This window comes from Canis aureus, chromosome 5 (genome assembly GCF_053574225.1).
Source record: "Canis aureus isolate CA01 chromosome 5, VMU_Caureus_v.1.0, whole genome shotgun sequence".
NCBI classification, from domain to species: domain Eukaryota; kingdom Metazoa; phylum Chordata; class Mammalia; order Carnivora; family Canidae; genus Canis; species Canis aureus.
In genome coordinates, this window is record NC_135615.1 from 27,155,835 (window position 1) to 27,227,923 (window position 72,089).

The following is a 72,089-nucleotide window of genomic DNA, read 5'->3' on the forward strand; positions in this document are numbered from 1 at the left end:
TTTGCTACTCTGTGGCCATGAGATACAGAAAGTACAGTGTAAGGGTGTCAGAAGCTGTGGTGGAGTAGAAGATGGGCCAATAGAGGGTTTGAACATAGTTTTATATAGATTAGCATCTGAGGGATAAAGTCTTTTCTGGGACACCTCAGCTTCTGGGGTGACTGTGATAAGATTAGTCCAAATGGTCTCTGGGTGTATAATTGTCTGAGACTGTGCATTTTAAGGGTAGGAAAGGGTGGGGATCTTGTCAATCACACACAAAGTTCTGGTTCTGCTGGGATTTATATATTGACAAAAAGGTGTTCATACTACGAACATGGGTTCCCTATTGACTTCTGGCCATGGAAGATTAGTCAACTAACACATTCATTGTTCATTTCACAAAGGGTTTGTTTTCATTTTTTATTGGAATGTTCTAGGTGCTGAGTGTACAATGATAAGCAAAAACAAAATCCCTGCTGTTAATTATGGAGCTTACATTTTATTTGAGGGTGTGGTACTAGTAGTGGTTGAGATAATTACTCAAAAAACAATTAATGATAGGCAAAAAAGTAATGCAGGATAAGTGATAAACTATGAAGGAGATGCTATGTTAGGTGGGGACTTCATAGAGGGTCTTTCTGGAGAGTTAGTTTTACCAGAAAACTTAGTAATGTGAGAGGGTGAACTGCATGACATCTAGGATAAAGGTCTTGTAACACAAGAAATAGCAAGTGCAAAAAAGCCTGTGGCAGGAATGTGTTTGGCTTGTTCAGGTGAGAGTGATTCAAAATGTGGCCAGAGGAGATGAGCAAGGGACAACTGATAGACTGTGAGTCAGAAAGGAGTCAGGTTGTATAGCTCAGAATTTCCCAATTCCAGCACTATTCACATTCTGGGATATTCTGTACCTTATGGACACTTATCAATCTCCCTTGTCTCTACTCATTAGATGCCAGTAGCACCCCTCCTCATGTTGTAACAGCTACAAATGTCTCCAGGCATTGTGAAATGCCCCTGGGAGGTAGGTAGTAGGGTCAAAATTATCCCCAGTTGAGAACCACTGCTTCAGTATGTTATAAACTTTGCTACAGAGTTTATTGGGAAACCATTGCTAGGTTTTGTGCAGATTAAGTAACCAAAAAAAAGTCTAATTTAAATTTTAAAAGATAATACCAATCTTTGTATGGAAAATGAATCATATTGGATAAACAGTGGAAACAAGTATAACATCTAACAAAGTGTCACTTGTTTGGCGTTTTTTTTTTTTTTTTTTTTTTTTGGTAATCAAATTGGGAAAAAAATGGCACTTGGAGGAGGATGGTGTTGAGTCATTAGTGGTGCAGTGTGAGACACAGTTGAAGTGAAGATGTCTTTTGGAGTTGTAGCCATCAAGGCTTCTTGATGTCTTTGGATTTGAGTACTAAGGGAAAGTATGACTTCAAGGTTTTTTACCTCAACAATGGAGTGTCATTTACTCAGATGTGAATAACTGGAGAAGAGCAAGATTAGGGGTGCAGATGAAGAATCAACAGATAAGATGCCAGTGACAATACCAAAGAAGTAATTGCATGTAGATTTCAGGAGCGTAATGGAGATGAAGATATGAATTTTTAATACCATTTCAGATCAAATCTATATTTGTTTGCTTGGGCAGCTTTAACAAAAGTATCACAAACTGATACCTTTAAACAGAAATAACTTGTCTCACCATTTTGGAGAGCAGAAGTCCAAAATCAAGTCTTCATGGACAGGGATGGTTCCTTTCAAATGTTAAAAGGAAGAGCTTGATTCATGCTTTTCATTAGCTTCTGCCGGTTTGCTGGAAATCTTTGGCATTCCTTGACTTCCAAAAGCATCACTTGGATCTCTGCTTTCACCATTGCCTGGTTTTCTCCTTGTGTTCTTGCCTGTGTTTGAATTTCATCCCCCCCCCCTTTAAAAAATATTTATCTATTTGAGAGAGAGAGAGAGAGAGAGAGAAGAGAGAGAGTGAGTCGGAGGAGGGATAGAGGTTGAAGGAGAAAGAGAATCCTCAAGCAGACTCCCACTGAGCACAATCACCCACCCCCCAACCCCAAAACGCAGGGCTTGATCTCAGGACCCTGAGATCATGACCCGAACTGAAACCAGAAGTCAGGACCCTGAGATCATGACCTGAGCTGAAACCAGAAGTCAGTTGCTTAACGGTGCTCCGAATTTCCCTTTTTATAGGGACACCAACCATCAGATTAGGGGCCTAGCCTGTTCCAGTATGATCTCATTGTAATTTAATTAACTATGACCACAATGACTGTACAAAGTTTAACCAACACATTTAAAAATCATACGTGTCTGCATAAATTTAGCAGCTCGTTTGTAGGGGTACAGAAAATTATTTCCTAGTAAAGTTACATTCTGACCTCCAGAACTGTGAGACAGTAATTTTGTTATTTAAGCTACCGTGTGTGATACTTCCTTATGGCAGCCCTAGCACAGGGATATAGATTTGATTCCACGTGATATACTTCAAAATATGAATTTGTGGAGGGTTAAAATTCAACCCAAAACAATATACAATATTAATGTAGATGATGTTTGAGGCAGTGGTACCTGCTAGATTATCTGGGTAATGACATAAAATGTAACAGAAACAGATTTGAAAATGGAGCCTTCCGGCATACCAAAATGTGTAGATCAGAAATAGATGTACAAAAGAAGTGACCACTATTAGAAGAGAAACAAGGGAGTGTTTGTCCTAAAACCAAGTGAAACAAGTGTTTCAGGTAACAAGGGAGTGATCAATTCTGAGAAATACAATAGCAATAAAATGGGGTTTGAGAATCGCCTGTTGGAATTACCAGGAGATAGGGCTTTAGTGAGCTAGATAAAAGCATTTGAGATAAAAGTCTGATTGAAAAGAGTTTAGGAGATAAAATGAGATGAGATGAAGAAAGTATATACAGAAAATTCTTTGAAACAGTTTCTGGAAATGGAAGAGCTGAGTTACAGGAATCAGCAGATTGTCAATTTTTCTTAAGTAATATCTCTATGGACATACTGATTATGTTCTGAAATCAGATGATCACATATTTATTGTTTATTCCATGTCATTCAATATTTTATATTCCCATGTATTCATATAACTTCCTATTTTTTCTGAAAGGCAAATCTGAAGTTAAGTAATACATTATCTATTGTGATCATTTAACATAATAAATTTCACATTTAACTATGTGAACAATAATTACTATAAGTTGTTTTAAGAAATGGAGTCAAATGGTAGATGCAGAGTTTGTTATATCCTTAATGATTTCTAATTTATTCAGCTAACACAAACACCTTGTATGAGCCAGGCAGGTTAAAATGTTGAAGCTTTTCTTCCTATACATAAAATTTTAAAAGAATATGAGAAAATATGCAAGTATAAATAATTACCTAAACACATTATCAAATACTTAAAAATGATTTTCTGGGACTTATATTTACATTTTAATTTGGGGATATATGAGAGGCCCATTTAGGGGGTACAGAAAATTAGTTTACATGTCCTTATAAATACAAACAAAAGCTGTATTATGCCTAACATAATTCCAACATCTTCTGTTGCAAGTTATTTCTAAAATCATTAGAATTAGGCCAAGAGATCATTTTGCTTCTCTAGCTCACACCTGTCTCTTGAACGTTAATGCAACTGAAAAAGTTATGCTCTGATATTTTCTTCTTTAATTGAAAAAAGATACACTTGGAGCATCTTGATGCCAAGTTAATACATCCTGAAGAAAGGATTTAATACCAGAAACATGGATATAAAGTCAGAATGGACTGAATTGGCTCTACTCTAATGAACTGTGACATTTAATTCATAATGGCAGAAATTGCAGCTTAAATCCTCTTAATCAGAATGGAACTAAATCATAAATCACTAATCATGACTTTCTCCTCATTCCAAAAAGATTTTAAAAAATAATGCAAAGAAACTCACAGTAGGACACACAGCTTTGACATATCTCACATGCTTTTATTTAGCAGGGAAGGGAGGGAAAAAGAGAAGAAAAATTAATCCCAAGTGAACTTTAAGTCCCTATTCTTACATAAGTGGCACTTGACTTTTTATGTCTGTGCATGCATGTATGGGAGTGTGAGTAATCAATGCTTTTTAAAAGACTCTATCAAAGGAAGCACTCTCTGGCATCAAGTAAGTACATTCTGAGGAAACTGCCCAACCTCCAGGAAACTATTGTCTCCTACTTTCTTTCTCCTGGTTCCTACTTATTGACCCAGCGTGATGGGATTGCTAAGGTTACCAACAGAGAAGGACAACATCTCAAATACAGGAGCTTGTCTGAGAAGATGGGTGGTGCACACTCAACAGGCGCTATCTATCTGCAGCAATTAATCACACACTCGCAGAGAGAATAGCAAAGCTAAAAGCTGACTTTACTGGCCTCCCCAACACATGCAGGGCAAAGGGCAGCAACCCTGCTCCCAATTCAAGACCCTTTAGCCAAGTCTCTGCATTTTTCCTATGGCCTCTTAAGGATTGTTTGAGATTTTGAATTTTGTCAAATAACTAAGGTGATATTTTCATTAAGGTAGGAAGGTAGAGGGGGACACCTGGGTGGCTCAGTGGTTGAGCATCTGCCTTTGGTTCAGGACGTGATTCTGGGGTCCTGGGATCAAGCCCACATCAGGCTCCTTGCAGAGAGCCTGCCTCTCCCTCTGCCTATGTCTCTGTGTCTCTCTCTGTGTCTCTCATGAATAAATAAATAAAATCCTAAAAAAGAAAAAAAAAAAAAAGATAGGGAGGTAGAATCCTAAAGAAAGTCCTAACGTCCCATTTGTCCAAAAGACAAGAGGCCAAATCAGTGGTCATCTAATCTGGGGTTGTAGGGGTGAGAAGGGGGCTGAAATTGGTTCAGGGGAAATGTTCAGACTCATGGAAAAGCTCTAAATCTGGATTGCAGTAATGATTTCACAACTCTGTGAATATGAAATCATTACTGCAATCCAGATATATATATATATATATATATAAATATATATATATTTATATATATATTGCATTGCACCCTGACAATTATTGGTGGATTTTATGGCCCATGAAGTATACCTCAGTAAAGGTGTAAAAAAAATATATATATATATATATGTATATATACATATGTATCTGTCTGTACTTGAATGGTTATAAATTTCTGTAGTTTAAAGATCTTACTTATTTATTCATGAGACACAGAAAGAGAGAGAGAGGCAGAGACATAGTCAGAAGGAGAAGCAGGCATCCTGTGGAGCCCAATGTGGGACTCCATTCCAGGACCCCAGAATCATGACCTGGGCCAAAGACAGATTCTCAACCACTGAGCCACCCAGGCGTTCCTAAATCTGAATATATTTGCTAGTCTTTTCACTGTGGCTTGTGTAAAAATGTTTTTGTTTTTAATGAGTAAGGTATTCGCTTACTGGTGGAACAAGTAGCAGTGTATGCAAAGCGGGAATGAAAATTTTTAACTAATTTAAAAATAATGCTAACTTTCTTCATTCACAGAGTGTGTACGTAGTTGTCAAATGGTGAAACTCATTGCAAAATGCATAATAACATGCTTTAGAAGGTGGTGTAGCCCGGGACCTTATGCTGTCCTGAATATTCCTCACCTTATACCACTTCATGCCAATTTTAGGCAGAGCTCATTTTTCCATCTGTGTATTCTGATAACAGTGAGCACGTGGTTTTGCTGCAATATTGATTACTCTACATAATAGGTGTTCGTGTCTTTCTTTACCAGTCTGTATGCATCTTAGGGCAGGGTTTATGTCTTATATTTACATTTGTTACCATAGATTCTCGAACAGTATCTGGCAGAAAATATGTAAGGAATAAATGTTCATTCAGTATGTGTTTTTATTAACAATAGGTTTGTTTCTCCATGGGTATAAGAAGAGGCTATATTATTATCTCTTTTCCAGTTTCCTATACTTGAGTAAATAAAAAGGCTCAGAGGTAGACATTTCTTGGGATGTTCATTTGGTTTCCTATAAGACTGAAATAAATATTGAAATAAAGGTTAATTTAGTACTGTTTGAAACCACTAGCTACATATGACTATTTTAATTTAAATTTTAAAAATTTAAATTAATAAATTAAAAATAAAAATTCACTTTCTCAGGCACACTAGCTGTATTTCTGGTGATCAACAATCATGTATAGGTATTGGCTACCATATTGGAGAGAACAAATATAGGAAGTGATCAGTAACGATCAATCACAGAAAGTTCTGTTGGACAATTTGTCTAGATCCTCATCTATATTGTGAAGCTGATCTGTATTGAAATTAGGTGATTTTAAACCAGGTGAGACTATCAATTCAAGACATGCTGGGTTACACATCATTGTACCAGACCACTAGGAAAAGTATGAAAGGGATGACAGATGTCATATTCCATCTTCTTTCATACTACCTTCTATCTCCACTCTATATTGTCCAAAAAGTAGATTCAGGATACCTTTAAAATTATTAAACAAATTCCAAATTCATGTATAGAGAAGTTGATTTTTATCTCAAAGAAATAAACAAAAATTAGGTTAAATACACATGCTTTATGTATAGCTACTTTTGAAAAAAAACTAAAAACATGGCCCATGTAAGTGTTGTATGGATGCAATAGGTGTGATAATCACATTATTAAAGGAAATTTGAAAATGGGCCCATGCTTCTCCTGGATAAATGTTTTCAAAACAAGAGAGAGAAAACTCTGCAAAAGAAACATATCAAGATTCATTGAGGTCTTAAACCCTTGAGACCATTAACACTGAAGAGACTTTTAAAAAGTTGATAATTACATGGCCACTTACATTTTGTAGCTATTTATGTTAAGGATGGAAAGAAGGATAATCAGACCCTAGGCATCCAGTAACAAGCTGATTGCCTACAGAGGGAGCAAAACATTTCTTGTTTTCTCTGTTCTTACTTTCTCTGGCCAGAGTCATTACATATTTTTTGGTACCTGAGTAGAACCACTAGGTTATGACCACTCGCAGCTGTAGGTACAAAGGGTTAAGGAAGACATACGGATTTTTTCCTTATGCCCAAGAAGAATGTTTGGAGCACAAATCTTGAACTAACTGCTAGAAAAGTTAAAATACATTTGGTATGTTCAAGTCTAAATTAGCTAGATTCTCTTCTAGGTACCCTAAATAACTGACCTCTCATCATTTTAGTCATTTAGATGTTATCAGCTCCATTTTATAGATAAATAAAACTGGGGAACAGAGAGGGTAAATAACTTCCTCATGGTCTTGTGCCTAGTAAGTAGCAATATTGGGAGTAGAATTTAGGTCTCCTTGACTCAAAAGCCAAGATCTCCTTCTCTCTTGACCCCTTTGAGAGAGAGCCAAGAGATGTTTAGACATTAATTTAACATTTAATGTCTAAATGTTAGACATTTTGCTTCCCCATTTAGGGAAAAGTGTGTTATTCAAAACAATTTGTGATAATTTCCATAGGAATATTAGTACCTAGAGACATTCATTCAAAGGGATAGTAAGTCCTTGTGCACTATTTAAACTGCTCCCTCTGGGTCCTACAGGTATTTCCCTGAGACCACCAAAGACTTCCATTCAACAGTGAGGGATGTGGTGAACATAACTGCAGCAGCAACACCTTCTAAATATGTGTTCCATACTCTCAATTCGGAGTAGCTTTTATTCATCCATCTATTTATTCATCTACTCATTTGCAAAAATATATTTGATGTATATTTTGTGCCATACATTGTTCAGTATTGGGGATACAATAATGAAAAAAACACCCCTCCCTTACTGGCTCAGACCATGAAACAAGGCCCAGCATCTAACCAAAGGAAGCAGAAAGAAGTCTAAATAGTGATCTCTACTGGGATTTGTTCCCTTGGCAGGAAGATTGGCTTAGAGTATTTGTTTTAACAAAAGACTTGCTCAGATTTTCGTATTAGCTTGGCCTCTCTTACATGCCAGAAGAGACCAAAATACAGCATCCTTACTAAACTATGTTAATCGAACCGTACCTGTTAGATTTGATTCTCAGAAATGTCAGGAAATTAAACACCAGAGATCCCACAGCAACTCTTCAATAAAAAACGCTGCTTGTAAGAGGAGTCAAAGTGCAATTAAGAACCATCCTTTTGCATTAGCTTCTTGTGTCTGCCTCTCCCTCCTTTCAGATTTTCCACATTCTTGTAGCGCTTCCTTAAGAGTGGGCTTCTGTGTCTAAAATGGAGTTGGGGAAATGGTATGGAGAAAATAAAAGGATCTTTCTTGTCCTAAGAATCTTTTTATAGCCTAATAGCACAGTTTTATTACAAGCATGACTTTGCAGGACCATGAACTTATTAATATTATATAAATAAAAGAAACATTTTCAGCTAAGCATTAAAAATTACTTGATCTATGTCTTCTGAGATTTCTCACATCCTCCAGTGTCCTATATCAGCTGCCTCTGCATTTGGAGTTTATCTGACAGGGAGATTGGGATATTGGACTCCAAATTCCAGGATGTTCTAATTTCTGAAATCTTACATAGAGAAGGTCTGTTAATCTTGTCAAAGTAGTTCTGTGCCCTGCCAAAGATTTTGAGCTTCACAGTATCTTTGTGAGAATAAGAACAGAAATGTCTCTCCCAATTTTACTTTCTTAAAATGTTCATTGAAATATCAGTTACATACAGTGATGTATACTCTGTTTAGTATGTAGTTACATTAATTTTACAAATGCAAAACTGGGTCACCATAATGACAATTAAGATGGAGACCATCACCCCCCAAAATCCACTCATGGATTTTTGTATGATTCACAGCATGCATCTTTAATTAATCACAGTTTGACCTTAAATGGTATTATACTGCCTCACATGCAGTTTAAAACCCTTGTAACTGGGATCCCTGGGTGGCGCAGCGGTTTGGCGCCTGCCTTTGGCCCAGGGCGCGATCCTGGAGACCCGGGATCGAATCCCACATCGGGCTCCCGGTGCATGGAGCCTGCTTCTCCCTCTGCCTGTGTCTCTGCCTCTCTCTCTCTCACTGTGTGCCTATCATAAAAAAAAAAAAAAAAAAAATTTAAAACCCTTGTAACTAATCTCAGTTACTTCCCTTACATCTTTTCTGATACTGTCACCATTCATTTAACTTTCCCATGCGCCATTAATCAACAATGCATTGCTATATTGCTACTGTTTTAGCTTTAAACAGGACAGTTTTTTTTTTATTTTAAAAAATATTTTATTTATTGATTTGAGAAAGAGATAGTGAGAGAGAGAGAGGACACAAGAGAAGGGAGAGTCAGAGGGAGAAGCAGACTCCTTGCTGAGAAAGAAGTCTGATGAGGGGCTCAATCCTGGGACTCTGGGAACTAGACCTTAGCTGAAGGCAGATGCTTACTAAACCAACTAAGCCACTCAGGCACCCCGAGACAGGACAGTTATTTTTTAAAGAATTACAGTAAATAAAAAGTCTACCATGTATACTTTGCAGTTTACTTTCATTTTAACCATTTCCTGGGCAGCCATTTCTTCATGGAGATCCAAGGCCCTGCTTGATATTTTCTTTTGGTTATAAGAATTTCTCTTAACATTTCATGTAGTGCAGTTCTACCATTAATAAATTATGTTTTTAAGATTTTATTTATTTGAGAGAGAGGGTGGATATGCACATGCAAGCAGGGGGAAGGACAGAGAAAAAGGGAGAGTATCTGAAGCTGACTCTGCTCTTGAGTGTGGTGCTCAATGTGGGGGCTTGATCTCATGACCCTGAGGTCATAACCAGAGCTGAAACCAAGAGTCAGCTGCTTAACCAACTGAGCCACCCAGGGACCCCTGTTAATGAATTGTGTTAGCTTTTATTTGCCTAAAATTGTCTCAATTTCTCCATTCTTTTTAAAATACATTTTCCCTAAATGACACAATTCTGGATTGATAAGTTTTTATCGTTCGGCATTTGCCTTCTGGTTCCCCTAGTTTCTAACAAGAAATTGGCCGTAATTATATATATTTTTTGTTCCTCTACATGTATTTTGTCTTTTTTTTTTTTTTTTTGGACTGTGTTCAAGATTTTCTTTTTAATTTTGCCTTTCAGTGGTTGGAATACAAGGTGTTGTGTGTGTGTGTGTGTGTGTGTGTGTGTGTGTGTGTGCATGTATGTGTGTGTGAGAAACAGAGAGAGAGACAGGAGAGAGAGAGAGAGAGACGCTATCCTGCCATGATTCTTTGAATTTTTATGGCTGGATTTTTATGTCTTCCTTAGTTTCTAAAGATTCTGGATTATTGTCTCTTCAGATATTTCTTCTTCCTTTTCTCTTTTTTCTTCTTCTTGGATTCCAATTTTGGGTATTTTAGGCCATTTGATATTTTTTTACAGCTCTTCAGTGCTTTGTGCTGTTTAGATTTTCAACAGTTTTGTCATTTCCTCAACCTTTGGAGACTTGTCATGGTCCGAGCAAAGGAAGATTGCATCACCTTCAAGAATAGAGAGTCTGTTTTCTCTTCCCTTCCCCCAGCTTCTAAGGGTCTTGACCTTTTGCTCTGTAGGCCATGGATTTTTCTACACCTTCCTGAGTAGATGAAGATTTGTATTTTGTAGGGGCAACAAAAATGGTTGTGGCTGTGAGCTGTTTCCTCAGTGATACTTGCTCTCTTTGAAACTTGCACCACGAAGTAAAGGTGTCTTCTGTGTTTGATTTTATACACCCACTTTTCCTCAGCAGCTCTAGGAGTGTTCTGTGAAGAAGAAGAACCTGTAAGTTGATGTAAATTCCCCTTGTGTCTGCTGCTTCTAGGTATTCTGTATTTTCATTCTTACCTTTAATAATGCATTAACAATTTTACCTAAATTCTCCTTGATAATTTCTACAGCAGGTATACTTTCCTCTCCAGCTCAGCTAGATCTGAGTCAGTGTCTGCATTCCATTTCCCCTTGCAAACCCTGCTTTTTTTTTTTTTTTAAGATTTCAGCATATTTGATTGCCCTCTGATAATTTCAAGAACACGTATGCTTTTATAAATGATCTAGCATTTCCTTGTTACGCTGCATGTGGTAGTCTTTCTAGCTTTCCATATCTTAGATGATAGCCACAAGTGCTCTCATGTAGCATTGCATCTAAGTACTGAATGCTAGAGTTAGAGAATCTGCCCACAAATATAAGCATACAAGTTGTAAAAATCCACATCATTTTGGGGTTTTTCAGAATCCATTTAGATGTTACCTAATGCCTATAAAAGTTGTGTTATCCTATCACCCATAAAGAACATGGAAAACATGTAGGATCACATCAAGTTCAGATATCATTAAATATTTAAATCCTTTGATTGTCAAGGGAGTTCTACTAAATTAAAGTCCTCTGATATCCTGGGTGGTTTGTATATGTCCACGACCATACCAAACCAGAAAATGTAAATTTTTGGTTAAGATTTCATTTATTTATTCATGAAAGACAGACAGAGAGAGAGAAAGAGAGAGAGGCAGAGGGAGAAGCAGGCTCCCTGCAGGGAGCCCCACATGGGACTCGATCCCGGGTCTCCAGGATCACACCCTGGGCTGAAGTTAGGTGCTCAACTGCTGAGCCACCCGGGCTGCCCTTGTAATTTCTTTTTTTCAGTTATTAAGTCCCTGTAATACACTGCAGGACAGCTTAGCATGTCTCATTAAGTTAAATTAAAGGAATTCACCCTGGTCAGAGTCCTTATCAAAAATTTTGTTTAATAAGTAACCTCCATTAGGTGAGAAGTTTTCCTCATAGAGACTTGAGATCCCTTGACCCCAGGAAGACTTATAATTCAGTTTGGAAATATTTAGAACTGAATCCATATTGTTAATGCATAGTGTTAAATATAAAACCAAGTATTTATTTAATAGTTTATTTACTTGCAAGGTTTAAGATAGTTCAGCATGCTAGAATTATGGGAAGCCTTGTGATTTAAATTAAAAGTTGTCAGAAAATAATTGATCTAGATTTGTAGTTTTAAGTAAAGATCTTATTAAGTTGAAATACAACTGTTGAGCATTTATTATAATTGGCTTCCATACTTACAAGTTTAATCTCCTAGAGCTAAAAGTATTACTTAAGTACTTGGGAACTTTTATCACTCAGACCATTGAAGTACTTTAAAATGGAAGTAGCTATATTAAATTTATAAATGCGATTTATTGTTAATGATATCTAATTAATTAAGATTTTAAATGGGATCAAATTTAACCAGTGGCCTCTTAAACTGTTAGAATTTGCTAATGCATAAATATAACAGCAAGATTTGCAAACAAAAATAAAAACCTTAAAGAAGGTTTTTTGAATATATAACGAATAAATTGTACAGTAATTTTTAAATAAAATGGAACAATCTTTCTGACACAGAAACAAATTGTTCCATAAGACACCAAAACTTTTATATTTCCCAGTTCTATAAAGAAGGATATTATTAGTAACAATTAATTAAATATAAATTCATTTCGGAGACTTGGATATGTGTGTATATGGGCAAGTACAAGTGTTGTAATAATTGGTGATAAAAGGAAAATATTAAATTAACTCAGCATTGCTGTATTAAATTTTTGTTGTCGTATTGTCTTATTTCTTGCCTTAATGAGTGGGTAAATATTAGCACCTACATATTTCACTGTGTATTCCAGTGAATGCAGCTAAACTGACTTTAGATACAGATGATTAGAAAGTACTGCTTTCATTTTTATTGATATTATTAAATTTTTATACAACTTATTATGCTTTCTATCACAGATAATGTGAGGATAAGTGTTTGTCCAAAACAGCATACTGTTGTGCAAAGTGCATGGGCTTTACAGACACACCTGAGTTTTAATCTTTGATCTGCCCTTTATCAGGTGTATGATGTGGGCAAGTTAGTTAACTTTCTATGCTTTAGTTTCCTCATTGCAAAAGGTGATTATTACCTCTCCTTTAGAAAGGAGGCTTAAATCAGATGATATATAGAACAGCACATGGTATAAAGTTGGTATTTACTGAATTGTAGCATTTGTTCCTATATAATTTTATGGTGTTTTATATTTATTGGTTTGATTTATACTCACTAAATATGTGCCCTGGCCAAATTCTTTAATATCTGTGTGTCCAAATTTTCCTAGTGACTAAACTGAGACCATAATAATTGCTGTGTAGATAAAATGAGTTACTATACAGAAAGGGTTTAGTTTTGTGCCTGAATATTGAAAGTATACACTATTATTATTATTTTTACTATTATTATTATTTTAGTATTATTATTGATTCTTAAAGTTTTCCTTACATATAAGCATATTGCTTCACCCTTAGCATATTATTCTCTTGTAGAGAATCTATGGACTAGTCAGTGTATTAGTGTATTAGTCAGTATGAGCTCTTATAATAACCCCCACATTTATTAATGTTTTCTAAAAACACAGATTTAATTGTTGAAGATTAGCAGCCGGCTGCTTGCTACCACTCTTCTTTTAGGGATCCAGGATGATGGAAATTCTATTATTTGTAACAGTATCAATTTTCCTGGCAAGGCAAAGAAAATTTATGAATCAAAAAAGATTTTCTTATTTCTGCACTTTAGATGTCATATTCCATTGGTCAAAGCAGATTGCATGGAGCACCCAACTTCAAATGAGCAGGGTAGTACAAGCCTACAATGGAAGTAGTATATTCATGAACAACCCTGATGGCTACCACACATTGTCTCTGAGGTAACAAACCTCTTTTATGCCATATTCTGAATAAAATAGATAAATTTTATAAAACTGTGTGGTATCAATAAAGCCATCATGACGCTAAGCATGTTACCTTTTTTTCTTATTATTGGAACCCAGAGGCCCTTTATGTAAAATATCAAAAGTGAAGTTTAAAAAAGAGTATTATTAGTACTAGTGTAATTTCAGACCTGGAAAAGGAAGAAATAATTACCTCATAGTCTAACCCATGTAATATTAACCAATTTGATAATGCATACTCTCTCTTTGCTGATTATAAATTCTTGAATATGCTTGTTAGTATGTATCATGTGTGATAAGAGTTGTTCTGAGAAGTTATTCAAACTGTATCACAGTGTAGGAGAAACAAAAGGTGGCTTTGTCCTCCCTTAACACTGCAACCATGACAGTCCCTTAACTGTGCATAGTTAACAGTCCCTTAACCATGCACAGTTCTGGCAAAAGATGGCATTTGAGAAAAGGCTAAAATTCTGATAGTTGATTATTCTGATAGACTGACTTATTAGCTGCTAACATAACCTGCTTATTAAGATCTAATGTTTGATGGCTCAGTGGGAGCTAGTATTAAGTTATAAGAATGTACAACCCTGCAATCTCCATATGAAACCATAGCACTTCTTCACAGTTTTAGGAAGTCACACCATGCATGAAGAAATATACCTTCCCTTCTGTTTAAGGTGAGAGTGTAAATACTACAGCAAGAAACAATGGCTGGGAATTAAAATGAACTCAGGTGTGTGTGGTGCTGGTACCACAGAATCATGGCTTGATAGGGCTGTTTGAAATTGTTTACGTCCATTTTTTACATTGATGCTTAAAAGAAAAAAATGATCCTATTTGGGGATGTAAAATAAGTACAGAATTTGGGGTGGAAGTTTGGGAAGGGAATCTAGGCAATACTAGCATAGAAATGTCCAATTCTCTTTAAAACACAAGCTATGACTAAATGTTCAAGTTTTCATAGAGATGATTTAATTTTTATGAGTCTGTGTTTCTTGGTTCACATGGCATAAATGAACTATAAGTCAAGCACATTGTTAATTCTTATCACTGATTGTTTGGCTTGAACTGACATTTTCTTTCCTCTCAACCCTAAAATTTTATTTAGTGTTTGGTCATACAGCCTTTATTTCCCAAAGTTTTCTCAAAGCATGTAAAATACATGAGATGAAGGGATATACTAAATTTCAGAAATTATAGGTGGTGTGGATGTGGTGACAAGTTCTGCCAAAGCAAGTGGATTTCTCAGTATTAGACTTGAAAATAAGCAGATTAAATTTGACAGGGATCTGGGAATAAAATATATACATTATTTATAGACTACATATATCAGTAAAGAGGAATACTTTAATATTTTAATATAGTGCATGAATCTAAAAAGAAGAGTATCAGAAAAGATAAGGAATTAAAATGCGTTTGAAGAAGAGTTAAAGGCTATATAGCTGGATTCTGGATTTTACATACTTCTATTTTATGTGAAGAGACTTTAGGATTCTGGAGCTAGTATGCCTTTCATGTGTTTCAGTTCACATACATTGAGATAATTTTGAATACATAATTTATAAGTGCTGTAGGAAGATTCCAAATTACTTTTCTGTTCCATGTTACAAAAAGTATAAGTAAACATCTGGTTTAAGAAGGTTGACTATATTATACCATTGTAACATCATCTTGACAACTATAACCAACCTCATGACCATAGCAGAGACCATGTACAAAAAAAAAAAAAAAAAAAAAAAGTAGAAGCATGGATACAAAAGAAGGAAAAATATCAGACAGCTATTCTGAAACATTTCTGAAAAACAGAAATCAAATTAGACTGTGGTAATTAAAAATACAAAGAAATAGGAATCATGGGTGTGAAGCTACAACTCAGAACACAGAAAAAACTAGAGTAGAAGCAAGAGGCATTCTCTGAGGTGGAGCCATGGGAGGCTGTGAACTTGGAGTTCTCTGGTATAAAAATTAAACATTAGGTTGGAGGAATGTGGTAGAAGTCAGTGTTATTAATCAATGCACTCTAAATGAAATGACAGAGTAATTCAACCTCATAACACCTTTGTGTCTATCCCTCAGCGTCTAACCAAAGTATTTACCTCCAGATTAAAACCAAATTATTATAATATATGTAAATAAAATTATCCATCTGGAAAGAGTTTGAGCTTTTTAATTGATTTGGTGGCACTCCAGAGTAAAGCCTTCCCTGAATTTTCCATTGGAAATTTGGTGTGCAGGGGTGGGTGGAGGAGGAAGGAATGACAAACCTTCATATTTGCTTTCTACTAATGCAAAACAAATTAGATTCTGTAGTCTTTATGACTTCTAACTTAGAGAGCTCAAAACCAACCAGTTGAGACCTGGCAGGAAAAGAAATTTATAGAGCATAGGGAAATCACACAAAGCACCTACTATAAGCAGACTAATCCATCATTGTCAATCTGTATATGTATGTCAGCATCCCACTGTCAAATGGGGATAGTATATATGCAGTCAAGTGCTAACAGGTCCTGAAAGCATAAGTAAGTCCATTAGCAAGTGGCTCAGATGCTCATACCTTCTATATCTACTACATAATGTCCTCTCAATCTACACCTTATATCCTCATGGGGAGTTTTCTATAATCAAGTAACTGAGGAAGAAATCATATGGGTCTGTTTTACAGTTGATTCTGCATGTAATAGCGACACTGTCTGAAAGTGGATGGCCACATTTTAGCCTCAGTCTGGAGTGACCATGAAGAATGTGGAAGAAAAATTCTCCCAGTCAGCTGAATTTCAGAACTACCCTTAAAAATTCATTTGGTTCATTTTATCTGAAATGAGAAGTGACCAGAGGAATGGAGCTACAGCAATCCACAGACAGTAGTGAATTATTTGACTAGGTGGTCAGGCATTGGAAGAAACACACTGGGAAGATTGATAACAAGGAGACCTTGAGAAGCTGTGTTGGGTGGATTTCTCTGAAAAGACTTTGAATGTGTCCCATGTGAATGTCCCATGTGAATATTCAGAAGAGTAGAATTTTAATAATGAAGTAGATATTATGAACCATTCTTCTTATGTCATCTTTCCCAAGGGTCTAGTGGGCTGCTAAGGATGAGAAACTACTCATTGTTCATGGTCAACAAGATGATGAACAAATTAACCATGGTGGCATAAATGGAAGTTATGCATAGACTCCACAGCATAGACTCCCACTCAACAAGGCTGATTGACCTCAGCTAATGCTGAATGACCAGCTTGATGACAGCAGAGATCAATTCTGTACCCTGATGTAGCACCATTTTCCAGGGAGACCAGCCAGTCATCAATTGACATTGATGATTTGCACCATTCCCATCATAGAACAGAACACTGTGTTCTTATTTGAACTTTCTTTTACCCTGTATATATAAATTAGTTTATCTTATCAAGAATATTTCTCTTAACCATCATTCATGAACTTGTGAATATCTTACTCATACATCATAATATTCCTCATATTCCTCATAGTAGTGTAGAAAAAAGAAAGTTCTTTTAAAGAAAATTATGTCTGGCAATGAGCCTATACGTCTGGAATTTATTGGTCTCGGTAGATTCTTCATTACTTTGAAATGACTGTGCTGATGGAATGGTGTGATGATCTTTTGAAGATCCAGTTACAGTGCTTTCTCAGTGACAACATCATACAAGTTTTAACAAGTTGTAACAGGTTATAACAAGTTCATGGATCTGAGGAATCAGGAGTTGGAAATGGAAATGTTTCCTTTATTACTCCAAGTAATCTACTAACAATTCTTTTCTTGCTGTCTCTACAAACCTGTGCTGTTATGCTCTAAAATTCTTAGTTCTTAAGGGAGAAAGACTACCAAGAGACATAGTAGTAGTTCCATGTAATGGGAGCCAGGGGGGTCTAGAATGTGGAACCTGGATCCACTGGTCATCTCCTGTCAGTGAAACCACCGGGAAAGAAGAGGATTATTTTAATGGCTAGGGTAATTGGTCCTACCCACAAAGAAGAAATTGGATTGCTGATACACAATGAGGGGGTGACAAAGAGTAGTGTCTAGTGCAGAAGATCCCCTCGGGCACAACTTGGCACCCTGTATTCTGTTATATGAGTTAATGGAAAAGTAACAAGACGAAGGATTTTAGAAGTGAAGGTTTAGAATGCCTTACCAGGCAAGGAGCCCTGACCACTTGGCTACTTCCTAATAGCACGGGGAACATGAATGAACAGTGGGAGGATTTTTAAATACCAGTTGTGACCTTATGATCAGTTGCAGGAATGAAGACTATAATAATTCTAAGTTTGCCTTCTTAGTTTGGTATTTAAGGTTTGTGTGTGTGTGTATGTGTGTGTGTGTGTGTGTGTGTGTGTGTGTGTATATATATATATATAACGTAGTTATATATAACTAGTTGTTCTCTTTATATTTTTCAATGTCCTGTGCCCCTACTTAGCATAAGTTACATTGATATTAGCCTGATTTCCGAGGATTTATGTTGTAGGCTATCACAAGGACAATGTCACTTAGATATAAGAGAAATCACTCAGAGGATAAAATCATTCGAGGAGGGAATTCACATGTTTTCATTTATCTGAAGGATAGTTGACTTGTTAGGCAGAATTCTGACTTTTATATTACCTTTATTAGGAAGTTAAGATGTATTAAGTTGAAGGGATGCAGATGGCATTTTGACAAGAGACAAACTCGAATGGCATTGTACTGGGTCAGTTTACTTTAGCTAAAATTACTTTTTTTTTTTAAGAATTTCTAGATTTGGAAGGTAAAATAGGGCAGCATCCCAGATGATCTGAGGGCACCATGAAATTCATGAGTACTCTGACTCATCTATTGCCACTCTGCTCAGGCTGGGGGCAGCAGCCAGGCCTGCAGCTCCTCTGACACCTCTGTATCATCTCCCCCAGGTTCCCTGAGTCCCAGGACAGATGCACAAGTAGCTTCTTTGCAGGACTTGTGGGTCTTTTTGTTTTGGATGTGGTGGGAGACAGACATGGGTTTTGGTTTGTCTTTGTGGCAAGTGATCCATTTTGTCCATGTAATAGTGTTCCTTCTGCCTGCAAATGCATGTCTAGCTTTTCTTTCCAACCTCTGGTCCTGCTGTCTTACAGCAAATTTATGGTCACTACATGTGCACAGAAATCAGCTTTCTACTAGTTTCCTGATGAGTTCCCAGAATTTTATAAGACTGACTCCCTGTGCTAAATGTAACATTGCATGTCATTCATAGTGGATTTGCTTCTGTAACAAACTGTCGATGACATGAATAGTATAGATAAATTCCTAACTTTAAAAGGGTGAGAAGTCACACATATACAACCTAAGAAAACACTAAGAACTAGTTACTGAAACAAAGGATATTTCTTTTTTTTTTTTTTTTTTGGTCTGTTTCTTTATATTTTTCCCTGCTCTAGTGAGATAGAATTAATATATAACATTGTGTAAGTTTAGGGTCGTGCAACATATATTGACAAATGATTAACCCCATGGCATTAGCCAACATCTGGATCACCTCACATAATGATTACCTGTGTGATGATAACATTTAAGATCTACTCTCTTAGAAACTTCCAAGTGTACGATATAGTACTGCTAACACAGTCACTATGTTGTACCTTCAGTCTTTGGAACTTAGTCATCTTATAACTGGAAGTTTGTCCCCTTTGACCAACATCTTTCTCCTGCCCCTGGTGATCACCATTCTAATCTCTGATTCTACAAGACTGACTTTTTCACACTCAACATATAAATGACACCAGGCAGTATGCCTTTCTCTGTCTGACTTATTTTACTTAGCACCATGCGCCGGACATCCATCCGCATTGTCACAAGTGTCAGGATTATCTTGTTTCTTGCGGATAATGTTCCACTGAATATACCAAATGATATTCTGAGTGTGTTATTCATTCGTTAATGGACACTTTGGGCTCTTTCCTTATCTTGGCTATTGTGAAAAATCTGTAGTAAACGTGAGTGCAGATATCTCTTTGATACCCCATTTTTGTTTTCTTTGAAAGTGTACCCAGAAGTAGAATTGTTGGATCATGTAATATTTCCACCTTTAATTTTTCAAAAGACCTCCATCCTATTTTCCATAGTGGCTGCATCAATTTACATTCCCACCAGAAATAGGCAAGAAGGCCTTTCTCTCCACATCCTTGTCAGCATTGTGAGCTCCATTTCCCAAATTATATATAATAATATGCTCTTCCTGAGAGTAGAGGATAAGTTGAAACGCTTTTCTGTATCTCCCATAATGTTCTAAGCATACTGATTGGGCATTTAAAATTGTTTTTGGTTCATTGATCAAAGGAAAGTATCTTAACAAAGATTGAATCTGTGAATATGTTTATGCTTCAATCCTAACAAATTTTCCGATGGTAGCCATCAATCTCACTGAACCACTTTTCACTCTTGGAGCTTCTGAAGCCAAAGAAAAATATTATTGGCTTTTCATAACCTGCATCTCCCTCCGTTTTATGGCCTTTTTTCTGGATGTCCATAGCTCTCTTTTGTAGGGTCACTGTGAGGCTAACTGCACAAGTGTGCGTTGGAATTCCATGAACACCTTGGGTGAGGGCAAAGTAGAGTGTGATTACTTCAAAGTATTACTGATATTAAAACCTATATATCTTGTGCCATGCTAGAGGATAGTACCTAAAATACAATTGATAACATCATCTTAGCTGCAATTAAATCCTGAAAAGTACAATGTGAGTGTTTTCATTTTAAATCAAATTGGGTATTTGCCATCATCAGTCTCCCTAAATTCCACACACCAATGACCCGCTTTCAGTTATCATACACCACAGGGATGTTCAGGTCCCAGGGTAGAGGGTCTATTGGCGTACTGTAGAGAATAGATCAAGCGTTAATGTGTGACTATAGCTCAGCTTTGCAGGAATATTGAATTCTGCAAATGGAAAAACATTCTGAAAAAGCAGTGCAGGAAATTATCAATGGCTGAGGGCAACAACCAATTACAAAGCAGCCAGTGGTTTTCCTGTACTGTATGTGTTTTTCTTTAGTTTATTTATTGTAAGATGTTTTATGATAGTGTACATTTCACGCATTTTTAGTTTGGAGAGAAACATAGCAGCAGCTCAAAATAAAGGAAGCTTTCACATCTTTTCTTTCAAGTTCTCTGGGCTGTAGCCACCTACTCTGTAGAACAGAATTCTGGTTCCATGTGCGTCTGTTTACTTAGATATAGGCTTATCATAGTCCCTGCCAGCACTGGTTTGCTATGTGTAGGATTTCCACATGTTTAGGATCGTCCCGAATACTTCAGAAATATATATCTTCTATCATATGCTTTCATTTCAAATAACTACTCTAAGGCTCATCAGAGATAAAACTCTTGCCAGAATTGCTCAATTCTTGACTTCTCAATTTATTTTTGTAAAATAGAATATTTTGTATGCTAATAATGAGAAGTATACAATCAGAGATTTTTTATAGATAAATATTTTAAAGGAAAGCTTAGTTCACTATACTTTTATTTTACCTTTTTCTCCAGGTAATTCACAAGCAGGGACATACATAACAGCAACGTTACTTATAAGGGATGATGCATTTCTCTTTCTGCTGACTTAATAAAACTTTATTAACATGAATCACCATTTATAATGTTAGTTTTCATGCTTTGGAAGGCTGTACCATTGAATTCCTTTCAATAGAAAATATTAATGCTGCAGGTTTTTTTAATTTTTTAATTGGAGCATAGTTAACACAAGTAATGTAGAATTTTTTAAAAAAAATAATTCAATTTATAGAAAGTTATCAGGAATAAGCTTGGAGTGTGCAATGTTCTCTCTTTCCCCAAGCCCACCATCTATGCTGGCCACACTGAACTTATCTTTCTAGATTGATATCCATCATTTTTGCAGTAGCCAGTGGGATCAGAGCTCCATTCATGCCAATAAAGCAAAAAATTTTAAGAGTAAGAAAATCTCCTTCACCCTGGTGCATTCAAATGGCTGTGGTCTTAGTTTCCTGGACTATATCTACAAGCCTAGGTCCTAGGATGTTCTATCCTAATCTCTCTAAGGTCTTTATTTTGTTCCGGTTCTTTCATATGGTCTAGTCATTTGAATAAAACGCTTATCTACTTCCTTTTGATAGTTTGCCCCCAATAAATTCATTTTCTTTTTTTTAAATTTTTATTTATTTATGATAGTCACACACACACAGAGAGAGAGAGAGGGGCAGAGACATAGGCAGAGGGAGAAGCAGGCTCCACGCACTGGGAGTCCGACGTGGGATTCGATCTCAGGTCTCCAGGATCGCGCCCTGAGCCAAAGGCAGGCGCTAAACCGCTGCGCCACCCAGGGATCCCTAAATTCATTTTCTTATGTGACATTCATGTATTGTTACACTCTTAAAAATATAGATTCCTTGTGTTTTCAAAAATAAGCTCCTTTATGATAAGACTATTTTGAATACTTCAATTGTATTTTCCACAATTTTTATGTACAGAAGTATTCAGAGAAAATAATTGCATTTTTACATTTAATTATATCAAGTATGTGTACAGCAAAGTATGTGCCTCTGATGATTTGTAATATATTGCTCTTAGTGGAATAGCTTTACTTTGTCTAATAAATCTCATGTTTATAAACTAAGACTGATATCATAAAAATCTGTACAGATAAAAGGCTAAGGATAATATTAGTGCTTATTTCTGGTCACTAATCTGATGACGGTGAGCTTCTAATTAAAATTATTTTCAATCACTTTTGTATGTTTCTTGTATGTCCTTGGGAATACTACATTTTTTCTGTAAGCTTTCTCTGTGACCTATCTGCTTCTAATTTTCAGTAATCATATATTTTAGCCTTTGCAACCAACGTTTTATTATAATTGATCTAGTAATTAGTCACATACATGCTGTTATTCTTCATAGATTTGAGACAAATTAGAACAGTAGCATTTGCTTATATTTTATTCCCAGTTTGAAGTCTTTCCACATCTTGTTATTTTATTTGGTTTGGAGAATGAAGGCTGTGTCTACATAGTTGTAAACATGTCAGTTTTTTTTGTTTTTGTTTTTGTTTTTTTTGTTTTTTTTTTTTTGTTTTTTTTTTTTACATTCTGATCCTTTATCTTAAAAAAAAAAAAAATCTCAGGGGCACCTGGGTGGCTCAGTGGTTGAGCATGTGCCTTTGGCTCAGGTCATGACCCCAGAGTCCCGAGATTATTGCATCAGGCTCCCTACAGGGAGCCTGCTTCTGCCTCTGCCTATATCTCTGCCTCTCTCTGTGTGTCTCTCATGAATAAATAAATAAAATCTTTTAAAAAAGGCTTATCACATAATCAATTTACTGGTCCAGTGCTTCCTGTTCAAACTGAATCTCTCTTAAAACCATATCTTGCCCATAATTCACAAAAAACAGTTTTTATTTTGTGAATTCCAGTTAAGTAATATAACTATGCAATATTGTTCAACAGAAAGTACATTCTATATTTGACCATGATCTTAGGAAGTTTCCTTAAAAGGTCAGTTTCTTAACTATATATGCTAAAGTTGTAGATTTTTTGATTCTATGATGTAGCAGAATTGCCGAAGCCCTTACCAATCTCTCCAGGAAATCTAATGCTGCTTCTTAACCTGTCCTATATTCTTTGACACTACCTAACTGCTATAATACCATGTTGTCTTATGCTGTAATGTTTTGGAGAATTCTGAATTCTTGTTGAGATGTCTGCTATCCACATTTTGAGCATCTCAGCCCCTCTTCATCAGACTGTTTTCTACCTATTATGTGGAACATAATTTAGATATAGCCTCATCTCTGTGGTCCTATGACACAATTTTTTAAACCTCTCTTATAGGAGAAAATATATTATATTGAAATTCTTTGCTTTTGTATTTGTCTCTACTTCTTGAATGCAAGCTTTTTAGGAATATAGATTGAACTTCTTAATTTCTGTACTCTCAGTACTTAGCAGTTGTTCAATATATGTTTGTTGAATTGAATTATATGTTAAACTTATCTCCATATTAAGTAAAACCTAAATAAAAGATTACTAAGGAAGATAGGGAACAGTCCTGAATGTACAGTCATTCAGGGTGATATGTTTCAGTAGTCCTCAAGATTATTTGAATGAAGGAGCAGCTGGAACTCCCAATGCTTTTTGAGAAAAATTTCACAGATAATTACATCTGCCTTTTAGTTTATTTCTCATTAAGCTACACAGTGTTTTTACATTACGATCTTGAAGAAAGATAAAATAAACAAGGTAAGCCCTTAAGCCCAATGATTGTCCCAACTTACTGCCTTGGGAGAGGTTCTGGGCTATATGCAGAACCTGACATTTCCCTGGGTTGAGCAAATGAAGTGTGGGGAGTTGGGAGAGGCAAAGGGAGGTAGAGTTATAGGGTAGAACACCAGAGAATAAGGAGATGCACAGAGTGAGAAGAAGCCCCAGAGATGTGAAGAGATTATCTTCAGCTGAGTAAGGATCTATTCATGAATCCAAAGAAACTGTTGGAGGCCAAAGAAAAGACTGTCAGAATGGGAGAATCATTAGTGGGGCTCATGTATGGGCAGAAATATGTCATATTTCATAAGGTAACATGAAAAATGTTGTAGAGGCACCTGGGTGGCTCAGAAGCTGAGTGTCTATCTTTAGCTTGGTCGTGATCCCGGGGTTCTGGGTGTGATTCCCACATCAGGCTCCCTATAGGGAGCCTGCTTCTCCCTTTGCCTGTGTCTCTGCCTCTCTCTCTGTGTCTCTCATGAATAAATAAAATCTTAAAAAATACAATAAAAATGTAATTCAAGGGGTATTGATTAGAGTAGTCACAAGAGTATTGTACCAGTAGTAAAATTGCATTAAACGTGTAACTGTTGTTTCTGAAGGAGAAGAGATAGAAAGGATATGGAAAAAAACATGTTTGAGTAAATAATGGCCAGTAATTTTCTAAATTTGATATAAACTGTAAACGAAATTTTCAAGAAATTCAATGAATTTGAGGCATGAGGAACATAAATAAATCTGCACTAAGAACAATCCTATCATGTTGCTTATAACAAGTTGCCTGAATCCAGTAGGGCTACTATAACAGAATACCACAGTCTGCAGGGCTTAAACAAGAGATATTTATTTCTAAGAGTTCTGGAGACTGGAAGTCCAAGATCAAAGTGTGTCCCAGTGAGGCCCTCTGTTTGACTACCTACTCATTGTGTCCTCTATGGTAAGATCTGGTCTCCTTTCCTCATCTTATAAGGATGGTAATCCCATTATGGAGACCCTATTCTCATTATTCCATCTAAACCTAGTTACCTCACAAAGATTCCACATCAAAATACCATCACATCAGTGTGTTAGTGCCTCAATATACGAATCATGAAGAGACACAGGCATTCAGTCCAGAAGGCAGGAGTTAAGAGAAAATTTCAAAGGCAGCCAGAGAGGAAAGAAACATTCCATACAGAGAGACAGAGATAAAAATGACAGAAAACTTCTCATCCAAAAAAGAAAAAAAATATATATATATATAATCTTGAATGCAGTGAAGCCACATCTTTAAAGAATGGAAAGGGGAGGGAAAAAAAAAACTGTTAACTTATTATTTTATACCCAACAAAAATATCTTTTGACAACAATGGCAAGTAAAGATGTTTTCAGACACATGAAAGCTAAAAGACGCTGGCCCCAGCAGACTTGCATAAAGGAAATGCCAAAGCTGTATAAGCAGAAGGGTAGTGATACTGGTTAGGAATAGAAATCTACACAAGGAACAGATTGCATAGCAATTGGTAGCAATATTGGTAACTATATAATATTTTAAAAGTAATTATTTTTAAAGTCCCTTAAAAATCATTGATTTTTAAATGTAGAAATAACAACATACCATGTAGTTTACAAGATATGTGGAAGTAAATTTTAAAATAATGATATCACAGAGTCCAGGATGGGAACATTGGGCCAGTGTTATTGCAAGGTTTTTTTTTTTCCTTTACAGATTTATTTATTTATTTGATAAAGAGATTGCAAATGAGTGGGGGGAAGGGTAGAGGGAGACAGAGAAACCTAGGCAGACTTCATGATGAATGTGGAGCCTGATGCAGGGCTCAATCTTACAACCCTGAGATCACGACTGAACACAAAACAAGGGTCAGATGCCTAACTGCCATCCAGTGCTCCTGTTGCAAGGTTCTTATGCTGTACGTGAAATGATATAGCATTAATTAAAGGGAAATTATGGCAAGTTAAAAATGAATGCCATAATCTGCAGAGTGGCTGCTAACAACAGCCAACTAGATGTTTTATCTAAGAAGTCAAGAAAGGAAATAAAACAGAATCATGACAAATACTCAATTGAAAAGTAGGGGAAAAAGGGAGAACAAATGGAGTAAGATGATAGGTTTAAATTGATACTAATTGCTTATAAATCATATAGATATTTGATTAAAAGAGATTTTCAGATGGATAAAACGTTGAGACTCAAATATGTGCTGCTATAAGAAACCTACTTTTGTTATGAAAATACCAACAAATGAAAGGTAAAATATTGTAAAAATGTGGACTATATAATCACAAAAATTTGAGTCACTACATTAATATCAGACTAAGTAAATTCCAGAGCAGTGAGAAGTAGGTCATTTTATAATGATAAGTCAATTTGCCAAGTGAACATGACATTCCTAAACACTTAATGCTTCTAATAACAAAGCATTGGAATACATGAAGCAAGAACCAACAGAAGCAAATAAAAGAAACAGAGATATTCACAATTATAGTTGAAGAATTCAATGCTTCTCCTTCAGTAACTAATAAAACAAGGAGACAGAAAATCAGTAGTTAAATATGAATACTTGGAACAACAGTAATTTGACCTAAGTGATATTTTGAACCCTCCTGACAACAGCAAAATATGCATTTTTCACAGGAACACCCAGATAATGTAACAAAATAGACTCATTCTGATACATAGAGCATGACTTAAGAATTTCAAAATAATTTAAATCATACAGAGTAGCTTTCTTTATCATAATAGGTTTATACAGGAAATTAATAACAGAAATCTTCAAGTACCTAGAAGCTAAATATCACATTTCTAAATAATTCCTAGGTAAAATAAGAAAAGGGAAACGAGAAACTATATTGAGCTGAATCAAATGAAGTACAACTTATCAAAATTTATGAATTGCAGTTAAATAGTACTTAGAAGAAAACATATAGCACTGAAATGCTTATATTAGAAAGAATTTGACTCAAATGATCTCAGCTTGCACTGTAATAAACTAGAAAAGAAGAGAAAATTAAACCCCAAATAAATAAAGAAAAGGAAGCCGTGTAAGACCATAAATAAATAGAAAAGAGAAAACCATTAGAGGAAATCAGTAGAACCAAAAGCTCGTTTTTTGAGTTCAGCAGAATCAACAAGTTTTAAGTCAGACTTGGTCAGGAAAAAAGGGGAAGACACAAAGTTCCAATACTGATAATGAGGGAAGTGACAGTACTATAGCACTACAGAGTTTACAAATATTAAAAAGATAAGTAGTGTGTCCAACTTTGTGTTGCCAGGTTCAAACTTAGATGATATGGCCAAATCAGTTAAAAGACACACAGGACTCAAAGTCACTTGGGAGGAGACAGATCTGCTATATCTATTAAATATGAATTCATAAGCAAATACTTTGCATCAAAGAAAACCCCAGATACAGATGGCTCTCTTGTTGAATTCCAATAGACATTCAAGAAAGAAATAACAGTAAATTGGGACGCCTGTGTGGCTCAGTGGTTGAGCATCTGCCTTAGGCTCAGGGTGTGATCCCAGGATCCTGGGATCAAGTCCCACATTAGGCTCCCCGCAGGGAGCCTGCTTCTCCCTCTGCCTATGTCTCTGCCTTTCTCATGTCATGAATAAATAAATAAAATTTAAAAAAAGAGAACAGTAAATCTTCATAAACATTTCTAAAAAATTGATAGGTGGAATTGCTTCTTAAAATCATTCTGTGAGATCACACTCTGTCACCAAAAGAAAAGTGCTTAAATAAAAACAAAAACAACAACAAAAACTCTTCTTATGAAGAATATCCACATTTAGTGTTTTGCACATATTACACACACATATGTGTGTGTGTGTATATATATATATATATACTAACAAATGAACAAGAACAGGCCTTTAAGTATAAAAAAATTAACAAGAGGAATCTATAAATAAAGAGGATTTCTAATTTATTAGGTTAAATCTTCTCTGATATTGGGAAGAGATTTCCAGAGTCTTCCTTGCAAATAAGCCTATTTTAAAGACAGTTGCTAACCAAACACTTATCTGATTGATTTTCAAAAAAAGGAAAAAGGGAAATCCCAGATGAATTATTACATTACTTTAATAGAGCTGATACCCGGACTTTTAGGGAACCAGATGTTTTCAAAATTGTGAGGAGAAATAAAATTATTTCATGGTTTTATTTCATAGTTTAGATCTCTGGAATAATATGCAGAAAGAGTATTTAAAAAGAGAATACTGATTAAAAAGGAATCTATTCTGATTATAAAATCACAAATAAGTCCTGTGAAGCATATAAAGGAATAAATACAAAACTTTTATCCAGGACACCTTCAATGAGATTAAATGTTTAGAAAGAAATATTTAAAAATTTAAAGTGGTAGCAAAATAATTAAACAAAAGTGCTGGGAAGGCTTGAGTAAAATGTCCGTTGCCTAAAGTAACTCACTAAAACTCCACAAGAAAGTAGAAATGGTCTTATGAAATCCAGTTGCAGAGTATGAATCAGATTGATGAAGTGATAGACTTGCCACTGAGGTGGGTAGACTAATATATATTTATGCTTACTAAGCTCCTCATGACTCCTAGAAAGGAAAACAAAAACAAACTCATATGCTGACTCAGAAGGTCCTTCCTGCCCTCCCTGTTGCCTAATCTCCTGCCATGTTCTTTCCCTACTAGGGCCCTACGAGAGCCTAGGTTCACTAACCTTCCGGTTCTCTGAATGGGACATTCTGCCTCCCAACCCAGACCCTCAGAAGAGGGTGATCCCTTGATCCTACTGTTCTCTTCCTGGTTTCCTAATCATTTCTTGCACATCCTTCTTATCACAATTTAAAGGTGACTTGCTCCACTAGAACAGATTACCACTGATCTATAATCTGTTTAATTGTAACTTTCTTTCAGGGATCCCTGGGTGGTGCAGTGGTTTGGCCCAGGGCACGATCCTGGAGACCCAGGATTGAATCCCACGTCGGGCTCCCGGTGCATGGAGCCTGCTTTTCTCTCTGCCTGTGTCTCTGCCTCTCTCTCTCTCTGTGTGTGACTATCATAAATAAATAAAGAAAAAAATATTTTAAAAAAAATTGTAACTTTCTTTCATAGCATTTATGGTGTTGTTATAAATTTTGGTAAGTATTTGCTTCATGTCTTCCCCCTCTACTAAACTGGTAACTTCTCAAAGGATGGAGACACCCATTGTGCCTGTACTCTTTTTTTTTTTTTTTTTTTTTTTAAGATTTTACTTTATTTATTTGAGAGAAAGCACAAGAGTGGGAAGATGGGCAGAGGGAGAGGGAGAAGCAGACTCCCCACTGAGAAGGGAACCTGACGATGACATGGAACCGTATGATCATGACCTGAGCTGAAGGCAGACAACCGACTGAGCCACACAGGCGCCCCACGTCCGTACTCTTGAGCTTAGACATGGCACAAAGTGATAATTAAAAAAATATTTGAGATGTTAAGTAACAAAGAAAAAGGAGAATCAAACTGAAAAATATAATAAATTGGAATGAATACAATTAACACAAAAATGAAACATTAAAGCCCCAAATTAACTGAGGCAGTAAGAAAACATGGCTTTCAGATACTCAATAAAAAATAACATAGTGAATAGATAAATTGATGAACGGCAGTGGTAGAAGTCCTCCTCATGGCCATGAATGCCTCTCAATCTACGAAAGAGCTTTAAGTGAAGGAATGATGCCATCAGGAGTCTAAAGCCCAACTGGAGACTTTTGTTGACAACCATGACTTTCCTTAGTGTCATTGGCATTATTCTCTGCTGGCAGTGATATTTAGCTCTAAGTGTGGGTAAAACTACCAGCTTCGAAAACATCGAGCTAGTACAATAAAAGATAAAGGTTTTGTAACCACAGCTATTCTGTTCATCACAAGGTACACAGATAATGTAACCTTGCTGCTTGAATGATTGTTAAAGGTCTGTCTGTAGTTTAAATCTAAAACTTAGGAGAAAGAATCTAAACAAATTTTTTTTGTTACCTTTCTGATGTAATTTTATTGACTAATACTGCTGTGACCCAAGCCATCATATTTATAATAAATAATAGACCATCTTTATACATAATTTTAATTATTAATATTCGTTATGATACAAATATGAGTAATATTATAATATGTAATTGCATATATAATAGTATGAATATGGTTAAAATAGAATTATATAATACATATTAATTATTAATAATTACTTTAAAAATAATAATTACTTTCATCTTCATTATATACATTTATTAACATTGAAAGTAGAAGGGAACCCTGGGTGGCTCAGTGTTTAGCGCCGCCTTCAGCCCAGGGCCTGATCCTGGAGACCTGGGATCGAGTCCCACGTCGGGCTCCCTGCATGGAGCCTGCTTCTCCCTCTGCCTGTGTCTCTGCCTCTCTCTCTCTCTCTCTCTCTCTCTGTCTCTCTGTGTATCTTTCATGAATAAATAAATAATCTTTAAAAAATGAAAGTAGATTTCATTTCCTATTTATATTCTAGAGTCAGTATTGCACTGATGGAAAATTTATAACTATAGGTTGTAGAAAAATATAATATTAAAAAATGATATGTATTTATTTTTTATTTGTCCTATTGTGCCATTTCAGAAAGTATCTGGGCTTCTTTTATGGACAAGCCTACTTTCACTGAACCTTTTCTTCCTTGTTAGTAGAAAGCCCGTAGTCTCAGATGCTTTTCTTTATTATCTTTGGCCAAATAGTGAGTCATCTTAAGCCCAAGTGCAACTCATACAAAGACCCCATGAGTTATTTACATTTTGTGGACAAATGAAATAACCTTCCTTCCGGATTTTACTTTATCTGGCAGCAGGTCTGGGATGATCGGTTCTCTCTAGAATAAGAGATATGTTTTATTCCCTGCTTTTTTCCATACTTTATATTAGGAACCCAACGTAAAAACTTTATGGAAACACCAGCCACGAAGCTGACATATACCACAGTGACTTATATAAAAGCAACCCCAGCACAGATGAACTGCTCTTGAATACAGAAGACTGATTTCAGTTCCGGACAGTCAGGATGGGAATTGTATCTGTGATAATAATGGCACAAGGCAGACAGAAGCTATTTTTAAAAGAACTGCCTGGAGGCCAGAGGGTTACTCCCAAGAGGAGGAAAAAAAATCAGCATTTCCATCTTCACTTTTGAGTGTGGAGCTCTGACTTTCCCAGCCTGCGAACAGTAAAAGCTAAACCTATGTGTATTAGTAAAAATATGCCGCAGAGAATAGCAGGGGAAAACGCAGCCAAACTATTCTCTATGGTGCATTATGTATAAATCTGTGGTTAACATCTGAACAGCTTCATGTGGCAAGGAGAAAACCCAGTACATACAAAGAGAACTTGTAACTAATTATTCTCAGTCTGTTGCATTGTTACCAGTTATTGCTTCTGAACAATGCATGCTCCTAACAACTATCCAAGTCATACATAATGCATTGTAAATTGGAAAACACATACCCAAACTAGTCATATTAAATCAACAACTCAAAATATAAAACCTTGGCTTATTCACATCCCTCTACTTTTGACCTTGCAGTTCCAGTTTCATTCATTTGCAAAGAGGGGCTTATCTGTTGGTCGTCAGAAGTAAAGATCATATCTTGAAGCAACAAGAACAGACAAAACAAAAACAAAAACAAACAAACAAAAATACTTTAGCCTGAACTAAACTGCTCTTCTTCCAAATAAGTTTGATGTGAGGTAATCTCATTACTCTATAAGTGATCCCTTTCATTCTCAAAGCTCACATCAAATAGCAAGAAACATCTGTGAGCAGAGAGGAGAATAATTAGGGATCTAGAGAGAATTTCATAAACACAGCACAGCATTCAGCCTGTGCATCTCAAAGGCTCAGGAATTGTTCATTCAACAGAGTAATATCCTTTATTCAGTGTCATCCTTCCCACTCTTTCTGGAGAAATCACTGCTGTTAAGATGCTTAATCTCCTTTGAAATAGAGATATTGAAGCCAGGATCACAGTTAAAAGCAAAGATTGATAGTGCCTGTCAGAAAAATGAGGCATTTAAAAGTCAGGCAGTAAACAGGGCTACTTAGTGTGTGGCTCTGTTGTTCCGGGGCTGGAGGTGGTGGAGTAAGAAACACCACAATCCCTCCTAAATCTTGTGCAGCTGTGTTTTCTATGCTGTTTTCATTCTTTTTAATAATTGAAAAGAACTTTTAGTTTGTTTAAATTAGAGCATATATAATAATGATAAACCTTTTTCGAATACCTACATTTTCAGCAGCAAACAATCAAAACAAGCATGGATCAAACATGTAACTACTTGCTTTAAAAAAATCATATTATCTACTATTCACTGCCTTATTTTGGCCATCATTGCCTTCACAGATACACTTTTTTAAAGCAAGTTCCCATTCATTCATTCCAATTACTTGCTTCTCACTCATTCTTCAGTCTACTACAACTGAGCTTCTGTGCCCCAAACCAAAATCCAAATGGTGTTTGTCAAATACAACTGATGTTTCTAGATCCCGATGGGTATAGAATTGCACAAGAACTACACAGTTCAGGGAGTATTCTGGCTTCATATTCTCACTCCTCATGCCACCACCGACTTTAACACTGCCAGTCCTCTGGTAACTATCTTTCTATTCCCCTGATGATGTGTTTCTATGAGCTTATTCATAAATACAGGTAAGACAATCTGCTTTTCATCATTTGCCTTCTAATCACTTAAGGTACTCAGGACATCAGTGTATGTGTGTGTATCTACTTTATTCTTTCTAATAACTGGTGTGGATGCTTCATGAGGTATATATCACCTCTCTGTTGCTGATCAACAATTAAGTTGTTAACACTTCACCATTTTTAAACGTTTCAGTGAGCATTATTGAATAGGGCTGGTGAGGCATAGGTAATGCACAATTGCAGACACTGCCCCGTCCCAATAAAGTAAACTTTTCTCACCTACAACATCTAGGAATGTGCATCCATATTCCTTCCTGTGAATCATACTTCTTTGTTCTTGACTATCTCATGGTGAAAAATATCTTCTACTCATGATTATTAGTGACATTGATCATCCTTTCATATATTTACTCACTATATTATAATGTTGTTTTCTACTTTATAATCATTGCAAAATTTCTTATAGCATGGTTTGTCAATCATAGTGAGATTGATATTGGAGATTTTAATTTGAAGGACTTTAGTTGTTTGTCTTTTATGTATTGCAAATATTGCTTACATTACATTGTTGAGTTTTGAAGATTTTAATGTTATACTGTGTTGGACATGAGTTTCTTAAATGTTACGTAATCATATCTTGCAGTCTTTCCCTTCATGATGCTTGGACTATGTGACTTGCTTCTGAAGGTCATAAAATATTATTTTGTAGGTTATTCTACTATTTTTCTAGTTCTTTTACCCATCAGGACATTACTTTTATATGTGTATAAGTATATATTTACACGTCATATATATAAAATGTGTATATACATACATATATATGAAATCAGCATTCTATTTTTTGTCCAGATGGAAAAACAAGATCCTAAACCATTTACTGAATTATTTATTATTGGTTAGTGGTTTTTAATATTATCTTTATTTTAAAAATTAGCATGTCATAGGCCTATTTATGAACTCTCCATTTTTTGTGTTGTTTATTATGCCTGCATGAATACCATGTTATTTCAATTTTTGCAATTTAATACTTTATTTTTATAACTAGCAGAGTATGATCATCCTGCTATTGTTTTCCAATACTGATTGACTCCTTTAATGTTTTTGTTTTCAGTTTAATCTCAGCACTCACAAAAGTTAACATGAAATAGATTAAGGACTTAAATATGAGACCTGAATCTGTAAAACACTTAGAAGAAAAAAGCAGAGAGAAATGCTTCTTTTGTTGTTGTTGTTGTTGTTGTTGTTGTTGTTTTGTTGTTTTTATTGGTGTTCAATTTACTAACATACAGAATAACCCCCAGTGCCCATCACCCATTCACTCCCACCCCCCGCCCTCCTCCCCTTCTACCACCCCTAGTTCGTTTCCCAGAGTTAGCTTGAGATTGGTCTTGGCAGCAATTTTTTGGATATGACAATAAAAGCACAAGCAATGAAGGCAAAAATTAATAACTGAGACTATATCAAATTAAAAAGATTTTGTACAGTAAAAGAAATAGTCAACAAAATGAAAAGGCAGCCCACAGAATGGGAGAAATTATTTGCAAACCAATCTACTTGATCAAGTGGTTAATATCCAAAATAATGAAGAATTCATACAACTCAATCCAAAAACAATCTGATTAACAAACGGATAGAACATCTGAATAGACATTTTTCCAAAGAAGACATACAACTGGTCAACAGGTGCATGAAAAGGTCCTCAACAGCACTAATCCTCAAGGAAATGCACAACAATGCTACAGTGAGATACTATCTCTCCCTTGTTAGATTGGCTGTCATCAAAAAGATGAGATAATAAGTGTTGGTAAGGATGAGAAGAGAACCCACATATCCTATTGGTGGGAACGTAAATTGGTGCAGCTACTATGTAAAACAGTATGGACATTCTTCAAAAAAATAGAAATAGAACTACCATATGATGCAGCAAGTCTTATTCTGGATTTCTATCAAAAGGAAACAAAAACAGGATCTCATAAAGAGGCGTTTGTAGTCCCATGTCCATTAGATCATTAGTCACAATAGCCAAGATATGGAAACAACCTAAGTTTCTATTAATGGATGAAGGGATAAAGAAATTATGGTATATGTATGCAGTGGAGTATTATTCAGCCATGAGTAAGAAGGAAATTTTTCATTTGCAATAGCCTGGATGGACTTTGAAAAAATAAGTTAAGTAAGTCACACAAGGAACAACAAAGAGCAAATATACTCACATATATCGGATTTAAAAAAAAAAAAAAAGCTGTTGAGTTTAATAAGTTCTTTATATATCAACAGCAAAGAAACAAACAATCCAATCATGAAATGGGCAAAAGACAGGAACAGAAATCTCACAGAGGAAGACATAGACATGGCCAACAAGACATGAGAAAATGCTCCGCATCACTCCTCATCAGGGAAATACAAATCAAAACCACAATGAGATACCACCTCACACCAGTGAGAATGGGGAAAATTAACAAGGCAGGAAACCACAAATGTTGGAGAGGATGTGGAGAGAGGGGAACCCTCTTACACTGTTGGTGGGAATGTGAACTGGTGCAGCCACCCCGGAAAACTGTGTGGAGGTTCCTCAAAGAGTTAAAAATAGACCTGCCCTATGACCCAGCAGTTGCACTGTTGGGGATTTACCCAAAGATGCAGATGCAGTGAAACGCCGAGACACCTGCACCCCGATGTTTATAGCAGCAATGTCCACAATAACCAGACTTTAGAAGGAGCCTTGGTGTCCATCGAAAGATGAATGGATAAAGATGTGGTCTATGTATACAATGGAATATTCCTCAGCCATTAGAAACGACAAATACCCACCATTTGCTTCGATGTGGTTGGAACTGGAGGGTATGATGCTGAGTGAAATAAGTCAATCGGAGAAGGACAAACCTTATATGGTCTCATTCATTTAGGGAATATAAGAAATAGTGAAAGGGAATAAAGGGGAAAGGAGAGAAAATGAGTGGGAAATATCAGAAAGGGAGACAGAACATGAGAGACTCCTAACTCTGGGAAAAGAATAAGGGGTGGTGGAAAGGGAGGTGGTTGGGGGCTGGCGGTGACTGGGTGACTGGGTGACAGACGCTGAGGGGGGCACTTGATGGGATGAGCGCTGAGTGTTATGCTATATTTTGGTAAGTTGAACTAAATAAAAAAAAGCTAAAAAAAAAAGAAAAGAAAGAAAAAAGGAGAAAAAAAAAGCAAGCTCATAGAATGTTGCAAATGTTCTCACTTATATGGAATTTTAAAAAGCCAAACTCATACACTGGGAATGGGAATATATTCATCAAAAGATCATTACAGTTATATGATGAATAATTCTGGTAACTTAATGTATAGTGTGGCGATTGTCGTTAATAATATTTTACTAAATATTTTCTAAGAGAGTAGATCTTAAATATTCTCACCATGCACACACACACACACACACACACACACGTAATTGTTTGATGCGATGGAGCTAATAGCTCCATAGTAATGTTACCATGGTAATTACTTTGCAATATATGTGTATCAAAGCAATACTTCATACACCTTAAATTTATATAATATTATATGTCAGTTATATCCCAACAAAGCTAAGAAGAACCTTTTCCTCAGAAAAGAGAGATAGTGAAAGAAAGAAGGAGAGAGATTGGGAGAGCCATAAAACCAACTTCTGGATTTCTCTCAATTTGAAAGAAAATCTGCTTACTAACTGAATCTGATATTTGCTCAAGAAACAGGCTGTGCCTTTATTGAAACTCTCTTCTTCAGCTCGACATGTCAATAAGAAATGGCAATTAGATATTTCAAACTTACCAGGCATGGAGAGTACATTGGTCCCATAGAATGAACTAAAAAAAAAAAAAAAAAAGTCATGGAAAAAATAAAGATAAATTTACAACTATAATAGTATGGAATAATATTTTGTTAGTTACAGTCATATAGACAAATATATATATATATATATATATATATATATATATATATATATATATTTAATTATAGCATTAATTTGCCATGCTGTATTTCAGTCATATGGCTGAGTTTTTCCATCTGATATTCATCAGAGGATTAGAATACTTCCATCTAAGTAGTCTGAGATGTTGAATTAGCTCCTATCTATTTACTGTTTTACTTATTGATTTCCCTCTCACTTTCATTCTGATTCAGTTTCTACACTTACTGCCTTTTAGGATGACTCAACTACCATTTCAGCAATGCTGTGACTACCTTATTTAAAGATATTTGCCAAACTGTGGAAGGAGCCTCGGTGTCCAACGAAAGATGAATGGATAAAGAAGATGTGGTTTATGTATACAATGGAATATTACTCAGCTATTAGAAATGACAAATACCCACCATTTGCTTCAACGTGGATGGAACTGGAGGGTATTATGCTGAGTGAAGTAAGTCAGTCGGAGAAGGACAAACATTATATGTTCTCATTCATTTGGGGAATATAAATAATAGTGAAAGGGAAAATAAGGGAAGGGAGAAGAAATGTGTGGGAAATATCAGAAAGGGAGACAGAACATAAAGACTGCTAACTCTGGGAAACGAACTAGGGGTGGTAGAAGGGGAGGAGGGCGGGGGGTGGGAGTGAATGGGTGACGGGCACTGGGTGTTATTCTGTATGTTAGTAAATTGAACACCAATAATAAAAAATAAATTAAAAAAAAAAATAAATAAAAGGATTGGAAAAACTGGCAAAAAAAAAAAAAAAAAAAAAAAAATAAAGATATTTGCTTCCCATTCTCCTCCTTATTTTCCTATAGAAATGTGTGCTTCTCTAGGTCACAGGGAATCCTCAAGCCAGACCTAGGAAGCCGTTGCTACTAATGATTAATCTGCTAATGCAAATGCACCCTACATGGAAGGATCATGGCCTTGTAAGTGGAGCCATTGCTCTCCTGTGCACTGAGAGCTCTAAGAAGGTGAGCATGGGAAGGAGCAAGGTTTCTGGGGGATCTTAGGGCTCTGCCTGGCTTGGGAAAAAGGGTCAAATAATTACTGGAATAAATTTGAAGGAAACTGATATTTCTTGCAAGAAAAATTGCTCTGTCAGCTACTCCCCTCATAATATTATTGGCTACCAGATTAAGGCTTAAAGGCTTATACAGTCCTTCGATTTTGGGAGCTTTCCCTCAATACGGCTTAGCTTATTTCCCACATCTGCATTTTCTAGGAATAAACAGCTCATCGTGTTCTACTTCAGATGTCTGCATAGCCTGCCTGCATCCATACCGGATAACCATAACCAGATTTGCTAAATGGATAAATAAGTCTTCTGGAAGGATTTCTGAAAGCATCAGGTGAAAACATTTAAAGCCAGCAGACTCAGTATACTAATGGGGATGTCAGTTCCTCCAACACCTCAGGGTATTCGCACCCCTGAAGAAATTTGTAAATGTGACACAGAAGCTCAAAGAGCATCCGATGCAATGAAAAAAACTGTCTCTATCTCCCAAAAGCCAAATGGGTGAAGAAAGTCCACTTTACTTGCTCTGCTACACTTATATACACAAAGCAAGTGATGTTGCCAAATAGAGAATGACAGAGAAAAATATTCTTTAGTTTTATTACTTTACTTCATGATTCCATACACCGAGTTTTTATGGGAAAAGAGTTAGGAATGCATGAAGAGGGGATGGGGATGGGGATAAAAATCAGAAACTTAACCATTATAGTGTCGGCTTCTGAGACTTGTTGTTCCACCAACCACCCTTTTCCACTTAGAGGTCACGGGAGATGAGGCACCCCTGATTCTGAGAAAAGCTAGTCAGGTTTAGCTTCTTTCTTCTCACCACTGTGCACTAATTCTGCAAATCAGATAACAAAACAAGCTCTGTACTGACAGTCTACAGGCAAGCCAAACTGTTCCAGTTGAGGACCAAACAGACCAATCCCAAAAGGGATTGTTTTTCTTTTATCAACACGATGGGAAAGATTTATTACCATGTTGAAATAAATTGTTGAAAATCTATTTCTTAAGAAGTCTACAGTGATCTCTGTCAATCCGACTTCTGTGTGCACAAGAATGCAAAAATTCTGTACAGAGCTGACTATTAATAGAACAAACACGACTTGTTTCTTAAATTCTCCTTTAGCTTAACCTTTTTTTTTTTTTAACACAATTTGGATATTGCCTTCAAGGATTGAGAAAATAAGCCGATGATTTCTTTCCACAGAAGTCTTGAAAGGTCTTCAATAGAGTTTAGCTTTCTAGTATGCCACTAATTAAAATTAACTCTGGGGATTCTTTAGAAAAAGTATTCTTAAATTATAGTGGTGCTACTACATGTTAGGGTTTGTTTATGTAGGTCTTAAATTTCTATAAAACATCATTCTTGCAAAATGTCAGTGTATTGATTATCTTCCCCAAAATGATACCATCCCCTTTTATTAGACCATGTCCAGGAGGCAATGAAAATTTATCTTATCTTATGTGACATTCGGAAAAACAGTCCTAGAAAACTAGGAGAAAAAAATCCAAGAGCTATTTAAAGCAATGGTATGTGACCTTAATCATCCCTTACATCAGTTCTGCAACTAAACAAACATTTCTTGGTCCTAACTTTGGCTTTAGTTAATGAAATCACTGAAATTAGATTAAGATTAGCTACCATATCATATTCCTGTATCAGTTGGTACAGTTTCTTTTTAACCACTGGGCGCTATCAATAAATGTTAGCTTATGTTAGTTGGGGAAAGCTGAAGAAAAATAATAATAATAAAAATAATGAAACAAAAATCAAAGAATGTTAAAGTATCAAGCATGATATGAATAATCAAAGTGACTTTATCTTTGCCTCTGTGTGTTTTACCAGAATTTCTGATGAGCTCCTCTTCGATGATGCTGGTAATCACAACGATGCAATAATAAAGGGAGTGAAGTGTTCCCACTAAGATGCGGAGGAAAGGAATTAAACTCACCAAACTTAAGTTGGATCCTAGCCCTCCCATGCACAACCTTATGCTAATATATCTGAAGTTTGAAATCAGAGGCCAGTTAACAGCAGAGGAAATCATTTTCTCCACCAATTCTCCATGCCTTAGCCTTAGCCTTAGCTGGCTTGCTTACTTAGCTTTTTTTTTCTTTTTCTTTTTTATATCAGATTATATAGGAGTAGTTGTAAGTTTTGGACTCCTGTAATGAGTTGAATTGTGTTTACTTAAAATTCATATAAATAAACCTCAAGTGCTGACCTTATTTGGAAATGGGGTTGTTGAAGATATAGCTAGTGAAGGTGAATTTAGAGTAGACTAGGATTGGCTTCTAATCCTTATAAACAAGGGAAATTTGGACACAGAGACACAGGCAGAGGAGAAAGCACCTGCAAACCTCTAGAAGCTTGGAGGAAGGTATGGAAAAGATTCTTCCTCACAGCCCTCAGGAGGATCCAAGCTTGCTGCCATCTTGATAGACTTCTAGGTTCCAGAACTGTGAGATGATACATCTCTGATGGTGAACCCACTTACTTTGTGGTGCCATGTTTAAGAAGCTCTAGAAAACTAGCAGGGCCCTCTAGATGTATATGCTCTGCATCACATTTCCCAAATTTGTCTGATCATCTGACTTATTTGTGCAACCTTAAAAATACAGATTCTGATGGAAACATTCACAGCAGATTCCAATTCAGTATGTCTAGAGTGGGCCTGGAAATATTTATAACAACAAATCAACAACCAAACTAAATAACTCTGGTCTTTGATTCTGCTGCAGGTTTAGATTTGAGAATTTCTACTGCAGGAAACAGTATTAAGAGAAGTTTGCAAATGAAAAAAAAAGTTCTTGTTTTTCTTTAATTTACTTGGTGAGATTAGAAAACATACATATATATGATATTTTATATATGTAATTTTTTATTTCTAGGCCTTAATTATGTCTTTTGCAAAAGAGGAAAGTTGGAACTATACTGTAAAAGATAGAAATTTGTAGTCAGAGGTGCTCTCATTAATACTTCCTTCTTCTTTTGATCCATAATAGGAATATGTGCAATGTTTTCAGAGACAACCATTGTTCAGTGGGTCGTGCTGGCTTTACTGGGGTTTTTCTGCCTCCTGCCCCAAAACCCAGCCCTTCCTTAAAGCTGGGAGAGGGGGCCAGTTCCTGACTCTGAGCACTCTGAGGTCCAGGGGTAAGCCACCATGAGCAAATGGAAGGCACAGCAGCAGACGCTCAATGGGGGAAATCACTAATGTGCTCACAGAACTTGAAAACTATGGGAAGACCATGAACCAGGCCATCCTCAAGTACAATGCTTACAGAAAAGCAGCATCTGTGATAGCAGAAAACCCATACAAAATAAAAAGTGGAGCAGAAGCTAAGAAATTGCCTGAAGTAGGAACAAAAAATTGCTGAAAAGATCGATGAATTTTTAGTGACTGGAAAATTGTGTAAGCTGGAAAAGATCAGCAGGGTGATACGAGTTCCTCTATCAATTTCCTGACTCAAGTTAGTGGCATTGGTCCATCTGCTGCAAGGAAGTTTGCAGATGAAGGAATTAAAACATTAGAAGATCTCAGAAAAAAATGAAGATATGTTGAACCGTCATCAGTGAATTCGGCTGAAATATTTTGAGGAGTTTGAGAAAAGAATTCATCCTGAAGGAATGTTACAAATGTAAGAAATTATGCTAATGGAATATTAAAAACTGGATTCTGAATTCATTGCTATGGTCTGTGGCAGTTTCCGAAGAGGTGCAGAGTCTGTTGGTGACATGGATGTTCTGACTCATCCAAACTTTACTTCTGAATCAACCAAATAGCCAAAGCTGTTACATCGTGTTGTGGAGCAGTTATAGAAGGTCCATTTTATTACAGATGCTCTGTCAAAAGGGGAAACAAAGTTCATTGGTGATTGCCAGCTTCCCAGTAAAAATGATGAAAAGGAGTATCCACACAGGAGAATTGATAGAAGGTTGCTACCCAAGGATCAATATTACCATGGTGTTCTCTATTTCACTAGGAGGATATTTTCAGCAAGAATATGAGTGCTCATCCCCTAGAAAAGGGCTTCCTGATTAATGAATACATAGTCCATCCCTGGTGAGTCACTGGAGTTGCTGGAGAACCTCTGCCATGAGTGGATCATGAGAAAGCTATTTTTGGCTACGTTCAGTGGAAATACCAAGAACCTAAGGATCAAAGTGGATAGGGTCTATTCTTCATTCCAGGCATAGCTCAACTCAATAGGAGTCTTAACTTATTTCTTAACCTTTGCTATGTAAGAGTCCCTGGTGTTTTTAAATGATTGTTTCTTCTTCTTGCTTTTGCTTACGCTGTAGTCAATAAGGTCTTTTGTACTATTAAAAAAAAAAAAAAGGATATGTAGTGTTTCATCCATCATCATGCAAGTACCAGTGAATAACCATCATTTTACTTTGTAGGTCAGGTTCCCCATGAAACAGACTCTTAGCTGAAGTACAAGTGGCTTATTAGAGAATGAAGAAATCAGGATGGGCAGAGGGAGAGGTAGAACTTTCATGGAGTCCTCACAGGGCTCTCAGACAATCTGTAATGCAGGTGTATGACTTCTGAGATGTCTCAAATGGAAGTGAGGGGTCTTGGGCTGTGGACCTGCGTACCAGCCCATCTTTGCATGGGGATTGCTTTCAGAGAAGGTGCAGAGGCTGTGCGCGTGAGGCAGCTCCCTTCAGTTGAGGGAAATTCCTGGCTAAGAACAAACCTGAGAGGTCAGCAGACAACAGTGTTGGTAGCTGGTGAAAGGAGTTTCTCAGTCCTAAAGAAGGGTGGTCCCTTGGAGGCTCCTCACAGCATCTGCTACAGTTTACCTCTTGTCCTGGTGGATTCTTCTTCCTCTGTATATTCACTCGGTCTGAGAATAGCCGCTCTACAATGTTGGTTGCTCTGCCTTCCTAGGCAATTTAAAGAAGAGAAAGGTGAGTTGGATGAACTAAATGGCCCTCAGCACTTGAAGCTTACAACCTGATACCTACTGTCTCTTCCTTCACTCTACAATCCAAAATCATGGGGCAACTGGGTGGCTCAGTCAGTTAAGCATTTGACTCTTGATTTCCACTCAGGTCATGATCTTGGGGTTGTGAGATCGAGCCCCATGTTGGGCTCTACTCGGGGTGTGGAGCCTGCTTAAAACTTGCCCTTTTCCTTTGCCCTTTCCCTCACTCTGCTCGTGCTCTTTCTAAAATAATAAAATAAAATAGTAAAATAAAATAAAATAAAATAAAATAAAATAAAAATAAAAAATAAATAAAATAAAATAAAAAATAAATAAAATAAATAAAATAAAAATAAAATAAAAATAAAAAATAAATAAAATAAAAAATAAATAAGTAAATAAAATAAAATAAAATAAAATAAAATAAAATAAAATAAAATAAAATGCCTTTGCCTGCTGTTACCACCTCTGCTGGTCTACGTGGCTTGCTGGGGAGATGAGCCTTTTGTCACCAGCCTTTTTGAGGCCCTGGTCACTCTATTCATTGCTCCCTTTACCATAAAAAAATGGACAGAGGGAAGTCAAGAATTGTTCTCTGAGAATCACCTGGAGTCCTTTTCTTTCTTTTTTTTTTTTTTTAATCACCTGGATTCCTGAGTGATACATCACAGTACTTGCTCCCCATTGTCTTAAGATTGTTTTCCTTTTACTTTTTTCTTGACATTGGTATGTATGTTTGTGATTTTTATATTCCCTACCCCATAGGAAAAAGACCATAGTTACTATATGCAGAGCTTTGACAGGAGAAACATTTGAAGATTCCTCCCGTTATATGTTTCTTTATCTGAATGTGAAGATTGTTGTGGTTAGCTAGCTAGATTCTCAGTTTCTTTGAAGTGAAAGTGATGCCAGGCAGATAAGACTGGAGGACTGTCACCTGTCACATAAGAGAAGGTTTTATTTATTTTTTCTCATTTTTCTATAATCCTTATCCAGAATTAATTTTGGAGCTAGCTGGGAAAGATTCAAGCACTGTCACCCATTGTGAGAGATATAATATTAATTTTTTAAAATCTTATTTTTGCATGCTGAGGTATTTGTCTTAAGCCATCCCAGGACCTGGAAGTGGCATAGCTATTCAAGTTCAGATACCCATAATAAACATTGATATTAAGGTCCTTTTTTAAAATAATACATTTATTTTTTATTGGTGTTCAATTTGCCAACATACAGAATAACACCCAGTGCTCATCCCATCAAGTGCCCCCCTCAGTGCCCGTCACCCAGTCACCCTCACCCCCCGTCCTTCTACCCTTCCACCACCCCTAGTTCATTTCCCAGAGTTAGGAGTCTTCCATGTTCTGTCTCCCTTTCTGATATTTTCCCACTTATTTTTTCTCCTTTCCCTTTTATTCCCTTTCACTATTTTTTTATATTCCCCAAATGAATGAGACCATATAATGTTTGTCCTTCACCGATTGACTTATTTCATTCAGCATCATACCCTCCAGTTCCATCCACATAGAAGCAAATGGTGGGTATTTGTCATTTCTAATGGCTGAGGAATATTCCATTGTATACATAGACCACATCTTCTGTATCCATTCGTCTTTCAATGGACACCGAGGCTCCTTCCACAGTTTGGCAATTCCATATTCTGTATATTTTAGGTAGAATTCTCTATCAGGGCACCAACATTACCAGTGATAATGGAAAGGAATTGTGATCCAAACAATTCAAATATTTTGTTCTTTGTGTTTTATCTTCTCTGGATTCGAAAAGTATATTTTGCCTTCTAAACCCTCCAAAGCCTCAGAGGATAACTCTAAGTGATTGGTTTATCACTCTGTCATGTTGACAAAGTTTATTTCCAAATGTAACAAGAAAACACATGATTAAATGTTACAATAAATAGGAAATACATTCCCTGGTGAAAATGAAACATCTTTGTACATACTATCCTAATAATTTCTCTCAAGGCTCCTCATAGCATTTTACTAATCTGAAGTTTAAAACCGGTGATGAATCTCAATCCTGATTTTCACATATAGTTTTATGAGGAAGAGCTGCTTTTGTGGGTTACATTATTGAATACAAATTACAAACGAAGCGTGTTCCAAAATATCCTCTTGTTAATCAGCTGTTTCTTTTTTTGTTTATTTGTTTGTTTGTTTTTTAATCAGCTGTTTCATCCTCAGAACATATTTGCTTAAGGGTCAGAGTTGTATATGATGCTTTTATAAATCACTTTTTAAAGACCTATTTTCTCAGATGTTAATGATGTAAACATAACCAAAACATCATATGTAAGCAATATATTTAAAAAAAATAAGAGACATTTTGTAAACCAAGTTTTAAATTTCATGAACTAAATTTTGTGCTCTAATTCCAATGTTGACCTGCCATAGTACTTGTGTTTCTTAGGAAAAATGCATTTTGATTTTCAATTCACCTCATCGTGGAAAACAAACATTTCCCATCCTCTTCCATGAGTTTCTTCACTCACTTCCTTCATTTTCCCACTCCTTTTTTTTGAAATTCTTCCCTCCCTCCCTTCCTTCCTTAAATATTTATTGAGATTGGAGTATGTGTTGGGTCCTGTGCTTGGCTGAGGAGGTACACAAATAAAATGAACTACCCTTCCTTTAGAGAGCTCACAGTGCCAAACCAGGCAAATACACTTATGTGTTACATTATGTAAGTGATGAATGTGTAAATGAATAACTACAGTACAGGATAGTGTGGTAAGCACAATGACAGGAGGATGAATTTTTTTTAATTTTATTTTTTAAGATTTTATTTCTTAGAGAGAGAGAGAAAGCATGAGAGAGAGGAGGGGCAGACAAAGAGAGAGAAATAGACTCCCTGCTGAGCAGGGAGCAGGGTGCCAACTTGATCCCAGGTCCCTAAGATTATGACCTGAGTCAAAGGCAGACACTTAACCCACTGAGCCACCTATGCACCCCAGGAAGATGCATTTTTAAGCTTTAAATTCAGCTAGCCAATATATAGTACATCATTAATTTCAGATGTAGAATTCAGTGATTGATCAGTTGCATATATCACACAGTGCTCATCACATCATATGCCCTCTTTAATGCTCATCCCCCAGTTACCCTATCTCCCACCCCTCTCCCCTCCAGAAACCCTCGGTTTGTTTCCTAGAGCTAAGAGTCTCATATGGTTTGTCTCCCTCTCTGATTTCTTGCCATTCAATTTTCCCTCCCTTCTCCTATGATCCTCTGCACAGCGGAGGCTGCATTTTATTAATTTTTTTATTATTATTTTTTGGAAGCTGCATTTTAAAAAGAGGAAGTAAACATCCTAGTCTTGCAAAACTTTGCACAAAAAGAGAATGCCCTAACCTGATAAGTCTTTTTTCTGTATTTGTTTTTCCGTGTGAGAAAATAGTAAATAATTACTTAATAGGCAGAAAAGAAATCTCAAAAACTGGAAAAGAAAGAAAGAACAAATGAACAGTGCAGAGACAATAATGCCAGTGAAGCATGACATATTTGGAAGATACAAATTCCTCTATCAGAGGGCTTAGCTCAGAGTTGAAGAGGGTACTAAATCAAGCTTTAGAGGCAAATGAGCAAGGTTGAGCTGAAATGCAGGGGCTCCTGGGTTTCATCCTATCGGCAAAAAGAACCAATAGAGTTGTTTTTATATGAATGACAATATTAAGAAGTGTGTGTGTGCATGTTGTGAGAAAATAGAATTCAATGATAGTTCTTAGGATGAATTATAAAGTTGGGGAATTAGCTAAACTTTAAAGCAAAGATGCCAGTTTGAAGTATGAAACTACAAAATACCCTAGAGGTTGTCTTTTATGAGACTGGTGATGTGACAGTGAGAGAAACTTAAAAGTCATAGTGTAGAGACACCTGAGTGGCTCAGCAGTTTAGCGCCCGCCTTTGGCTCAGGGCTTGATTCTGGAGTCCTGGGATCGAGTCCCACATCTGGCTCCCTGCATGGAGCCTGCTTCTCTCTCTGTCTATGTCTCTGCCTCTCTGTCTCTTTGTCTATCACGAATAAATAAATAAAGTCTTAAAAAAAAGTCATAGTGTGTAGTCCTTCGTTCCAGCTTGGAATGCTAAATGGTTAGTAAAGTCTTTATTCAAAATAGGATGCTCAGAGAAGAAGCAAAAGCTACCTTAGGACTCACTGAATTTGCAATACTTGTGGGGATACGCAGTTGGTGTGTTCATGTTTTGTTTTTGTTGTTTGTTTTTTAATCATAGGAAGTTTATTTTTCCATGTATAATTTTTTCTCATTCATTTTAGGTATGTCAGCATAGCAGTAGCCTGGTTTGTGTCCCTCTGTGTAACTGTTGCCACTTGAAAGAGTGATATAAAAGGTGTTTCATGTGATACTCAACATGCTACTTTGTGCAAATAGATCCACTATACCTTTGGGTGAAGACTTTATCATGAGCTACCCTGAAGTTATCCAGAAATGGACAATGACAGATTTTTTAGCAAGTTGTCACCTATTTTTCTTCTACTTTCTCACTATCATCGAGTATAACACCTCTGACTTTAAAGTGTTTTACAATTGGTAACTCATGTATCTTCACACCCTTCTTGTGAAATACAATTGTGATGAGACAACCTGCTATGTTTTGAGAGGCAGGTGAGGAGAAACAAAAGCTCAGACAATTGCTTGTATCTTTAGTAAAGAATCAAGGAGAGAATTACTGCAAGACTCTTCATTTCAGACTGAATTATTTCAGAACACGCTTCTCTACTTAATTGTAATGCCTGACAATCATTCCTTCACTATTGCAGTCTCTAAATCTCATCAATTTATCAACTAAAAATACAAAAACAAACAAACAAACAAAAAAACCTAAGTGTAATAGCTATTCATGCCAGAATAACGGGCATTTCTGAATACTGTAGCTTGATGTGTCTCCTACTTTCATCTTAAGCAAAGTGACAGAAGCTCTATTTTCCCTGAAAATCTTGAATAGCATTTTAAGTCCTATCCTAAAAAAATAGCACAAGTGTATGGCCCCAGGTTTTGAGGAAAACTATAGTAAGATGAGATTTTAAAATAAGCTATATAAGAATTATTTGAGACATGCACATGAACATAATAAGCTTTTTCAATTTCTCTTACTTATGAAGACTCAGAGCTCTGATGGGCTCATCTGTCTTTGAATCCAAGAATACCTAATTCTTAATGTCCTTATTCCAATAATTGCTACTGGTCCAAGTGCTGATTGACTCAGATACAATAGAATTTTCTCAATTCTTGTCCATTAGGGAAACACAAGTTAATTAAGCAGATTTCAGATTTTCAATGCTCAAGTTTTAGAACTCAATTGTGCTGGCACACATGGGTCATTATTTCAGGAGTGACTTTCAAAACAAACATTGTGTCCCACATTAAAGCATTAAACCTCAGATGTTCACTGAGTGACTCACTTAGCAGCTGGAATACAGCTGGGATGCTGCCAGAATCGAATGAAACAAAAGAGTGGGGAATCTGTCATCACAAGCAATGGTTCGTATTACTGCCTCGTTTGAGGCCAGGTTGGCCTGAAGAGCCAGGCATGCTCAGTCTAAAAGGAGCTGTTAACTCCAATTCCAGCTCTATTTCTTCTTAACTGTGTAGCTTTGGGTATCAATTAACCTCTCTGATACTGTTTCCTACTATGCAAATATTGAATATTTGGGTCAGCACATTGTCTCAATAGAATTATTAATTCACCAGGGACTGTCTTAGCTGTACATGTGGAGAATAGTTCCCATGGGTTGACTTCCCAGCAATCCATTTCTTTTTGCAGAGGCCATCACCCATTCGGGTATTGAGCATATGATAAGAGTGACTGCTTGGCAGTCTGTTTCTGATAGACCGTACTAGGCACATGGGTTTAAGTTTTCACATTTCATTTAGTTGTTGGCCATAAAAACATTAATAAAGATTGTACTTATTAAACATCTTCAAAATAGCCCAATTAGTAAGACCTTACTAATTAGCATGGCTATGACATTATTCTTCCTGGTGTACACTGTGACCTAGAGGAGGGCTCAGGCTAAGACTAGTACTTGTATTATACCTATGAACACACACCCAGAGAGCCTTAGGCAACTTTCTTTCTCTAGAGCTGTGCATTATAGAGTCTTACTAAACTGCTCCCCTCCCAACCAAGATGAGACAAAAGAGAAAGAAAAGGAACAAATAGTGCATTGAATATTTAGTAGGCCCTTTGCCATCAGCAAAAAAAGTACTGTTTTGACAAAAATAGAAATATTAGGAGTTTATAATTGTGGTGGGTAAGCGATTGAGAAGATTATTGAATAAGCAAAGTTAACCTGAAGAACTAGAACTGACACCATGTCCTAAGAACAAATGTGCCCATAGCTTAGAAACATCAAAAAGAGAGTATTTAGAAATAAACTTGCCACATAAAGACTAGTTAGGGACTGTAAGCAAGTATGTCACAGATCTATTTTTAGGTAATTTTATAAATAGATGCAAGATGTTAAGGTAACAGTAGCATCTATTGCTGTGTATCCTTAGGTTTGGTGAGACCACTCAAAAGGAAAAGGCAAATGGAAGGTAACAGAAAAACCAACAAGATTAGTCTTTAAGAAATCTATTAAGCATTCTTTTTCAATTATAAAAATAATTCTCTTTGCCTATTAAGGAAAAAAATAATGCTTTTAATAAACCAATACTAGTCATACCTTACTAGATTATATTTCTTCCATGGTATTTAAAATTGTTTTTACCATACAAAAGTGGAAAATTAGAGATAGTCTACTCTATGTAGTCAATTTGCCCTTGATCTTGAATCGTCTGTAGGAAACTACTGAGGGCATATTTATTATTCTCAAAGCAAACTCATTGTATGATTTTATTATCTTGAAGATTTGCTGGATATCGTTTGAAGTGTCCTTCCCTATTTTTAGACAATAATCAAAGATTCAGAAATTAAATTGACATTAAAACGAATAAGCTTTCTAAATAACACTAAAATGTACAAATTAACTGATCCAGGTCAGCTGAGACTCTCATACATTTCTGGGGGAAATGAAAATGGTATAGCCCCTGTGAAAAATAGTTTGACAATTTCTTAAACACACACACACACACACACGATTACTGTAAGACTAAGCCTTCTCTCTCCTACACGTTTCCCAAGAGAAATTAAAATGTGTGGTCATGCAAAATGTCCATATCTGCATGTTTATAGCAGCTTTCTTCATAGTCACCCAAACTAGAAACAAACACAATAACCTTCAACTAGTGGATGGATAAACACACAATGGTACTTACATAGAATGAGATCCTACTGAATAATAAAAACAATTGATTCATATAAAAACATAATCTTAAACACACATTGCTGACTTTAAAAATCCAGCTATAATGATTTACATATTGAAAGATTCTATTTGTATGACATTTTGGAAAAGGGAAAACCATAAGGTGAATGACAGGATGGATCGGTAGCTTCTCAGGGCTGGAAACGAGAGAGAAGTTCTCTACAAAGGGCCAGCAACAGGGAATTTATGGGGTTGGTTGAACTGTCGTCTATCCCAGCTGTGATAGTGCATACACAGTGCTGTGTATTTGCTCAAAACAATAGAACCATATATCACAAAGACTGAATTCTACTGTATGCAAATTTTAAAAAATCAAGTAGGATGTAAGGAAAACCCAAACAAACTATACTGAATGAACTAATTGTGTTACAAATGAATAATAATAAGACATGTAACTTTGTATGTAACTTTGGAAACTATTGACTGAGTAATGGAAAGCTAAAGACAAAAAAGTACCATAAACAAATTCCCTAAGTCAGAAAATAGTTTCTCACAGGAGTTAAGTTAGCAGTTCTAAAACCTTTCAGAGGGACATTAGGGATAAATAATTAAGTAAATATATTGTGGAAATTAGAGCCAGAATTCCTGCTGTTGGAGAAAGAAGTTACATAGAAGAAAAAAATTTAAAAAGGCTACAATGAATTCTTTATCTTAAAGTTGAATTGGAGGCATCAGAGTTAACTCATTTTTAAAAAATAGATAGGCAATAGATATATAGAAAAGCAGGCAGATATGTAGGCATATACATGCATGTGTATAAAATAAATATAAATGTGGATGTAAATAGGAGAGGTATGCACAAAAATATTTCCCAAGTTCTATCAATAATGAAAGCCTAGAAGCAATGACACCTCGATATCAATGAGTATATATCATGCTGTCAGATCTTGGTTTCTAAGTCCCAACTGCCAATTAACAAACAAACAAACAAACAACAAACAAACAAACTTGAAGATGTGATATACCCCAGACTTAGGGCAGGAAAAATTGGCAGATGAGCCTAGAGTATCTTCTGGGGCCAGAAAGTAAAGACATGCTTAAAAAAGGATAGAGAGCATGCTAAAAGACATAGCAGTCAGCCTGAAAGAACTCCCAATGCCCCAGACTGGAACATTTTGGGTCGCAAAATATAGGAATAGATTATAACCCATAAATAAAGTATCTATAATTCCTTTACTTGTAAATAAATGGATAGATTATTGGGGGATAAAGCACAGCTCTTCCTTATAAAAAATTCCAACTAATAAATTCAGAAGGACTAGAAAAATAGAAATCATGATTAGGATTCTAGAATTACAGTTATTTCAGGTCAGATCCACCAATGGAAACAAAACTAGTGAGTGAAAGTTTGAGGAGAGATCATATACTTGCATAGTCTTGAATCATTTATTCATTACAGCAGGAAAAAAAAAGGCAATTTTCAGTGGAAAAACCCAGCCAAAACCACTTTAATGAGATGATCAAGGTTAACTTCACCACTAATAAAACATATCAACATCGTGTACATCCAAACATGATGCACTTAGACGAGCACATCATCTCTGTAATGTTCTTGTTAAAAATAAATATGCAGACTCAATTAATAATTAAGTGAGATAATATTTGCCAGGTACTTAGAATGGTGTCTTATGCATGGGAAGCCCACTACAAGATTTGAATTGGAATGAAAGCAAAAAAAGAATAAAGAAGGAAAGGAACAAAAAGGAAAGGAACAAAAAATCTTAGAAACTGAAAAAAAAAAAAAAAGAAACTGAAAATTAGTTTTGGGTAGATAGCACATCTACAGGCATGGTTTTAAAATACTTTACCGAGCAATATACAAACAAGCACAAATTAGCTTTGATATAAAGAATAAGTACTCAAAATGCTGAGTGAGGGAGTGATCCCAGTCAAGTGGTGCTAATCAGAGAATGCTAAAGATAAATCATTTTTTCCCTATAAATATTGTGTATCTGATGAACCTACCCTCAAGGGTACTTCATCATGTTTAATAAAGGCAAATTACATTTCATCTGTGTATAGTTAGTACAATGCAGTACTAATAGCAAGTGCAGGAAACTGCTTTGCCTGACAATATATCTGAACCAGCAGCTTCTCCAAGTTCTATAACTTCGGCAGTTGTATATACCCACCATAGTTCCAATTATCACCTCTTTTGGTGACTTAACCTCAATTTCTGATTCCTGTCCCAGCAAATAATACAGTATTTCTACAGAGAGCCTGCCAGGTACCTCGGTGCTACTGATTTAAAATTAAGATTTTTCATATTTTTCTTAAAATCCATCCTTTCCACATCATTTTTCCCCAGTCACATACACATATAACATCACATTTTGGAAACCTTTTCCATTGAACCGAATTGGCAAATAGTTATTATTAGTTCTGCATTTATTAGTTGATGAGAAAAAAATACATACGGAACACTGACCAGAGCCAGGCATTTGGCTTAAATGATACAGATTCAGTAGGGAACGTGACATTGTCATGGATACAAGGAGGTGTCCCTTAGAGGCTTACAGAGCATTTCATGTCTTTTTCGCATTCCCTGTCTTACTTGCTGTTAGGCAGGGCCATGAGACCAGTCCTGGCCAGCAGGCTGTGGGAAGCAATGACACATGGGCCCCCTTCAGCTGAGACAGTAAAAATCCCGTGAGCAATTCTCCAGTAACTCTTGATATGTCATGGTGACTAAAACTGTCATGTTTTCAACAGACCTTGAGGTCTATTTGCATGTAGGAAGTTTATGTGGAGGGGTCCTCTAAGGGACAGAATGTGAAGGAATGAAGGAAGAAGGGCTGATGGAGAATACGAATGTCTTTGCTACAAAAGCTTCAGCTGATCCCAGGGATCCCTTGGAGTTCAGAGAGTTTGCAGATTTGTCCCAATTCGAGGCTGAGGTTCTGAGTCTTTGCAGTCCCTTATCAATCTGTTACTAAACTTGCCTGCTTCTGGGGAAAGGCAGCTAGCTCCCTTTGGCCTAAGCCCGGGGGATCTTCAGAATTTGGATTCAATTGTGAGCCTTCAGCAGGCAACATTCTTGGTACCTGGAATAATGAGCGTCCTGATAACGAAGGGGAGAGAGGGTTAGCAGAACACCAACTACTCTATCATGGAAAACCTTTAACTTGTCATTAGCTTGTTTCCAGTAGATCACTACTTACAAATGAAGCTACTATAAATATTCATGTCCCAGTCTACGGAAAGGGATAGATGACCTTTGTAATTTGGCAAAAAATCAAGCGACCTTCTAAGTACAAGTCTCTTTCTTATTCCCAATTGTTTTTCTACCTTCACGCCAATACCATATTGTTTTAATCACTGTAGCTGTATAAATCAGCTAGTTCAGCTAGTGTGAGTCCTCAAACTGTTCTGTTCTTTTCAGTTATTTTGGTTCTTTTTAGTTCCTGTGCAGTTCCATATAAATTTTACTATCATCGTGTTTCTTTTTTTTTTTTTTTAAAAAGGTTTTATTTATTTAGTCATGAGAGACCCAGAAAGAGAGAGAGAGAGGGGCAGAGACACAAGCAGAGGGAGAAGCAGGCTCCTTGGCAGGGAGCCCAATGTGGGACTCGATCCCAGGACCCTGGGATCACGCCCTGAGCCAAAGGCAGATGCTCAACCGCTGAGCCATCCGGTCATCTCTCATTTTCAGTTTCTACAAAGGAATGTATAAGGCTTGTATTGAGATTGAATTTGTGGAGAAATGACATCTTTGCATTATTGAGCTATGCAATAAAGAAACACAACATATCCATTTATTTATATGTTCTATTATTTTTTTCAGCAATATTATTTCGTGTATAGTATATAGGCCTTGTGAATCATGTTTATCCATAGTATTTTATATTTTGATGCTATTGAAAATTATACTATTTCAATTTTAATTTCTTACTGTTTATTGTCACAATATAGAAAGAGAACAAGGAGTGCCTGGCTGGCTCAGTTGATGGAGCATGTGACTCTTAATCTCAGGGTCATGGGTTCGAGCCCCACATTGAATGGAGAGATTGTATAAGAAACATAATAATACTATAAAAATAAAGAGATTTTTGAAAGACAGCTAATTTTTGTATATTGATTTCATATTCTGGAAATTTATGAATTTCACTCTTCAATTCTAGGACAATTTTTGTGGATTCCTCAGGACTGTCTATAGAAACAATTATTTTGTACTTGAATAAAGGGATTTCTTTTATGGATATTTATTTATATCACTTTATTGTCCTAGCTTGAATTTACAGGACACTGTTTAATAGCAATGGTGAGGACAAACATCTTTACCTGATTCCTCATCTTAGGGATTTTTAAAATTAAATAGGACTTCAGGTAAAGATTTTTGCCTTGCGATCCTTTATCAGGTTGAGCAAATTTTTTAAATCTTAGTTTCTGTTTTTTTTTTTTTAATGTCAGTAATGGATTTTACATCTTGTTAAAGGACCCCCCCCTTTTTTTGTGTCTAGAGATTATCAGATTACTTTTCTTTTTTAGTGTACTTCTAGGATAGACTACATTGGTGAATTTTATAAAGTTAATACAACCTTAAACTCATTGGATAAATTCTACTTACTTATTAGATATTATCATGTTTACATATTTTTGGATTCAATTTATTAAAATTTTGTTGACTGTGTGTGTGTGTGTGTGTGTGTGTGGTGTAGTCCATAAAGACTATTGTTTTGTATTTACCTCTTTTTTAATGTTTTTGACTTATTTAAATATTATAATTTGGATGTCATTGAATATATTGAGTAACATGCCCTCCTCTTTGATTTTATGAAACATTTTGAGTACAACTGGTATTATTCATTCAAGTATAATTAAGTTCACCTTGAAGATGTCTGGTCCTAGCATACTTTTGTCAGAAAGTTTTAAACTATAAATCTAGTTTCTTTAATAGATGTAAAGCTATTCAGTTTTGGTTTCTTTGTTTTTCTTGAGTGAACATTGGTAATTTGTATCTTTCAAGAACCTTGTCCATATCATCTAAATTGGAGAATCTTAAATGCCATTAAGTTAATGGACATATTCTCGTATTACACTTCTAAGTCCATAGAATTTGTAGTGATACATATTTCACTCATAATATTTGCATCTTCTCTTTATTTTTTCATGATCAGTCTGCTTAGAGATTTAGCAATTTGATCTTCCTGGTGAGCCAACTTAGTTTCACTGATTTTCTCTATTTGTATTCTTTACTCAATGTCATTGATTTTTGTTGTGATCATTGTTATTTCCATTCTTCTGCTTTGTTGTGTTTAATGCTTTGCATTTCTTTTTAATGGGAGAAGTTTAGATAATTGATTTGAAATACTTTTTTTTTTTTTTGAGAGAAAGAGAGAGAGAGAGAGAGAGACCAAGCATGAGCATGGGTGGGGGGAGGGGAAGCAGAGGGAGAGAGAGAATCCCAAGCAGAATCTGCCCTGAGTGTAGAATCCGATGTGGGGCTTGATCTCATGACCCTGAGATCATGACCTGAGCTGAAATCAGGAGTCAGGTGCTTAATCCACTGAACTACCCGGGTGCCCCTAAAATACATATTTTCTAATACAGACTTTCTAATATAGGTGATAACAATTTCTGTTTTAGATGCCTCCCACAAATATTAATATATTGTGTTTACAGTTCATTCCAACAAGAATAATTTCCCATTCCTCTCTTTTATGTCTTCTTTGATTCATGGGTTTTTGAGAATTGTGTAATTTATGTTCCAAATGTTTGGTGATTTTCCATATATATTTCTTCTTTATGTTTAAATTGATTCAAGTTTGACAAGAGATTTATGCTTCCTATTTTCTTAAATTCGTTCTTCTTAAATTTTTGATTTTTCTTAGAATATAGTATCTTTTGGTAAATATCTTGGAAAAAGTTAATTCCACTGTAGATTGAGGGGTTTTATGAACATCGGTTAGGTCAAGGTGGTTGATAGCATGATTCCCATTTTCTATATCCTTATTGATTCTCTGTGTACTAATTCTATCAGTTATTGAGATGGTGGTGTTAAAATGTCCTACATAATTGTAGATGTGTTTAGTTCTCTTTGCTGTTCTACTCATTTTTGTTTCATGTGTTACCTCTATTACTATGTGCAGAAGCATTTAGAATTGTTGTGTCAACTGATGAACTGATTCCTTCTTCATTTTGATATAGTCCTGCTTATTCACATTAATATTCTGTGCTCTAAAACCTACTTTGTGTGTTATTAATAAAGCCATTCTATCTTTGAAAAAATTGATATTGACATATTTAATTTTAGATTTTTATTTTTATGATATTTGTGTATTTTTATGATATTTGCATTCCAGTTTTATCATTGATCCTTCACTGCATCTTTCCTTCTTCTATTTTGTGGATTAATTGATTACTTTTGGCAATTCCATTTATCTCCTCTTTTGGCTAACCTTTTTTTGAGTTATTTCAGTGGTTGCTTTTAAGCTTTTAGTATACAACTTAAATTTATCATGGTCTACTATTAGGTAATTTTATACTACCTTACATATAAGAATTTTGTAATAGTGCTGTACCTCATCCCTCCTCCAGCCACTGGCCTGTGCGCTATTCTTTTTTTTTTTTTTTTAGAATATTTATTTATTTATTTATTTGTTTATTTATTTATTTATTTATTTTAGAGATAGAGAGAGTGGGATGGAAGGGTCAGAGGGAAAGAAGAGGGAGAAAGAGAGAACCTCAAGCAGACTCCTCTGCTGAGCATCGAGTCCAAAACGGGATTTGATCTCTTGACCCTGAAGTCATGATCTGAGCTGAAACTGGGAATTGAATGTTCAGCTAAGTGAGCTATTAAGGCACCTCTGTGCTTTTCTTGTTAATCATTTTTATTTCTCTCTCAATATAATGTTATTTTTTTGCCTTATACAGTCTATAAAAAATTCACAAATTATTTAAAGAGATTAAACATTTTAATATACCCATAGAACTACCATTATTGTATTTACCCATGTAGTTAACATTTTCCTGCTCTTCATTTCTTTATGTAGATCTGAATTTCTAACTAAAATCCCATTCTTTCTGCCTGGAGCATTTCTGTTAAACACGTTCTGTGTGCAGGTATGACAATGATATATGTATCTTCCAGCTTCTACATGTGTGGCTATATCTGTATTTAATCATTTCTGAAAGATATTTCATTGGATATATACTATAATTCTAGTTGGTAGTATTTTTTTAAAGATTCAAAGTTTTTGCTTTATTCTCTTTTGGCTGACATTATTTCCAATGAGAAAAATGCTTTTACTCTTACAGAATATCTGTGTCTAGTGTATTTTCTTGCCAAGATACTTTGACTATTTTTTCTTTATTTCCAGTTTTTAAAACTTGATTATTAAATGATTTATAGTTTTCCTCACATGCCCTATTTTTAGAATTTTTCAAACTTTATAGATTTTCTGTTTTATTAGTATTCCTAAATTTAGAGAATTTCAGAATTTTATTAGTATTCCTAAATTTAGAGAATTTCAATCCTTTTTTTGTCAAAAAATATTTTTCTATTTCTATCCTTCTGTTTTAGGACTCAACTTACAAATGTAACTTACAAATGCAAAAATTATTTAAAAATTTTTTAATACACACTGGTCATTACAAGAGAACTCTGCAGCAAATGGTGGCTTGAAATCTCTAGCAAGAGTGAACTAGAACCTGATGCATATGCCATGTCAGAGGAGCCAGACTAGACCCCAGAAAATTGGGAGGTAGACCTTTCCCCCTTATCCTTGCTGTCTAGTACTAAAGTATTAGGCCACAGTTTAAGCCTTCGACACTTCAGACCGAACCCAGGGTTTTGCTTGCAAATTTCCCACAGTTCTTAATGCTCTTTTATTTTCCTCTCTATGTTTATTTCAAATAGTTGTGTCTGTCTTTATGTTTGCTGATCTTTTTTCTGTGATTTTTAGATTTTTAATCTGCCTTTTATCTTATCCAGTTTACTTTTCTTTTTATCTCAAGCAATATATTTCTCATATCTCTAGAAGTTTTTATTCTCTTTTACGTAGCTGGACTTAAATATTGTCTTTTTCTAGCTCTTAAACATCAGAAATACATTTATAATAATACTTTTAACAACACTTCATTGTGTCATCTCTGGGTTTTGATTCACTGAAGTTTTTGTTTTTTTTTCATCATTATGGATTACATTTTTTATCTGTTTTTTCCCTTAACCTGGTGTTTTTTATTTGATTTGAGTTTTGATGTAATGACAGATAGAGATTTTCCTTGTTGGGTTTGTATTCATATAAATATTATTTTGCTATGTTCTGTGATGTAGTTAAGATACTTAAAAACTGTTTGATCCTTTCAGTTCTTGCTATTAATATTTGTTACCTAGAACAGAGCAGATTTTAATCTATAGCTAATTTTCCTCACTGCTGAGGATTTAAAACATCTGCCCAGCATGATTTTAGAATTTGCTATAATTTGGTAACTACTATGAACTTCCTTTCCTATTCTTTTTGAGCTCTAATATTTATTGAGATTGTTTTATTCCTGTTCTTCGATTGTTTGTGTAGATGATATGGCGGACAGATAACTATTTTTCCTCTTTAAAATTTATTGGTTCTCGCCAAAATGAGTCATAGACTGCCCTGATAGAGCATATCATAAATCATTGAGATCCTAGACTCTCATTTCAATATGAATGGATGACTTTGAGTTGTGTCCCCTGGGAGGAATTGAGTACCTTGTGTATGTTTTACATGAAGGGAAGCAAAGCCAAGATTCATGATCACAAGGGCATTCTGAGGCAGGGACAGTGACAGTCCCCAAACATTCGTCTCCTTCACTGAATTTCTCAGTCTCCTAATAGTTAAGTGAGGCTGTGTAACTAATGCCTCTGTTCTATATGTAGATTAATACATGCTACTTTATGGCTGAAGTATTAAAAAAATCCATTTGCCATTTTAGTCTCTCTTTCTAAGACTATGGCCTTTGAGAAAGCCATGTGTTCAAGATGGTATAACAACAAGAGAAAGGCATTCTGTCCCTATTAATAACTCTGTAGAGCAAAGTTTCTTATCTGACACTGAACATGTAGCATGGTTAAGAAATATATTTGTTGTGTTCAGCTGTTGAGATGGGGAATTTTTTTATCACAGAAAACATAACTTACCTGAACAATGATAGATATATTAATACATGCAATTGGGGTATCATTAGTAACTATCCTTCTAACTGAGTCCAAGCTCTTTCTGCTTGCCATACAACAGGCAAGTAAGTTGGGTGGCAAGATACTGGGGCATGGAAAGTGACTTTATTCAGAAAGCCAAAAACCAAGGAGATGGCAGGCTACTGTCCTAAAATATCATCTCCCCTAGGTGTAAAACTCAAGCTTCTTTTATGTTAGCAAGTGGGGGAATAAGGAGAGTAGAAGCTGGAGTCAAAAGGTGACTAATGTATGTAGACATCAAGGAAAGTTATGTAACTTCTTTGGCCATGGTTAGTTGATCGTTGCATACAGGAATCTGATCGTGTCACTCCTGTAAATCTTAACCATATGTAGTCATTTCCTTATCTCCTTGGGTAAGGTAGGTTCAGATAAAAATCAATATTTATATAAGATTTAGCTGTAACACACCTGTACGCCAGGTTAAGCCAAAGTTTCTAAGCTGTAGAAGTGATAGAAGCAACATAGAGTCAGACATGCAGAGTTCCTCTCTGTTAAATTCTGAGTCAAGGGTATCAGCCTGGTTCAGTTCACTTGAAGAAGTGTGAGAAAATCCCTGCTCTTCTATTCAGAGAACCTGTTAAGGTCTTTAATTTTCTTTTATTTCCTTCATCTGAAGATTTTCTTGATTCTACATGTCTTGGTGAATTGTAAGAGATAGATGCCCACATAGGATTGATCTGATAGTAACTAAGCAAAATCTTAAAATTCAGATGAACATGATTCCTATTAGGTAGTAATTTGGCCATATAATGGAAGCTAATGAGAAGTACACAAATATTCCCTGAGTACTGATGATGGGTAGTGCTCATCTGAATGAAGGTTGGCTACTTTCTGAATGATGATGAAGTATTCCGTGTCTTCAAAGTGATTGAACACTGTGCCTTAAGTCTTTCCAGGAAAGCAGTACTTTTTCCTTCTCAGGCATATAACTCAGAAAAAATTCCCTGGCTCTACATTTGCCCTGGTAGTTTCTAAACTCCCCCAACTCCAGCACCAGGAAATGGATCTGTATTTCCAGCAAAACAAAACAAATCCTGTACCTCTTTTGATTAATTCCTTCTCCATCTTTTTTTTTTTTTATTTCTGAAGATTTTTGTGGTCCATTAGATTTAGAGATAGAACCGACCCTAAATTAATTCCTGCATACTGAAATGCAAGGGAACATTGGGGAGAGAGATGTTATCCTTCAAACTTTTATAGTATAGTAAACTAGAAAAGTAAGAGCTTTTGAATTGAATTTTGATATCTAAATAACTTTAGATATCTAAAGTTCTAGATTTCTTGATAAAGATGTAGACATTACCAAGTGCCTGCAGAAAGAAGGGCAGGTTGTTTTTCTCAGGAGAATCAGGAAGAGCTTCACAGATAGGGGGTTGTTTTCAAGCAGCAACTGGAATATAAGTATAAATCCACTAGACTCACAAGAGAAGAAAGGGCAGTATGGAAAAGAATATTAATGGCCTAGAGGCCCATCACCAGTACTTTATGTCTTCTCATTTAACTTTCATAACAGCCTGAATACAGTCAATTTTATCACCCTAAATATGTTAGCAGAAGCCTGTTATCCACTCAAGATTACAGAAAAGACCAGGATCTCAATGAAGGCCTGACTGACTTCAAACTAATAAATGCCCTACATTACCTTGTCACGAACACACCCAGGAGATAGCAAGAGGGAATAATGACTCATGTAGAGACTGCAGCTAAGATATAGATTGAGACTAGACCACATATTGTGGCAGATAGAAGGTTGTGGTTGATCTGAGCAAGTGGTATAAATTCATGTATAGAAGCTTGGATGTTGTGGGCTGAAGAGTCCATTGATAAAAAGTAGTGGTAGTGACGAACACAGAGCTCAACCAGAATGAGTACCCTGTCTTGATCCAAACTCCATGGCCCAGATGTACTTTCTCATTTACTCTCAACCAGCTGAAACTCCAAGATACAGGCTCAGTGTGATGGGTAGGCTAAGAGTCAGGGAAATGTGTTGCAAGCCACAAAATCCCACTATTTTTCCCATCACCACATAATACAGAAATATGACATTTACTGGAGTCTGTGGTTAGCTAGAAAGAATTACAGTATAAGGAAGGGAAAAAATCCTTAGAACTCATAAATATGACTTTTCTTATTGTTCAAAGTAATACATTGAAAATTAATTGTCTTTACAGACAGCCCTCCACTCCCTAGTTCCTAACATTTCCCCACCTGTGTCTTTTCTCTTGAGATTCCTTTTCTCTTCATTACTGTATGGTTCCCTATCCATGCAGTCACCTTTCACAAACGCCTCCTGATAATCCTAGAGATTAATATCATCCTCAAGAAAAATATAGCTCTTCGTTTGTGATATGCAATCTAAAATATGTTATGTACATATTATTCATGGTATAGGCATAGGGGTGGTTGCCTTTATAACCCAAGTTCTGAAGAATTATTTGTGGGAAAAGAGATGTTGAAAGAAGAGAGTTCTGTGAGAAGTGGATGCTGTAAAATCTCAAGAGCAGTTGTGTGTGGGAGTGAACTTCTCATAGCCCCTTCTCAAAGAGTATGTTATAGGAAGTTCTCTTTTTTCTTCTGATTCTACACCTGTGGATCTTTATCTCTTATATGCACAAATGCAAGCACACATGCACACACAATGCAGCTTTCTTTACTAATGACAAATATTCTGATATAATAATGCCCATATCCACTAGAGGAAACATATTTTTTAAATGCTCAATGTTTTGCTATTTCTAAGGCAACTGCTCTCCAATGGAGAATGGTATTATGCACTGCAGTGTTCTTTCCTCTCCCTGTCTACCCCTACAACTTTTATAATTGAGCCAGGAGAAAAAGTGATCCCCTCTACTGAGCATATTTTTCTGAATGGAAACTATTGGCTGCATATTGGGGTCATATGAAAGGATTTACTCATATCCTTAGCCAAAGGTTATTCTTATTCCAAATATTTGTTTGGAAGGAGAATTGTATTATGTTTTTAGTTTTAAGAATAAAGAGGTTGTTATAATAAGAATTCATTTGTATTTAGGGTACAAGAAGACAAATGGAAACTTGACAAATGGCTGCTGTTTTCTCTTGGGTAAATGGTGTAGAAGAGAGTCATGAACGTTTGAAATGGCCAGTAGAGTACGAGAGAGGGGGCAGATAAAGATAAAACAAAGGGTTTCAAATGGTCCTGGGAGAGGGGTCCAGTTGAAGGTGGAGATTATAAATTTGTCATGGCAGGAATCTGCATGGTTGTGACCTGGTTCAGAAATGGAAAAATATGGATCACCAGACTGATCTACAATTATGAGTTTGCAGGAGAGTGGATTGCAGACCTGAGAGTAGCAGAAGGATGATGTTGCTGTACAGGGACTAATTGAGATGCTGGGCATAGAAGCCCTTCCTAAGTAAAAGGGAAGAGGAAGTCACAGGTGTTTCATCTGTTAACTTTAGTTCCATTGTGACTAGCCGGAATCATGTTGGCAGTCCTTCCTGAGGGTGTTCACGCTGGCTCTCAGGCCAGCCCCTCTTGAACATATGTGTCATGATAACAAACTTTGAACTTTGGTGCTGGTTTACTCTCCCTATTGCAACATTCTAATTAGGAACTCCCTTGCTCAAACATATTTAATATCTGCTCTTTGCCTTTTCAATGTCTTCCATTTTCCTTATTTGCAACCTAAAACTCTCATATGGATAATATTGTTCAATAGAACATTCCAGCTTAAAGTATGATCAACTCTGTTAATTGTGTCGCTCCATATCAGGTAAGGTAGTTGATTCTGACTCTTCATAGGAAATAATCCAATAGATGTTGATCCCTTTATTCTGATCTCTTGGAGGACAGTAACGAGGGGGAGAGACTGATTCTGTTCTGATGGATGAGGCGTGGGGAGCATAATAAAAAGTTAAATCCCTGCCCCTAAACTGGGGTGTTGTGGTTGGTGGTAATCCATCTCCCCCACAAAGAATACCTGAGACCTAACTTCACTTTCCAACACTTCCCCTGCAAGTGGTCAGATGGCAGAATGAGTGGTGTGTATTGTTATGCAGGATTCCCAACTTGTTAAAATTATTTTAATTGTTAGATCACAAGCATCCTAAAGAAAGAGCGTGCATTCTTTGTATTTTTCTCTAGAGTTGAAAATGTTGCCTTGGGGAATGTTGTCATTTTTATCTTTTTCACATATATAATTAAGATTCTTTTCTTTGTTACAACTTTTAATAAGTTATAGTCTTAAAGAGCACTTAATTTAGATGAACCATGCTAGTGGGCAAAGGGAATTGAAATATCCTATAAATTATTGAAATTAGCCTATGGAAAACAAAATTCATTAAGTCCATGGCATTCTGGAAAAACTCTACACTCTCTGCATCCCCTCCCTTTGGAATCTTACCCGCTCTCCAAGGCCCAACTCCAAGGGGACTTCCTGCATAAATTTCCACCATCCAAACATGTTCCCTTCCTCCTTTCAACTCAGGTGACACTTTTGTACCTTGGGAAGCTAATGTATTTTACATCATAAAATATTTATTTTTCTAGATGCCTTATCTTTCCAACTGCAAAATCATTAAGTAGCTTACAATGATACTTGTAAACATTTTTATAAAATTAATGGCATTGTTATTTTAAATTGAATAAGGTTTTAATGCCTTTTTTATTGTAATCCTTGCTACAACCCTGTGTATAGACATTTTGAAGACAATGATCATTGTATAGCATTGACTGTGAAGCTTTGGAGTAAAAGTCATAGGCTGTATTCCTGAGTCTTAAGCTTAATTAACTTTGTGACTTGAGGCAAATCCCTTAATTTCTCCAAGATTTGGTTTCCTCATCTATAAAAGTAGAATAGTATTTATATCTTTAAAATTTTGTACATATTTATGTATTTATATAATACATCACCACTCTAAGAAATGAATGATTGTTTATATATGAGATACCACATAAAATGCTAACAAGTGAGGTATCCATATAATTTACAGGGACCTGTGGGAATAGTTTGAAACATTTTTTTACTAGGCATATTGGAAGCCCACTGACTTTCAAAGTAATGTCTACGTACTTGACTATTACCAGGTAGGGCATAAGCCAAAATAAAATATAAAAGCCTGGAGACCTGTACTTTTTTTTCTAGGGAATAGCAAATCCCAGAGTCTTATAAAATCAGAGCAAATTCAAAGGGAATAGCAAATCCCAGAGTCTTATAAAATCAGAGCAAATTCAAAGAGATTAACAAGTGCATACATGTATATGAGAGACCCAAATAATCTGAATAGATATCAAGGTTTTGAGTCATGAAATATCAGTCATGAAAGAAATGTCAACATGAAAGCCATTATCAATAAAAAATATTCATTTAGTAAGTTCCCTAATATAGCTAACAGACACTTTTAGGTAAGTGTCAAGACAAAACAGACATAGAAGTCCTCCCAGATTATTCTCAGCACCAAAGAGATTAAGAAAAAAAGTTTACAGAGATGACACAAAACAACACTAACTTGTGAGGGGCACTGTGTGTCTGACCATGCTCATTTTAACCTCTTTCTTTAAAAGGGATTTTATTTATTTATTTGAGAGAGAGAGATAACAGGGGAGAGGAGCAGAGAGAGAGGGAAAAGCAGACTCTGCACTGATCCTGGAGCCATATGTGGGGCTTGATCTCATGACCCTGAAATCATGACCTGAGCTGAAACCAAGAGTCAGATGCTTAACGAAGCCACCCAGGGGCTCTTAATTTTAACCTGTATACTCATGCCTGTTGTAGGTAGGGGGAGAGCATGGCACACACAGTAGGGTGGATCTGGAGACTAGTTAAATACTTGGGCACAACTGATGAATAATGCTTTGGCATTTTCTGAATATCAGACTCATTTAAGCTTATTTTCAAAAAGAAGAAAAAAATGCTGTTTCACTTAGAGTGATGAAACAAACATTGGTTTTGGGCAGTTGGACAGAGAGTGACCAGCAAGTTAGCTTCCAAAGAGGTTGGCTTATTTTGGAGAGCAACAGGCCACAGGTCATATTGATTGAGATGGGTATCCATAACAAGATGACCGATGTAATTTCTAAAGACAAGAATATTTTATTAGATGATGTGGCCTGCCGTCATAAAACAGTAGTAACTTTACACAGGATAATAAAAGTTTATGTTGCCACACTCCCCAAATTATTGCAAAATAGATTATCAATGGGAAATTAAATAATTCCATAAAATATTTTGCACGAACCTAACTATGTAGTTTTAAAGACATAGGGATTTTGTTAAATAAAATATAACTTCACACAAGTATCTTAACATTTATGGAGTCTTAGGATGACACATATAGAAGTACAGTATTTTGACTTGGGCAGAATTTGCACTTGGACCTGCCACACCTTCTAGCCATTACCTTCAGAATATACTCTGATAAAGATGTTCTTTATGCTTCTGGTTTTTCTCTTCTAAAATGGGTGCAAGATTACTTATCTTGTGTCATTGTTGAGAAAGAAACATTACCTTGTAATGTAACACTGTGCCTACTGTATAGTAGAGTAGGTACATGATAAATGGTAGATTTTCATGATTAACTTTACGATGATGCACAAAAAAAAAAATCCATGAGTTGAAAAATCCATCCTGAATTCCCATTAACTTTCTGGCTTTTGATACTAAAATTAAATATTACCTTAATAATACCCTGAGAATCAGGGTCAGTAGGGATGATTTCCTAATGCACTGGATAATAATTTTCATTTGGAATTAAGAGAGGTATGTTCTTGCCCTCCCTTATTTTTATGAACCTTAATGATTTGATATCACTTTTGGATGAGCTAAGTGTCCTTCTCTGTCCCCTTAGAAAACAGAAACATTATAAGCATTCACTGGTAGTTAGATGACATGGTTATATTATCACAAATTAGGGGTAGCTTTAAGAGATAACTGGGTACTTCTACATAATTACTGTTAGAAATAATTGCTTAAATGAAGTATCTCAAGGTCAAAATAATTTTTGGTAAGTGCCCTTCAGCTTAGAATGAACAACTCCACCGAATAAATCAATCCATTCAATTGCCTGGGAGTACTTTTTATAATGTGTTTATTTTAAAGGATTAAACCTGTACAGTACATTATTGGAAGTTACATATTCTCCAGGTGCACCATTGGAAGTATGAGTTTAATAGCAATTTAACATTTTTCAAGTTAATGTTATTGCAACTGTGCCTTAAGAGGAGAAAAAAACCACAAAACCATGGAGGCCTTAATTGTCCATTTGTCAGTTTGTTGGTATGAACTTAGCATTTCAATCTTTGGAAATCTTGGCCCTGTCCACCCACACTGTATCAGCAGCTCCTCTAAGCTGAGGTGAGTTGTTTGGGCTTGTTTTTTGCCTTTCTTGGCTTTTTAAAAGTCAGGTATATATTCCCTTTATTATCAGTACAGTTTTATATTCTAACTGCTGTATAATATTTTTAATTAATGTTCATGGAAGACCACTTATTGAGTAATTTATTTCTTTAGATACCATAAATCTTATTATTTGGTGAAATCAGGCTATTATAAATATACCACAGATATACATTACTCAACAGAAGTTCAGTTTTGTGGTATCAGGCAAGTTATACTTCTTCCTCCACATTTCTTCTGAAGATGTTTAGTTATAGCTCAGAGTGTTCAATTTTAGATTATACCTTACTTAGCAGTTTTAGAAAGAGCTTTAATCCCTTTGAAAAACTACATATATTAATTTATTGGCAGAACTAAATTATGTAACTGATAACATTTCCTTTTTATTTTTGGTTGTTAAAATTTCGGAGCAAAGTTAGTGACCCATAACTTTATGGGATATTTTGCCTAATCTTATCTCCAGCGTCATCCTATTTTTCTCACTCTAAAACTCTTCTTTGGATTTCTGGAGCAACCGGGTGCCTCATTCAGTTAAGTGTCTGACTTCTGATCTTGACCTCAGGGTCGTGAGTTCAAGCCCTACATGGGGTTCCACGCTGGGTGTGGAGTCTTCTTTACAAAAACCTTATTATTAAAAAAAAATACTAAAAATAAAAAAATCTTATTATTATTTCCTATATCACGTGAATTGTATGTACACAGCATTGTGGTAGCTCTGGAAATGTATGGCTCTGATCTCTGAGACATTCAGCTGGGTTGGATAGTGGGTTAACACACCCATGGATTCTCCGTCATTTATATAGAGATTGCTTTCTCCCTGGGAAGCTATCTCAGAGTAAACCAAGCTGAAGAAAAGGGGAAAAGTTTAAGGTTGGTTTATGGATGGATTGACTCCGTGTATGAAAATGACAGTGTTGAAATCAACAGTGGCTGAATTTAAGTCACACTTAAGGTGACCTTGAAAAATAGTGGAGGGAAAAGCTTACTAATGGATGAAGTTTTTAGCAGTGTATAGGTCATCAGCTTTGTGTGGAAGAAGTAACCTAAGGTTAGACTGTACGTATTTCTGGCCCCTGGCCAGTGGCCTAGCTAGCTGACTGGGGGCTCATAGGAAAAGGACTAGAAGATCAGAATCAAGGACCTAGTTAGAAGCTGTAGATGGAGGTGTAGGAATAGCTTGGAAATGTATCACATGTTAGTGGCCACCCGAAAGCATACCCTATGGAAGTGGCAGTGAACAAACAACTAGAGGATGTGCTTGGCTGGTTCACATTAATCAGTCTTCATCATTTATTGCCCTGGAACTGGAACGCTGGCCATGACAGTAAGTTTGGAGGCTGTTCCCCGGCTCATCAACATAGATTCTCACTTACCAAGGCCAATCCAACTACTGCTGCCCTTGAACTTAGGAGCTGCCAGGGACATGTATCAGAACTGAGACCTCAGGATAGCATTATTCTGTAAAGAAACCAACCTGTTACTTGGAAGGAAGCCTATTCCACTGGACCCCTTGCATCCTGGAGAGGGCAGTGCTTCCTCCTCACCGTGATGGATAGCTTTGTCTTCTTGGTATAGGTTTGCCTTTGCTTGCCAGCAAAGCCTCGAGAGTTCTACTCTCCGGAGATATAAGGAATGACCGATCTACTATCCTGGAATACCACAAGATAATATCAGGCCAGGAGACTCATTTAATGCTGAAGGAGATGCATGAAGAGACCCATGAACAGGGGCTTCACTAGTCACTGGTCACTTTCTCTGGAGAGAAAGACAAATGGGAACTCATCATGATAGTTCACTAAAACCACATGAACCAAAGAGAAGTGTTTCTGTGCCTACAGAAAAGAAAAGCAGAAAGGAAATTTTCATCTGTGGGTCTTAGGAACACGTCTTAAGAGACAGACATGGATGAATTCTCATTAGTTGTAAAGGTGGGCATCCCTCATTAAGCTGCTGCAGAGAATGAAAGTCTCCAGGGTTGAGAAGGTTCAAAGGCCTCCCTAACATTTACTTCTGCACTGAGTGCTTTGTGCCTCATTGCATCACTCACATTACCAGGCAAAAAAAAAAGGCGGTGTGACTTCATTTAAATCTGGGGTTCTGTGAAGACAAAGATGCATTTAAGCATGCAAACGCATTCTTACTGTTTTCTTAAACAGTTGTGTAATCTCTGGAGATCTGCCTTAGTCTGATAAATACATCACATCAATAATGCAAGGATGAGGCTGTTAATAGAATCTCTATCATATTTCATTTTCACATTTCTATTTCCCCAGGAATTTGATGATAGTACCCTCCATGGGGGATTGGTGCTGATATTTTTATGTTGATGAAAATATATAATGAAGGAGTATTTTGGAAGTATTCTTTGACTGAATATGGAACTGAATGCTCTCATTTGGAGGATCCATCCTAAATACTTATTTCTTTGTCCATATCCTTAATAATAATAGAAATCATATATATATATAATATAAAAAATGATTGCCCATGGCCCAAATACTGAATAATGGAGGAGAGCCAATAAAATGCATTGAATAATTGCTATGTGCCAGGTATTACACTGGGGTACTTTTACATGATATCATATTTAAATTTTTACCATAAGGACAGCTTTTTTACCTATAGTCTGTATTTTATTTTATTTTTTAATCAACTATTGTCACTATGCTTTACCTTAATTCCTGATACCATATTCATCTTATAGCTGAAATTTTCTACCCTCCTCCAGTCTATGTTTTAGACACACATAGAGAACGAAGGAGGCAGATCATTTGAGAAACTTGCTTGTCCCTGGTTTGATAGCTCGGTAGTGGGATTGCCCTTAATTTAAATGTGAATTCATTATTTTCTGACTCCAATTACTGTATTCTCTCTACCACTTCATCTTAACTAAAATTATCTTTCCATATGATATAAGTAAAAAAGTAAAACACAAAAGTGTCTTTCATAGTATATCAAAGGAAGATGTTATATTATGGGGGGCAAGGTCAAGGTTCTACTGGCTCTCACAGATAGAAGCTGGAAAGTCTCCTATAAGAGAGAACTGTCCTAACAGGTATTTTCATCTAGAGGGAGCACAGAGAAGGCTATGTATTATGAATATCCTTTCAATTCCAATAATTCACACAAGAAGGCAGTGTGAATTGCAGCTATAGTGAGCCCTGGCTATATACCTCAGGTAGTTGGAGGAGAGATAGGAAAAACTAGAATATTTCTTCTCCATTTCATATCATTCTATAAATGAAAAGGGTTGCTAAATGACTACATTAGACTCAACATTAAGACTTGTTTTATTACAGGCATAATATCTCTTTCTGTTTCTGCTTTTTACCATTATTTACACATTTTGTTTGCTTTAAGTAAGCTTCTTTCCTCTCTCCTGTTATTGTTTCTATGCATATATTTTTAGGTTTTATATAAAATGTGTTTTATTTGAGTAGCTTGAAAGGGCTCTTATGATATGTGCAGTCTTCTACATCTTACTTTATCGCATTATATTGTTAAGATGCATTCATAGTTGTGCATGCCATTGTAGTTAATTTATGTTCAGTGGTATATAATATTCGATTGGGTGAAGTTGCTATAGTTCATTCCTTTATTCATTTATTTTTTTCCAGGTTGTTTTTATTCTGAACAATTCTGCGAAAAGTATTTGCTGCACTGTTTTTCTGGTCTATTTTTGTGAGAGTTTCTTTTGGTTATAAAGGTAGGAATGGAATTGTTGGGTCATAGGATATATAAATGCTCAGCTTTATAAGAGTGCCAGTTTTTAAAAGTACTTGCCCACATATATTTTGTTTAGAAGTGTAATAGAAAACCTATAAATTCACATGTGAACTCAATCTTCTTGGAATTAATGAATTTCATGGAACACTTAACTATTTATATGTATATATATGCATAATATTTATTATATTTATTAGTGTTTTATATAAGTGTGAGAAACTTATTTTCAACCTGGCTTTTTTTTAATGGATTGCTGGGTTCTGGCCTTTTATTTTTATTTATTTATTTTTTTGGCCTTTTATTTATTTATTTTTTAAAATACCTTTTGTTGGCTACTAGTTTGACGATGGCTGCGTTCCAGTTTATCTTACAAAAATTTTCTGGAATAGAGATGGAATTGTTTCCACTATTCTAACAATGGTAAAATAATATTAAATAGAGTATATTCAGAACTGTTATTTGAAGCAACTTTACTTAATTTTTGGACATATAATTAGTAGTAGAGCTTGTAAACTGATGATATACAATCTTTTTACATGTTGACGGCAAACAATCACTTTTAACCTATAATAGAATAAATGTTCACAGGTAATTTCTCATACATCAGTGGCATCAACAGACTTCCAAAATATGAAAAACTTAAAGTCACATCTGCTAACATCCATTTAGTCCTACTGAATTCCGTTATTTTTCAATAATGATTCAAAACATTTTTTCCAGTTTCATGTAATTTAAAAAATCTTTTGAACAAATTTCCTACATATTCATTTTCTGTATCCAATAAAGAATAATAAAAAATAGGATAAAGATTACCTTTCAGCATAAAGTTAGAAAAATCCCTCTGATTGTGCAAAAATTTACATTAGTGGATCTTTAGCCATAGTCATATTTTTATTTGGCTGTCCTCTAAACCTACAACTGGGTTGTTACCTGAGTACATCCTTCTGTTCATTTGAAGTTTCAAGTTCCAGGTACTTGACTATCACAAGCTATTATATGACACTTATTTTATTTTTTAAAAGATTTTATTTATTTATTCATGAGAGGCAGAGACATAGGGAAAGGAAGAAGCAGGATCCATGCAAGAAGCCTGGTGCAGTACCTGATCTTGGGACTCTGGGATCACGCCCTGAGCCAAAGGCAGACACTCAACCACTGAGCCACTCAGACGTCCCTATATGAGGGAGGTAAAATATAGTCATAATAGAAGCATAATGTTTATATTAGGTAAGGAATAATAGCTAACATTTAGCTAATACAATTGCTAACATTTATTGCATAGTTCATGTATTCCACAGGTTTTAAAGTGTTCCTTATGGATTAAGTAGTTTAGTTTTCACAAAACTGTTTATGATTAGGGTGTACTGAGGCATGATTTGCTCTACATTTCTTCTATGCCAGATTTACTGAACTTCTTCAATTTGAAAACTCACATCTTCCTAATTGGGAACATTTTGGATCATTATTTCTTCTAATGTGCTTTCTGCCTCATTATGTCTTCTTTCTGGAGCTTCAGTTACATGTATGTTCATCTTTTAATATTGTCCCACAATTCCTTGAGACTCCTTATTTTACTCAATCTTTAAACTTTCTTTTTTCAGACTGAATAATTTCTATTGCTTCATATTCAAGCTTTCTGTTACAATTTCTTCTACTGTTAAGCTCATGTAAGGATTTTTATTTCTATTCTTGTATGATTAGCTCTAAAATTTGCATTTTAATATTTTATAGTTTCTGTCTTAATTTTGATAGTTATAATATCTGTTTTTAAGTACTTAACTTCTGATCCTAACATCTGTTTCATGTCATTGTCATTCTCTATTGATTTTATTTTCTTTTGCAAATGAGTTTCGTTATTCTATTCTTTTTGTGTCAAGATATTTTTGGATAGTGTCCTAGACATTGTGGTATCAGGTTATAAAGACTCAGGATTCTATTATGTTCCTCTGAAGAGTGT

At 35.8% G+C, this 72,089-nt stretch overlaps 1 pseudogene; it reads left to right on the forward strand.

The window, feature by feature from the left end:
- Nucleotides 1-40,746: 40,746 nt before the first annotated feature.
- Nucleotides 40,747-41,755, forward strand: LOC144313296 (DNA polymerase beta pseudogene; annotated as a pseudogene).
- Nucleotides 41,756-72,089: the final 30,334 nt, after the last annotated feature.